Genomic DNA, 72,089 nt, shown 5'->3' with positions numbered 1-72,089 from the left:
CTATTATGATCTGAATTTACTTTTGTAAATTCCTGAGTCCCCCCCCAAGGAACCGCTCAATCATTTGACAGGAAGATAAAATCTGACATCAACATGCAACTTGTCATCATTTGAGTGGGTAGTTTCTTACCTGAGTGCCATTTCAAGACTGCTCATGCGAACTTTTATTCAAACAGCCTTTTATGCCTTGTTCTAAAAAAAACCCCAAAACAGCTAAACTCAAGCCACAGCATGTTATATATGTATCTGTTCTTATGGTTTTAGTGGGCCACATATTCTTGACTTAGTAGTATGGCAAGCTTACAATGTGTTCAAGCAATATTCAAACCGACGTATGTGGACAAACGTAGCTATGACATTGATATTTTCTTGTGAGACTGGGCTGCATATCTATTTTCATTATCATTATGACCCAGATGCAATCCTGGGCCTTAAAAATTGAGTATGTATCGAAGTGTTTTGCAAAAGAAGGTATGCTTTGAGGGAATTGCAATTCCTTCTAGAGGATGGATATTCTCCCTGAGGTTGCAAGCAGTTGGCTATGGTTGTGGGAAGCTTACGGTCTAGGTCAGTACGGAAAAAAAAAAAGTGCAGTAATTTAAACAAAGTCCCGATTGACGTTTATGACATTATGACATTGCACACTCACACAAAAATGCTGACTATAATAGATAAACATTCAAGGACAATAGATAACTTGAGCCAAACCTTGAGGGTTCAGATTACAGTACTGATGTGTAGAATTTACAGTGTCGCATGTACCATATAATTATGCAAGTATTATGCAGGAAATGTAATCATTTCCTATATATATGTGTGTGAGTGTGTTCTTTGTGTGAGAAACAGCAGTAGCTACCATAGGCTGGTTTAGAGATGGTTTTAGCAAAAGAAAGCCTGTGGTTTGCAGTTCTTAAACAGACTAAATGAAAACAAATGTTTTTTATTTGGGCATTTCAATTCAATTCAATTCAAATTCAATTCAATTCAATTCAATTCAATTCAATTCAATTCAATTCAATTCAAATTCAATTCAAAAATACTTTATTTATCCCAGAGGGAAATTAAATGTTGATGTAGCTCAATTAAATCAAAGAGTTATTATAGATGCTGATGGCTGTGGGCAGGAAAGATTTCCTGTAGCGGTCCGTTTTGCATCCAAACTGAAGAAGCCTTTGACTGAAGAGACTCTGTTTTCTGATAACAGTCTCATGGAGAGGATGTTCAGGGTTGTCCATAATTCTCTTGATTTTATGCAAAATCCTTCTTTGCATTATTGTCTCCAGAGGTTCCACAGTCGTCCCCAGAACAGAACCAGCCTTCCTTATCAAGTTGTTGAGTCTTTTTAGGTCCCTGGTTCTGATGCTGCTGCCCCAACAGATGACGCAAGAGGAAATGACGCTCTCAACAACAGACTTGTAGAAGATCTGCAACATCTTGTTGCAAACCTTGAAGGACCTTAGCTTCCTCAAGAAGTACAGTCTGCTCTGTCCTTTCTTGTAGATTGCTTCACTGTTGTGTCTCCAGTCCAGTCTGTTGTCCACATGAACACCAAGGTATTTATATTCCTCAACCACTTCCACTTCTTCTCCCATGATGGAAACAGGGTTTGATCTGACCCTGTTTCTCCTGAAATCTACAATCATCTCCTTTGTTTTGTTAACATTCAAGATGAGATGATTGTTCCCACACCATGCCACAAAGCGGTCCACCAGCTCTCTGTACTCAGCTTCTTGTCCATCTCTGATACACCCGACAACTGCAGAATCATCTGAATATTTCTGTAGATGACAGGAGTCTGACTTGTACTGGAAGTCTGAAGTGTACAGAGTGAAAAGGAATGGTGAGAGTACAGTCCCCTGTGGTGCTCCTGTGCTGCTGATCACCTGGTTAGACACACAATTCTTCAGTCTGACAAACTGTGGTCTGTTTGTCAGGTAGTCATTAATCCAGGTGATTGTTGAGGCCTCCACCTGAGTCTTCTGGAGTTTCAGACTAAGCAGATCAGGCTGGATTGTGTTAAATGCACCGGAGAAATCAAAGAACATGATCCTCACAGTGCTGCCTGCTTTATCCAGATGACAGTGGGTTTGTTGAAGCAGGTGTATGATAGCGTCTTCAACTCCAACTCCATGGCGATAAGCAAACTGCAGGGGGTCCTGATATGTGCTGGTTTGCTTACACAGGTGGGTCAACAGGAGTCTCTCCAGGACCTTCATGATGTGGGATGTCAGTGCAACAGGTCTGTAGTCATTGATATCTGAAGGGTGAGTTTTCTTTGGTACCGGAACCAGACAGGATGTCTTCCACAACAGTGGTACCTTCTCTTGGGTCAAGCTAAGGTTGAAAAGGTGTTGCAGAATCCCACAGAGCTGCTCTGCACAGGCCTTCAGGACTCGGGGGCTGACACCATCTGGACCTGCAGCCTTGTTCCGGTTCAGTCTCTCCAACTGCCTCTTCACCTGACTTCTAGAAACAGAAAAGTGGGAGGGGGAGGCAAAGGGGACAGCAGCATCTCCTGATTGGGTTGATGACAAACTAGTGGAAGCAGAAGAATCCATGACTGAGGTGGAGGTGGAGATGTTACAGGAAAGCTGTGGGTCAGAGGAGGGTGGGATGTCTCTTTGGCTGGGAACAGGAGGGGAGGATGGTGAGCTTGTTCCTGAACTGAACCTGTTGAAGAATGTGTTCAGCTCATTTGCTCTGTCCAGACTTCCATCCATCCGATCCTCCCTCTGCTTGAGGCCTGTGATCTTCTTCATTCCTGACCACACATCTCTGATATTGTTCCTCTGCAGTTTACTCTCAAGCTTCTTTCTATACACCTCCTTGCTCTCTCTGATCTTGACTTTGAGCTGCTTCTGTATACTCCTCAGTAAATCCCTGTCTCGCTCCCTAAAGGCTCTTTTTTTCTTGTTCAATAGTTCCTTTAGCTCACTGGTGATCCAGGGTTTGTTATTAGGGAAGCATCTCACTGTTCTGGTGGGGATGGTGTTGTCCACACAGAAGTTTATATAGTCAGTCACACACTCAGTCATGGCATTAATGTCCTCTCCATGTGGCTTACAAAGAGAAATCCAATCGGTTGCATCAAAACAACCCTGTAAGGCTTCTTCAGCTTCCTCTGACCACTTTCTAACAGTCCTTTTTGTGACAGGTAGTCTCTGGACAAGGGGTTTATATGCTGAACAGAGAAAAACAAGGTTGTGATCTGATTTTCCCAGGGGAGGTCTTGATTTGGAAATGTATGAATCCTTGACATTTGTGTAAAACAAATCCAATGTCTTGTTTTCTCTGGTAGAGCAGCTGACAAACTGTTGAAAAGTTGGCAGTGTAGCAGAGAGTGAGGCATGATTAAAATCACCAGATATTGCCACAAAAGAATTGGGGTGTTGAGTCTGTATCTTAGCAACAAGGGAACTGATGACATCACATGCAGTATCGGCAACAGCTGAGGGTGGAATGTAAACAGCCACCAAAACAACACTGGTGAACTCTCTTGGCAAATAATATGGACGAAAACTTACTGCCAATAGTTCAATGTCAGGACTGCAGATACGACTCTTCACAGTAACATGTCCTGGGTGACACCATCTGTTGTTGACAAGCACTGCCAATCCACCCCCTTTCCTTTTCCTGCTACTCTTTATATCTCGATCTGCTCGTACAGTCAGGAAGCCCGGCAGAGAGACGCTGGAGTCGGGTATATGATCCTGTAGCCATGTCTCAGTAAAACACATAATGCTACATTCCCGATATTCTTGCTGAGTCCTTATCAAGGCTAAAAGTTCATCCAACTTGTTAGCTAACGATCTTACATTTCCCATGATGCAGGATGGCAGAGATGGTTTGAACTTCTTCTTTCTTTCTCTCCTCTTTGCTCCTGCTCTGCATCCACGACGCCTCCTTTTCAATTCCAGTGGGATTTCTGGCTTCAGTTGTCGAATTATTTCTGCTTTTCCAATGTTATTCAGCTGTTCCCTGTTGTAAACCACCTTGTTGCTATGGTGATGCATCATGACAAAAGAGTAAAATATACAAAAGTATTGGGAAAAATTAATCCAGCTGCACAGCATCCAAGGCAGGAAGGAACAGTTGTCCAAAAAATGCAATTTCTTCCAAGAAATAACAGGAATGAAATTTAGAAAAAAAGAAAAATCTCAATGTGAGGTACAGAGCTACTCCAACATGCTGCCACCCTCAGCAGCGCATTCTAGAACACAAAATAATGTGTTTTGTGTTTAATTTTATGTTACCCATATTTGTTTTGATATAAGAATTTTTTAAGATAAATAAGCAACGTTGAGAACTCCAAACAACACATTTCCATATTCCCACACATCTCAGAAGTTTCAGTATTTTTCTGTATCCGTGACTACGTTCTTAGAGAGTGTAGTTTCTTAGAGAGTCTATGACCATTCAGCCAGCCACTCGAATCTAGGTTTACTTTACACTGTATGCTCCTCAGTAAATAATGCCACTCCTGTGTCTTTGGCACTGTCCTCTGTTTGCTCTTGTTTCACTGCATGGATTGTTTACAAGAGAATGTAGAACTGCCTGAGAACTGGTTTGAAACCCTAGTCCTAACATTAGATTGGCTCGCTCTGCTATAATGAGGGGCCTTGGTGTCATTTGGGGTTTTTTGTTTGCAACACTGGAGGGCGGTTATCTATAGGTTTTTAGCGTTTCAGTAGAAGGTTTGCTTGGAAAAGCCTGATGACTCATCATAGCGAGCTTAGTTAGATGTGTAGGAGAAAATGACTTAGAAAGAAAGAGACTAAATATGGGCAGAAGAGAAAAGGGATCAAGTAATCCTCACCAGATTTTACAATTTAAGGTCTCCAGAACGAATCATTGTCTACACCTTTCAAACTGTTTCAAAATTGTTGCTGTCAATTGAATCAATTGAATCATTCCCCAGAAGTTTCAGAGCAAACACAGCTTGGTTAGGTTAAGGGAAAAATGAAGGAAGAGGTTAATATGACTTCTTTGCAAAGGCCAAAGAGCTTGTTGTCATACTTTGGAATAATCATTTGTTTAACAGCACTGGCGATCTTTCAACACACCAGTCGTTCCTATACTCTCAGTGAACAAAGCCATAATTACTGTAAATGACTGCTGGCTTAATAGTTTACAGTAACAGTTTTTCACTTGCCAGGTCCAGAAACTGAAAATCTCTTACCTGGAAGTTAGCATAATACACTGTCAAAATCTTGTGTTGATGTTACTCTACTATTAACAATGTAGTGTCCAATGTGTTGACATTGTTGAGCTCTTTGTGAACTTCCTCAATCTAATGCTGCCTGTTTTCGAGTGCTATTTTTAAATAGCATATTTTGATCAAGCTAGCAGCGGTGAAAGTGGCCAAATCTTTAAGGTTATTCAGAATTACAGTTTGCGCAAAGGGCAAGCATGGAGAGGTATGTTAAATTTGGTTATGCATCAGCTGCAAGTAATCAAAGGCTGTAAAATCTTCTGTGTCCATGCGTCATGATTCCTGAAATAGCTTGATGCTTTACTTAGTGTGTATGAATAGGTATGTGAATGCCATGATGGTACTGCTCACAACTTTATTCAGCAGAAGACTCTACAAGCAGCAATTTATCTTTATTCTGCAGTTTTTATAGTTCTCTTAATCACCCAGCATGTCCTGATGAAGGCAGAATGAAATGCAGCACACCTTAGAGGCTCATTTTTCTTCTGGGTGATACCAAGGCTGCACAATTACTATGGATACCAGGTGAATTAGAAAGGTTTTTACACTATATGATCAAACATTGGTGACATAATGAGTGGATGTGTTTTATCAAGTCTTTTATCAAAGTTGTGCTCAGTACATATCTACAACTCCAGGTCATAGACAAGCTCCAGAAACCAGCTTTTCTTTCTGATTTTACTTTCTCCTGTTAGGTTTATTCTACAAAGAATTTGAGCATGTTTTAATCAAGTTACTAGTGTGTCACATCTCACAAGAAGGTCTTTGGGCCACTGATGTGATGTGAGCAAAAACTCCATGGAAGATTCGTCTTGTATACATCCTGAGATCACATCTGTTTGCCCTTTGTCATCACAACAAGATTTTGCATGGGAATATTAATTCTTCAGCGCTGTTGCCCATCCAATTTCTTATCAATAATTTACAGCTACAGGTAACTTGTAAACTTAATCTTCATGTCCTATGTTCCCAGTTGTTACTATAATAAAGTGATGCAACAATTTTAAGGCAACTGACATTTGCTGGGTGGGGAAATTCTATACTACAGGAATGGATACGTTTATAGTGAGGAATCACATACTGTAATATACAACGTAATTACACTGTAATATTTTATTGTTTCACTGCAGGGTGGTTTGTCTAACTTAGCTTCGCTTGCTTTCATGTCGGCACACTGCCTGGCAGGTGAGTGGTGAGATATTCTTCTTCTTCAAGTGTGTCTCATATTAATGGCCTGTACTTGAAGATCCATTCACATCTGTTTGTTATTCCAACAACAGTTGGGCTACGCCACCACATTAAATATTCATTGCTAGCATCTGGTCAGTGTGCATTTCTTCAGCCAGGAAATGTCAGGAAATGTTATCTGATGATGGATAACTGTGCAATTCAGGATTTCTATCACTTTTTTCACCAGCTTGGCAAGCAAACACCTCACAACAAATGCTGCAGTTACTCTGGTCTGAAAATGATTGATATGGATATGTAATTTATCTTAGTTTAATATTTTGTCATTTGTTTGACATGAAAATATTTAGGCACAGTTGTTCATATTTTTTACACCAGTGCAAACACTTGATCTCCTTTCAGCAGCATGCACAGAACATTTAAAGACTGACATTTTGATTTAGGACGAAGGATTAAAAAAAGAAGAAATGTACCCTTCATAAAAATATGAATATTTCCTCTGCTTTCAGATGTTTCTCCCTATTATTTTTCTATAGTGACATCAACCTGCTCATGTTAAGAGTGTAAGTCCTCAGCATTCCTTTGAGATAGCTCTGGGGCTGCTGTGGTCACATGTTATGAATTCATCTGTTTTTCATCTCTGACTCAGCAATATTGCAACCACATCAATTAAGCTTGATGATTTCCTTGCAATTATTTGCTTTCCCACATGGCGCTCCAGGCGCAATACTGGAAGTGGCACCATTGTTTTCAGCCCATGTCATTACGAAGAACGAAGAATTTTCAATGCAGGGGACATGATGCTCCCAAATGCTGTGTGAGCTGGAAAACAGGTTGAAAGAAAACCCGTTTTTCCAGTTAATGCAGCAAAGCTGTTCCCAATTGGGAGCCACATCTCCTGCCAGATTTGCCAGCAGCTTCTTAACTTCAGACAAAGTAGTTGCTGTTTTTCTAAAACCTGCACACCTGATGAGATTCTTGTGCTTGGATAAATTTTGGATTTTAAGTACAAGCTTCTTATTTTTGGGTTAGCTTCGGCCGCTCGAAGGTAGAAACGACACTGATACATGGTTTGGTTGGTTGCTGTGGTAAACTTATCACCTGGTTATACATCTGTCAGATATTACAATTCATTTTGAGTCTTTGAAATCTTTTTCTGTTTTCAACCACCTTAAAAAGTTCAATATGTGTTCTCTTGCTAGCTTTGTATTGGGCTCCACTGATTATTTAGCAGCTCAATGCTCCACCATCTTTAACAGCTGGTTTACCAAATCTTCACTCATGTCTGCGACTAAAATGCTCTATGAATCAACTTTTATTGTCAACCTTGCTTAACATACTTGGGGCTGCAGAGTGGTGTGGTGGGTAGCACCCTCGCCTCACAATGCCTCTTCAATTCCCAGCTGGAGCCTTTCTGTGTGGAGTTTGCATGTTCTCCCCGCGTACGCGTGGGTTCTCTCAGGTACTACTTTGGCTTCCTCCCACCGTCCAAAAACACATGTTAGGTTAATTGGTGACTCTAAATTAACCCTAGGAGTGAGTGTGAGCGTAAATGGTTGTTTCTCTCTGTGTGGCCCTGTGATGGACTGGCAACCTGGCCAGGGTGTACCCTGCCTCTCTCCCTATGACAGCGGGGATAGGCTCCAGCCCACCTGTGACCTTTAAGTGGGTATAGAAAATGGATGGATTGTTCGGCTGAGTGATCACAATTTAGGAAAATATCATGATGTGGTCTAAAAAACATCCTTTGCGCATAATAAACACTTGATAGATGGCATAGTTCTCACTTCTTTAACAGTGTCTTTTCAATGTTTTAGGTTATAATATGAATACCCTGGGAGCAGTGCACATTTGGCTTTGGTCTCATGGAGTCTACTTTAGCTGTTGAGGGATCCAAACTAACGTCTATTGGAATACTCTACACATTAAAATTTGTATTAAAGGAATACCCTGTGAGCAACCATATGTCAAGATTTGGGAGTACGAATGTCAGCCTGCTGGAGGTGGGGTATTTTGTTTGCTGTGTTTATTCACTGTTTTCTGTGTTTTTTTATATATATATACTGGTTGCTGTGTTACTGTTTGCTGTGCTATGAGTACACCGTGTGTTCAAGGACTCTACCTATCCTGTTGCTTGAACATTGAAAGGGTTGGGTATAAAAAGGATGTTTGCAGACCTACTGGGGAAAAGCAGCGGGGATCGGACGCAGCAGCAGGCGAGCCGACACTGGTGGACCCTGGAGAGCAGGACGAGACCAAAAGAAACGGACGAAACGGACGAAACAAACGAAACAAACGAAACGAACAAACCCGAGGAACCGTGGCCTGGACCAGAGTTGTACAACGCGGCTGACACGGCTGACTTCCAACCGGAGCCTAGACCAGACCTGGAGGACCCGACGCCGACCTGTCTTTCATACAACGCTCGCTAACAACAACTTAAAGGGACGTAAGACCCCTCCTTTACTGTTGCCTCTGTTGTTGTGGTTGCACTGTATGCTGGCTCTGCGCTGACGCTTGCTTCTGTTGTCTGAGGTTGGGCCGCTTCCTGGACGAGCCACTGACATCATCAGGGATTCCCTCAGCCATCGACCGTCAGAGCGGCGACGTCACGAGCTGGGCTTCCCCACGCACCTTGATTCCTCCAGGACTGGCACGCCTACGGAGGCCCACTCGCGCCGTAACTGGACTGTTTTAATTTCATTTCTTTTATTTCACTTTCTTATTAGCTTAGGCTGTTTTAGAGGACAATTTATACTTTTATCTACTTAATAAAATTGTTATATATTTTAAACCTATTTCTGAGATTCTACTGTGTCCTGGGCATTTACCAAAATCCAAAAGGTTTTTAGAAAGGCTTTTGGCTGACATTTAACTGGCGTTGTCGGCAGGATGCCCACTGACACCAGAAAACCATGCTAGTCAAAATGCTGTTGGTGATAGAAGTAGGCCTAATGTATCTAATGTCTCCTTGTTTATGCCTTGGTTTTATAGTGCCCCATGGCTGCCAAAGTTTAACGGGGAGTGGCGGCGATTTGGGGAATGGCGGACCCAGGTGCAGGCTATGCTGCGCGCACAACCTCTCTCAGGTGATCAGCAAGCAGACTTTGTCTTCGGTGCCCTAGAGGGAGACGCCCGACGCGAAGTGGCCCTGTTAGATGAAACAAGACGCAACACCGGTAATAAAATATTGCACGCCTTAAAAGACCTATATGGGGAAACCATCAACACTGCCCAAGCACGCTCTGCTTTCTTCAAGTGTCGTCAAGGCCAGAACGAGAAGGTGGGAGACTTCATCCTCCGGTTGCGAGAGTGCCATGCCAAATGGCGTGAATTTGACGAAGTGGCTGCAGAAGCTGGAGAAGACGACGAGGCACTCTTAGACCAGTTTGTCCTGGGGTTGAAGACGGGCCCTGTCAGAACCGAATTGCAACGCCACCTACGTCGACAGCCACGACAGAGGTTCCAAGACCTGACGACAGAGGCGCGCGCTCTGGAAGAAGAATTGGGATATGATGACTCAGAGGAGGCCATAGCCAGTGCCGTGAGGGCTAGACCCACCCGCACTGAACACAGGAGGGACGAGGCAGCTGGTTGGCCCAGGAGAGAGACGGAAGAGACTACTGGCCGGGCCCGGAGGGGGACCGAGGAGACTCATGCCAGGCTCCAGAGAGAGATCGAGGAGACAGCTGGCTATTCCCGGAGAGAGGTGGAGGAGACAGCTGGCCGGCCTCACAGAGAGATGGACGAGTGGAAAGAGGAGCTGTGCCAAGAGCTGAAGAAAGAGTTGTCGGAGCAATTGCAAGCCCTTGGCACACAGCTAGTAGAACAGTTGCAGGGATGACTGACCCCAACGAGCCAACCAAGGGACAGTTCCAGAGCACCATCACTAACTTCTCCTTCAAACCCCCCTGCTCTAGCAAACCCCAGCCCTGCAAACCGATTCCAGTGGGACTCACAGGGCCGACCCATCTGCCTGGATTGTGGAGAGGCAGGCCATGTACAGAGGAACTGCCCCGTGCGACGGCGACCAGCAAGGGGTTTTCACAACCCCCCACCGCAGAGGGCCGGCCGGTGGGGGTGGTGAAAGACTCCTCTGATTCTTCCCTACGGCCTGCTTTGATCGGCGAATGTCCGGGTGTAGAGGTGGAAGTCAACAGCCAAACCATACCTTGCCTTTTAGACACTGGCTCGCAAGTAACACTGATGAGCCAGAGTCTTTTTAATCAACATTTGGGAACTGTGGGCCTAGAATCTGGGGAGGGGTCTCGCTGGTTGACGTTGAAAGCTGCAAATGGACTCAAAATTCCCTACATTGGGTATGTTTTGTTAGACTTTAAAGTGGGTGGGGTGCAACTTCCTAACAAAGGGGTGTTTATTGTCAAGGATGAATGTCTTGGAGCAGAACGGGCTATCCTGGGGATGAATGTCATTACTGACTGCTGGAAAGAACTGATACACGGCCTCCATCCTGGTGAGACCGCCTTCCGGTCCCAGCTGCCACCACGGGCTGAGCGAGAGTGGGGGAAGGCCTTTGCTGTTTGCCGACAGACCCGTATGGAGCCCACTCCCCAATTTCAAGGTCATGTGCGACTTCCAAAAGCAGACACTGTAACCGTCCCACCTGAGTCCGAAATGTTGGTGTGGGGGCGGACGAGTGAAAGTGCTCCATCCTCTGGTCGCACCCTGCTGGTGGAGCCGCTGCCCCAACCTGAGGTTGAATGGAGAGTGGGCAGGGCTGTAGTGACTACTAGGGGTGGCTATGTACTGGTACGTCTATGCAACCCTCATCCTTACCCTCTTGATATTGCCCCCAGGACCATCGTTGCAGGGCTCCAGAAGGTGACAGCAGAGGACATCCAGGCTCACCAAGTGCTTCGCTTGCATGATGGAGGGACCGGTACCGTTGAAGTTGCTGTTAACAGTGTTGACTGCATCCAACCTAACTCTACCCTTCCTCCCCCTGCCCTAGGAGAGGAGCTATCCGCAGACCAACGGCAGCGGGCAGCTGCTTTGATGGACAAATGGGCTGAAGTTTTCGCCAGGCACGAAGAGGACTTTGGGCACACCGGAGTCATCCAGCACCAAATCCCGACGGGGACCGCACCACCTAGCCGAGAACGGTACCGGCCAGTACCGCCCAGCCTGTACCCAGAGCTTTGCAGCTTGTTGAAGGGCATGCTGGAGAGTGGGGTGATACGTGAGAGCGCTAGCCCATGGGCAGCACCCATTGTCCTTGTGAAGAAGAAGGATGGCTCCTGGCGTTTCTGCGTGGATTACAGGAAACTGAACTCAGTAACCCATAAAGATGCGTATCCTCTACCCCGCATAGAAGAATCACTGACCTGCTTGCGGAAGGCCGCCTGGTACTCGACCTTGGATCTAGCCTGTGGGTATTGGCAAGTCGAGGTTGCCCCACCAGACCGAGAGAAGACTGCCTTCACAACACCGATAGGGTTGTATGAGTTTGATCGAATGCCGTTTGGACTTTGCAACGCCTCAGCCACATTCCAACGGCTTATGCAACGATGCCTGGGTGGAATGCTTCATGAGTCGCTACTTATTTATTTGGACGATGTTGTGGTCTACCCCCCAGACTTCGAGAGCCACCTGAACGACCTGGAACGTGTGTTCCAACGACTACAGGAGATGGGTCTGAAGCTGCAGCCAAAGAAGTGCAGTTTCTTCCAGAAGCAGGTGACTTACCTTGGTCACGTGGTGAGCCAGAAAGGGGTGGCAACGGATCCAGCCAAGACCGCGGTGGTGGAGCAGTGGGAGGTGCCGAAGACAATCAATCAGCTGCGGTCCTTCCTAGGATTCGCTAGCTACTACCGCCGGTTTGTCCAAGGTTTTGAGAAGATTGCGTCCCCCTTACACCGCCTCCTGCAAGGAGGTAAGAATGTCAGCAAGAACACCCCAGTGGTGTGGAATGCAGACTGCGAACGAGCCTTCCAACAGCTCAAGAGCTCTCTGGTGCGTGCGCCGGTGCTGGCATATGCAGATTTCCAGCTCCCCTTTCATCTGTACACCGACGCTAGCCTAGAGGGGCTTGGGGCTGTCCTGTCCCAGACCCAAGATGGCCAGGAGCGAGTAATCGCATATGCAAGCCACAGCCTACACCCCACCGAAAAGAACGACCAGAACTACAGCTCCTTTAAGCTGGAGCTCCTAGCCTTGAAGTGGGCCGTCACGGAAAAATTTAAGGACTACCTCTGGGGTGCTACTGTTGAGGCGTTTACGGATAACAATCCTCTTGTCCACTTGCACTCGGCCCGGCTTGGTGCTGTAGAGCAGCGATGGGTCTCCCAGTTGGCCAACTACAACAATACAGTTCACAGAACAACTAGCTTGACCCCTCACTTCCTGGTTTTCGGTCGCCATGCCCGCTTGCCAGTAGATTGGATCCACGGAGTGACCCTGCAGGGAGAGGCCCACATTGGCAATGGCTGGGTTCGTCACCAGCACCAGGTCTTGCAGAGAGCCTACCAGCTGGCTGAGAGGCATACCCAGCAACAGCAAGGAAGAGACAAGAAGAGGTATGATAGACGGGCCAGAGCAACTGATCTCCTCCCAGGTGAGCGTGTTTTGCTTAGACACTTCTGCCGAAGGGCACAAGGCAAACTGGCAACCCGCTGGCTCCCTACACCATTCTCAGTGGTAGGGAGGATTCACCCAGACAGACCAGTGTACTGTATGTCATCCGGCCAGAGGGAAGAGAGGGTCCCACAAGAACTGCCCACCGCAATAATCTGCGATTATGCCCTGTAACCTTCCCTCAGGAACCTACCCAGTCAGCTGAACCATCGCCCCCAGACCAGGACCGGGATGTGGACCATGGCCTAACAGGCCCAGGGAGGGCCTACTGGCCCCTGACCTTCTATGCTCGAAGGAATTTACCGTCAGGGCCCCCAAGAACTGGCGCAGGACGACCCTCCACCCAGACGGATGGTCCTGAGCAAGGTCCGCCAGTGAGCAGTGTGCCTGAGTCACCTACCCCCCAAGTCCCGCCTGCTCCTCAAGGTAATGGCGACCAGTTGCCCCTTCGGCGTTCTTCACGCTCGACCCAAGGTAACAAACCAGTACGATTCTGTCCATGATAGTCGGGTCGACTATACTCAAGGCGGGGGGGAATTGTCAGCCTGCTGGAGGTGGGGTATTTTGTTTGCTGTGTTTATTCACTGTTTGCTGTGTTTTTATATATATATATATATATATATATATATATATATATATATATATACTGGTTGCTGTGTTACTGTTTGCTGTGCTATGAGTACACCGTGTGTTCAAAATTGACTGTCACCCACATACCGTCTCCTCATTTGCGGCTCACTAATGACTCAATTGCCAACACCTGATCTGCTACACGGACAATTAGGACTCTACCTATCCTGTTGCTTGAACATTGAAAGGGTTGGGTATAAAAAGGATGTTTGCAGACTTACTGGGGAAAAGCAGCGGGGATCGGACGCACCAGCAGGCGAGCCGACACTGGTGGACCCTGGAGAGCAGGACGAGACCGAAAGAAACGGACGAAACAAACGAAACGAACGAACCCGAGGAACCGTGGCCTGGACCAGAGTTGTACAACGCGGCTGACACGGCTGACTTCTTAGACCAGACCTGGAGGACCCGACGCCGACCTGTCTTTCATACAACGCTCGCTAACAACAACTTAAAGGGACGTAAGACCCCTTCTTTACTGTTGCCTCTGTTGTTGTGGTTGCACTGTATGCTGGCTCCGCGCTGACGCTTGCTTCTGTTGTCCGAGGTTGGGCCGCTTCCTGGACGAGCCACTGACATCATCAGGGATTCCCTCAGCCATCGACCGTCAGAGCGGCGACGTCACGAGCTGGGCTTCCCCACGCACCTTGATTCCTCCACAACTGGCGCGCCTACGGAGGCCCACTCGCGCCATTACTGGACTGTTTTAATTTAATTTCTTTTATTTCACTTTCTTATTAGCTTAGGCTGTTTTAGATGACAATTTATACTTTCATATACTTAATAAAATTGTTATATATTTTAAACCTATTTCTGAGATTCTTCTGTGTCCTGGGCATTTACCGAAATCCAAAAGGTTTTTAGAAAGGCTTTTGGCTGACACGAACAGGTGACTTGTCCACAATAGTCATGTTTCCATCAATGTTTTTAAATGGAAACAAGCCTTGTGTAAATTTTCTCCGAGCCTGAAATTCACTCAACAGCTGGAGGGAAACATGGCTTGTGTCTGTCTGTCTTTCAGTAGTATTATCTTTTCATTTTCCGTGTCTTTCTAGAGACAGGAATTATAAGATCAGTGCGACTGCACCAAAAGAATTAGCTAAGTGGGCCTAAAAGCCATGACGACTTGAGGGGACCTGAACATTTGTTTTAGAATTTCAGCAATTCCTTTCACACTACATAAAATCAGATCTGAGACGGTTCTGTGTACTTTCACGTTTCAAAAATGATAATTGAAATAAATCCTTTTATACTCTTTGGTCTTTGGATGAATGAAAAATGTTAAAATATTGATGTATCCTATTCCAAATACATGAAGTAGTTTCTTTCTTGAGAAACCAAATTAATTTATTAGACACTGCTGGATATAATCCGGTAACATTAACAATTACTACACTCTGTTACAACTTGTGAAAAGGATGTGGTATCAGGTTTTGTGCAACAACACAGATGACATAATTCTCACCGACAGCAGAGGGAAAACCAGACAGTGGCAGACAGCTCATGATTACAGCACGGCTTGCTTTACCTGCTTCCCTCACATTCTTCATGGCTACGTCACACGGCGGCAACTTCAGAAAGTAAATGGATTTGCAGTGCTTTGAAAGGACCTCATAGTTTGTGCTGTGGATGTGCCAAGGGATGATCATTCGAGGGAAAAAACAGAGAGATGGGAGCTCTCTTTAGTTTGACTCAGATTTATAGCGAACAGACTTTGAAGAAGATGTCAGCCTGCTGATCTGCTCAATAAATCTTCAGTACAGACTGCAGCCTTCTCAGCCTTTCTTGCTCTTTGGTTAGTCATCCCTTGATGTATCCGGGGCAGTAAGTGGAGGAGCAGCCCATAAATGCTGTTTGGGGACACCTTTGGAAACATGATCATTTGTTTTGTTTTCATGTTTGTACAAATTGACTGTGTGGACATGCTGTTTCTTTTTTCCAATGACAAGCTTCTTTTGGTGGGATTATGATGAAATAAGACAGTGGGGTAGTTCATTTTGATTAATGACTGCTGAACATTCATAACGTGATGATTCTTTCTCTTATTCGGTGGAAATGCAACACGTTTCTGTTTGTTTTTTTTGTAGTGAAAGCAGTCACACTCCCTGCATCGTTACCTGGTGCATTCTCAGTTACTCAACATTCTCTCTGTCGCATCACGGCTCCTCATTGTGCAAAGTGGGTAGATTATGTTGAAAATGCTTTCACGCACACAATGCCAATACACCCAATGTTGATCTGATCTTTCATAGCTCATTTCATGAATTAGAGTCTGATTCAAACTGACTCAGATTTTCAGACAGGACTCCACGTGCCTGCAGTTGTCTAAAAGACGCACACCATAGAATGTCTGTGAGATCATCCCTTCTGCAGAAGAAAAATATTACACTGTGACTCACTCAGTAATTGGCTGGGGAAAATGAAGGGATCACAGACTGAGACAAAGAGGATACTAGAATATCCACTAACAAATGGCAGAACGAGAGGTCTTTTCTGCCAGTGAGGCGTCCAAATTAACGAACAACATCGCTTGTTACTCTATGCCAACCGCTTAAGCCTTGCGGCTTTTTACACAAGACCCTAATCAGGGAGTTATTGACGGGTCTTAGATTTAGGTACAAACCCAGATTATTCCTCCAAGCATATCTTTAGAATTTCCCCATCTGTATTCTCGCTCGCTTCTTTTTGCCCAATAGGAAGAGTACATACAGGGTTGGTACAGATCTCAACAGTACTTTAATGAGTAACCATGAAAGTTGGTACAGCTCCAGTCAGAAGTTTAAGGACACTCATCTGTCATAATGTCATGGCAAAATTGGATGTGGCCCTGAGATGGACTGATGGACCCATCCAGGGTGTACCCCGCCTCTTGCCCAATAGCAGCAGGGATAGGTTCCAGGGTTTCAGGAGGGGTTTTCTGAAATGAACACAGGATCAATATTATATAGAAAGCATAAGAGATACACACAACCACACTCAGATCATTCATTTAGTGGTGACCTCTTAGTAAGTGACTGCAGCTGTTAACTCCTCTGTGCCAACTTAAAAAGTGTTTGTTTGACAGAAATCATTTGATTGAAAAACACATTGTTCAATGGGAATATCCGTATACTCAACATAGATCTGAGAAAGATTCACACAAGTCAGGAATTCATCTTGGAGCCATTTCTAAACAACAGCACATTTCTAATATCACTTTAAACAATCGTTCACAAATAAACGTTATTTGGATGTGTGGCCGCTTTTTTGAGAGCTGGAAGAGGACCCAAACTGTCACCTTCAACTTGGTGGGAATTTTCTTTTTGGATGTCAGAGACAACTCAGTGACAACCGAGGCAAGGGTCTGCCAAGAGCTATGAGCTGCTGGAACACCAGTGTCACTGTTAACAGGCAAGCAAGATCTACCTCCACATGGACCGAAAGGCTGCTGTCCAAGAAAGAAGCTCCAAAAACAACACCTTCAAGGTTGACTCAAGTTATAACTAACCACAAGAACAAAGAAAAAGGGTTCTGATATGGAGTGACGGCTGTACAAAAATCCCTAAATATTGGGTTGTTTGGTCTAAAATGATCAGAGGTACGGTTGGAAGAGTAAGGTGTGGCAGTAAATCCCAGCAGCACTTGGAAACTGCACAAAGTGGATGAAATAATGTAAATGTAAAGATGTAAGACTACATTACAGATATCTTCAATCTAACAGGTGGACAATGGAAGCTTTGAAACAATGAACACAACATTTTTCAAATGGATAATGACCTCAAACACCTAATAATGCTGGTTATAGAATGGAAACAGGAGGCTAAAATTGTGCTTTTGAAACGTCCTTTCGAACATTCCGACATATGTCCACATATTTAGACATATTTGTGCTTAGAGGTCGGGTCTTGACTCTTAAACAACAAATTCAATTGAACTGAACCAATCCTGCAAGGACAGCTGGTCAAATATCCAATCTACCAGATGTTTTTCTGATGGATACAAAATGCATTTGTTAAAGCTGCAACTTATAAATGGCCACCTCGCCAAAGATTAGGTGCGCGCTACATTTATATCTTAGAATATGCTTGTATAATTTTGACCCTAAATTAATGAAAAACCCACAGTCACAGTGTTTTTTCGCTTTGTGTTTATTTCTTTAACTCAAATGTCGCAGTAAAATGCTAAATAACACAGAAAGTGGTTGACCTAGATGAATTAAAGCTTACATTTAAGTGGTTGATTGAGGAAATGAATACATTTAAAGTCAGGAGGGAAAGAAAGGGGAATCACCCAGTTAACTGATGTGGGACTAAAGTTAGCACTTCTCGGACTAGTTCCTCTACGGAAGAGTATTAAGGCCAGGCATAAGAAAAAATAATATATTTATATTTTGCCTGTCGAGAATAAAGTCGAAATGTCGAAAATAAAGTAATTAGATGATGGACCAGAGGAGTTTACTTTTTTCTCGAAAATTCGACTTTATTGTCGACATTCCGACTTTATTCTCAACATGTCGACTTTATTCTCAACATTTCGACTTTATTCTCGACATGTCGACTTTATTCTCGACAGGCAAAATATAAATATTTTTTTTTAATCTCGACAGGCAAAATATTATTTTTTTTCTTATGCCTGGCTGGCCCTAATACTCTTCCGTACTAACTCCCCCCCTCGCACCTGCAGCATTAACACAAATGAGTTCCCTGTCTCTTTTTTTCCCCCAAATAGTTGACAACTTGACATATCACTCCACTGAAGGTCCCCTCCTACTCGGCAGCTTTTTGACCGAGTGAAGGCGGGCAGGACAGCCCGTCCACCGACGTCAGAGACGGCTTCGTTATTTAAACCTTGAATCAAGAGCGGAGGAGGAAAGTTTTCAGAGCAGACACCACGTTGCCTAGCAGCTGGGAAGAGGACACGAGCCAGTTCACGTTCACATTTTCTTTCTTACCCGAGGAGCCGCGGACTCTCTCTCCCCTTTTTGCCTGCCGTTTTCCCGTTTATCTTTCGCAGTCTTCGTACCAAACATGCCACAGACCGTGACACTGAAGGGACCCTCTCCGTGGGGTTTTCGACTGGTGGGAGGACGGGATTTCAGCACACCGTTAACTATCTCCAGGGTAGGTAGCAACTTCCCCGCTTGTGTCCATTCATTGCTCCGTGTGGAACAGACTAAGAGACTCGGGACTTTGCTTGGCTTTGAAAGTTTGAATTCAGACACACCGGGGGTGCTCAGTCAATGAATTAGATAAGAGGTCACAACAGGGTGTTTTCTCTAACAGAAGCGTATAAACAGGAGCAGTGCCCTAAAAGCGGACAGATGGTGCCGTCTATTTTCTGGCAGCTGATTTGCCAGCGCTGCTCGGTCATAGCAACTGACCAGCGCGTGAGTTGTATGCGATCAATAGCCCCAAGAGAGGGGTAAAGAGTCCACACCGTAAATGTGAATGTTTTCTGTTTGAATTCAACAGAGTAACCGCGTTTAGCCTCATTAACAGTTTGAACCAGGGGCGATTTTAGGATCTGGTCGTTAGGGGTGCCCAGCCCCCAGTGCTCACAGAGGCACATTATTTCTCACTAATTGAGGCAAACTAGTACATTTATCAATTTTGGAGCCGTATTAGTTTTGCTTTGAGTAGTGTTTTCCCCTACAACATTCAATTTTGACCTCTTCATTTCAAAAGACTGTGGCTTGACAGGGATAACAGAGCCCGAGACAAATATTGAAGATGACTCAACATTTATTTTGGGAGTAAAGAGTTAAAACAAAAACAAATGCTAGAAAATAAATAAAATGGTCATAAAATAATGCATCCTTGAGCAAAAAACAAAGTGTTTTTGCATATTATAATATTTTAAAAATGTGCTGAGCCAGGGGGTGCCGAGATATCTCACGGTGGTGCCTTGGCACCACTAAAAATACCCTAGCCTCGCCCCTGGTTTGAACAAAGTTTAACCAAGAGGAGCTCGTGCAAAAAAAAAAAGTTAGCCCCTACTTTGGAAATGATTCGAATAAATCCATTATTTTTATATAAATGATGTAACTTTGTTTCCCCATTTTGATCGCGTGACTAAGTGTCCTGAGGTGGTATTATGACCGTTTGGAAGCAGAATTAAGAGTAATGATTATCTAAGTAGACCCGGATTTGAACTAATCTTTGTTTATAAAAAAAAAAAACAGAAGAAAGACATAAGTAGTGATAGTACTACTGGCAAGGCTTCGTGAACTTCCCTGACCCTCTCCATGTGGGTCAGGAGGCAGTGTGCTGGCAGTGGCTCTGGCAGTAGCCAGCAGTTCATCCCAGCCAGGACAAACACAGCCTGGTCTCACAGCAGGGACAGAGGGAGGCGGGGGAGGTTTCTGACATTTGTTTTTCATCAGAGCTCATTGGTGCTGCTGAGGGATTCCAGGTGTTGCACTCCGCTGTATCACCAGGCCCAAACTGGCCATTTAACTACAGGGCACTCCAGTTTCGAACCAGAGGTGTCATTTCTACATTTACAGCAGGCGATTAACATCTTTGAGAGGGGCAGAGAACCCTGTATGTCACCCGAGTGTGCTCTGTTAAATTTATGGAGGAGAAAAAGAAAAAAAAGAAAAGAAAAGGTGTGATGCTGCTTTGAGTCACACGTGCAAGTCTTGACGGATATACGTCTGCAGGTTAACGGTTTCATCACTCACATTAGCGAGACTCCCTTGCAAACTTGGCACCTTCCACTGTGTAAATCAGTGCGACGCAGCTGATTTTGACATCCAGAAACCAAACATACATGACATCAGCACTCCTTGTAATGCCTTTTTCTTTCTTTCTTTTTTCTTTTTTTTTGGTGTGAAGCAGCTTTCAGTCAATGGAAAGTTGTAAAACTTTGTGCTTGAGCTTCATGTTCCCTGCAGAGACTTTGCCCAAAACCATCAGAGAGCATGTAGCTCTTTGTGATGCAGATGGACTGTAAATTCCAAATGTTTCCTTGTGCAGCTTGCAGTTATGTTGGGTGAGTTTCTCACCTGTTTTATTTTTGCATACTTGCATGAAAGCCAATATGAAAAGTATGGCATGCACAGGGGAATCTATCACAATGGGGAGTGTTGCATAACTTTGTCGTGATGGCATTGCTGAAATGAATTACATGCTACACTCTACAGAAAGTTCCATAGCAAAGATGGCAGTAGAAGCCCAGTGCTCGCTTGGAGGAGCTGCTTGTTAGGATGGATTGGGGATTTCTGGTTAATTCCTCAATGTTGGCTTGAAAATGAGATGTGGGAAGCAGCTGTTGAGATGCAGGCATATTTAGCAAAATGTGTAATGTCAGAGGCATAACACGCAGTGTGTTGGCAGCAAATCCCAGGATTACTCTACCTCCTAAATACTTATTCTTCACCCCCTACTAGACGTTACAGCTCGCTTCAGCGCACAATTGACATCACTTGCTCTCAAAGATCAGCTTACTTTGCAAATTGTGTTTTACTGTCAGGACTTGATAATTGTTTAATCCTGGAGTTTTATATTTCGCTTTACGAGCAGATAAATCAAACTCAAGGACAAGTAATAAAAAAATAAAAATCCTTTTGCTTTACGTCATGGGAACTGATCGAATTCTGAGTCTGGTGTGATTTATTGCTGCTGATATGGAGGAGTACCTCCTGAGCTCACACTCCATCACGAGCTTGTTTCTTCTTGCGGCACCGTGCAAACCCAAGACTGCAATTCAAATGCGTTGAATGGTGACACAGAAAGGGATGCACAAAGAGAGTTTTTGAGTTTGAGTAATACCTCGACTTTGCACAGGTGATAAATATTTTCCCCTTGTGTAACTGTTGAATGCCAAGAAGCACCTGCAGTTGGAGACGAGGAATGTTGTAAATACCACAAAACGAGTTCTGATGCCATCAGCTGGTTGTGTTCCCGAGGTGTTAATGTTTCGGGGTGAGCCCATTAATCCCCTGCCAGCTCGTTAAAACCCAAACTATTGAAACCTGGTGAGTCTGGAAACATTTGTTCTCACAGTGTGTGTGTTTGTCGTGCGTTGGTCCGTTCAATGGCCTTGTACGTGAGTGGGAAAGATGCAGAACCAGAGAAGTAGAAATGTATAAATTCCTTGATATAGATGTAGAAGCATTTCGAGTAAACGTGTTGAATGTGGCTGATGTGGTATAAGTGGTATTTGCACGTCATTGTCGCGCTGACTTCCAGGCAGTAGGTGACGCAGGACGCTCGTCCCTCCTGCCAGCTGGCAAGCAGTCGTTCAACGGCCAGGAATTCACACGTTAGCGTTGGGTAAATAATGGTTTCTGCATGCCGTGTCCAGCATCCCCTCTGACACCTTTATGGTCATCCTGCTGTGTGGCCACTGTTAGATAGAATCCTGAGAACGGTCAGTGAAAGTAATCAAAGGAATCCGTCTGAGTTTGAAGTGTCTTTTCATGTGTGCTACATTGGTGTCTTTTGCACATGGGCCAAGATTTGTCTCTCAGTCAGCTAAAAGGAACAAATTTCCAACATAGCATAGACCTTATTAGAGGGTCTATTTTTATGGTGAGCAGTGATGTTTTCCTTACTATAATGAACTGATTTTTAATGCCAGCATCTAACCTGGTGGGTTTAGGAGCAAAAGACGAAGCAAAGGTTAACATTGTTTGTTTGTAGACCAAACTGAAGTAAATTAGATGTGAAAAGCCCTGGATTTAATGTTCAATGAAGCCTGGATGTCATGTCACCTGACTGGATGAGTCATTTGTCATTGCTAAACACCGGTCTCGAAATAGTTTTTATTTTTTTTAGCCGGTTAAAACGGGCAGACCGTCCCCCTGTCAAAGTGCCATAAAATGAGGCCTAAAAAAAAAAAGTTTGGTTCCTGTTGGTTGTCAGTTGATGTCATGGGTAGGTAGGGAATTTATTTAATTTTTTTATTTATTTATTTTTTCCAGTGGCAGTGAGTGATAGGTAGATTTTTTTTTTTTTTTTTTATTACAGCAGCAATGGATACTCCCAGCATGTTTCACACACACACACACACACACACACACATTTTTATATGAACAAAATATGTAGTCGATACAACCTGGACCATTGGCATTGAAGACATCTGAAGCAATATTTCATAAATAAATGTAATAGTTTAGTTAAAGTGTCACTCTGGTGTTCTGCGACTCATAGCCCTGTTGTCCAACATTACTGCCTGCTTCTACTATTCTGCCTAACACAAAACAATTGAAATATTTTTTTATATATTATGTAGCCTATATAGATATTCATAAAAATTATAATGATAGTATGATATGAAAAATATCTTATTTTTTTGCAAAACATTATGGGCGTGCAAACGAAACTTAGAAAATCGGCTCGGCGCATGCGCAAAACCACAAAGTAGCAATTCTCGACAAGTAGGAGAAATCAACTGAACACCGGCTGCTGACACAAATGACCAAGTGCACTGCTTGACTTCTTCAAGGACATTTTCGAAAGATTTCCTACCCAATCTTACAATTTTGTTTGTCACGCTATTGCATGGAGAAACAATGGAGACCACGCATATATCCATCTTTCTCCCGCAACCATATAACACTTGCTACCGATCCAGTCTGCATGCAGGTCTCACGTGAAGTCGTTGTTTTCACGAGAGCATGCGCTCATCCTTGTACAGGATGAAGAGGTGCTGTACAAAAACGTAATTATACTTTGCATTAAAAAAAAATGTATTTGTGTATTTATTTATTATTTTTTTTTTTTCAGCTCATAAAATAATTTGGGTCGCACGTAAATTGACAGGGTCGGTCGGAAACCGGAACCAAAAAAAATTTTTTTTTTTTAGGCCTGATGTGTTTAACAGATGAGTTCATTATTTAATCGATCATAAAAACGTTTCAATTTCATCCGGCAATGCTATGTTACTTTTTGTTATGCTATGAGGTAGGACTGCAGGGCTACGTTGGCCCAATATCAGAGCTGCTGTCAGTATTCGGTTTGTTAACTACAGTTGGGCTATTGACAAGTAAAATCATGTCAAACAAAGGCAGTGGCTGGTGTCTATGGGGTGTATCCTGGTTGTGTTGCATTGATCTGAACCAGACCATTCTGCTGTATGATCCTTATCCATTTCCAACAGTGCAAAGTTAGACCTAAACCCAGCTGCAAGACATAGGCAGGCCTGTTTGGCAACAATTTCTCAGCTGATTTCTATTAAAAGGTTAGCATCAAATTTACAAGTCATAAAAGGAAAGTTTTGTTTATTAGCCAATGTGATAGTAGGCTTCTTTCCTTGTGTCTGGTTGGTACACATATAATCCATCCTCAATGCCAGGAAAGCTGGTAAAATACTTCCAGGTTTTCTGTCATTTCTCTCTTTCTGATTGAAACAACATGGTTAATCCCACTCATTATGACAGCATTTAAGTCCCCTTGCTGTCACAATGACGGATGGCAAACACGACTCATTTCGAATCAGCTTTGAACACACACAGCAGTTCCATCATGATCAAGACTGGCTAATCACGGTCTTCTTGAACCCCCCGGAGTGTTAAGCCTAACTTTAAACAGACAGAAAACCCACCTTAGCAGAAGGAGTCTGAGCAGAAAGCGGATCACCTCTTTTCCTACAAAGCCATGCGTCTCCATGTTATGATGGCATTGAAATTGCAGAACAGATCTAAATGAGTGCTTTAGCAGATACATATTCCCTGAACTTGATGTCCTCTGTGTCCTTTAATCTCTGAGTACGTGTTTCCATCTCCGCCACATACCAGAGGACATGTGACCTAAAGCCACATGGGTCCTTTTCTCGGACACTGCTGACTATGATAGTCGACTTTAAACTTCACATTGACCGCTCTGCCCTTTCAGCTCGAGTTGAAACTGCTGCTACAGCAGGTCGAAGCATCACATGGTGAAAAAGACGTGCTCAAAACTTCAGGTTGAGATCAATTCATGTCATTCAGTTATTTATTACAAGTCTGATTCCAAAGCAGATTTACAGGAATCGCTGCACGTACTCCGTCCCAACACATAACTCTGCAACCTTTATATCTATGTGCAATATTTCTCATTTTTTCATGTCCATTTAGTGTTGTGCAAGTTCACATTTTACAGCAACTGGCTCAAAGTTTACTTCACACAGATTAAAATTGCAAGTTCGTGATTCATCTTTTGAAATTCTGAACCAAGTTAAAGGTTTTTTTTGTTTTGTTTTGTTTTTTAAATCGGCTCACATAAATTCTTCTCCTTATATGTTACATCGTGTTTGGACGTGGGCTCCACGGCCTTCTGAGATTTGCCCCAAAGGACAAATCAAAAATTTTAGTTACTCTGCATGTATTCCTTTCTGTTCTGTTGTCTATCACACCTGCCAGATTCTGCTGGCAGGCATCACTAACTCTTTTCTTTTTTTATAATCCTGGCTTTTTTGTTTAAATACTCCAAGTTTTGGCAGCCTTCGTCGTTCTCCTCTGCTGCGTAGTGCTGCACACATCTACAACCACACGTGTCTGCATGTATAAATGCTAGTTCCATCTTCGGTGAGGGAATTATCGTGGTGGCTACTGCTAGAGGTACACCTGCGGAGTGCATGCACGCACAGTTCATCATGACACAGCTGCACTCTCTTCATGTTCAATTCAAAACTCATTGAAAATATGGAATCCACTATTGAATGTGCTCATTTTAACACTTTTACCACACATTTACCGACACTGTGTGCTTGACTGACCCTCCCTTTTCCTTGTGTACTCATCAAGCGTTAACCCCTCATGTTTAATAATCAGCCGCAGTGTTATTTATTGTTCTTGGCAGATTCGGACTCTTTTGTTTCAGAGTGATTAACACAAACCAGTCGGAACCTCACACCCAAGTCTACGTATTGGCTTTCCGTAGTGTCGCCAAGGTCATAACCATGGTTCCTATCGCATGTTCAATAAGCAAACAAAGGCGTCTGAGCAGTTGCCAGGAATTGCTCTCTGCGCTGCTAAGACGTGCGACTCCAGCTCCCGCCCAGCAGAAAGTGCCCCTGTGGAATCCACATTTGAAAGTGGCGGCTTATCTCTGCAAAATGCTGAGAAATAACCATCCAGTAAATGATTTGCAGGCTGGGAGACCTTTGGACGAGCAGCTCTGATTGAAAGTTGAGTTGATGGACTGTTCAGATCAAATATGATCTCTGTTTTGGGAGTTGATTTGACATTTAAGTGAAAGGGAGACATGTGGGATCAGTATCTGTCAAGAAAATGTAATGATCCCGGTGAAGCAAGTGGACAGGACACGGAGGTGAAAGCAGTGATGACATACCCTGCGGCTGATGTCACACATGAGTGAAAGTCCTTTATCCAGTTTTATTGCATACAAAACATTGTGTGCATGTACACAAACTCTTTTCTCTGCTGTGCTCTCAGCCTCCGTTTCACTTTCACATGCCCACAGTGAAACCACACTCCAGCACACATTCACTAAGCCTTGTTGCACCACATGATGATACTGTGTTGCACGAGGATGTGATTTACTAACCACTCTATCTGTTTGTATTTAACTTTGGGACTTTTTGAGGAGCGATTGCTTATGGAAATGAAGGGATTGTTTAGATTGCCCAACAACCAGTTGTTGCATCAGTGCGTCCTCGGCTCCAGCACAGCTGCCTGCACCCAGTACCTGCACACTGAGCCGAGCTCACGATACGAGCTTCATCTGTTTTGCTCACCTGGTCGTAAAATAGAATTGGAAGCTTCTCCTTGCAGTCTCTCTCTCTCTCACTCAAGTTGTCCTTGCCAATGTCTAACCAAATTCTCAGTTCCCTGAGCAGACTGAATTATTTACCACGCTCTTATGTTTGTTGTTTCCGTTTTTCAGAGTTTCCCCCCCGTTCGTGTCCCCTGAGACCGTCTGTTGTGCTCACATTGGCCGTAACTCTTCCCCTGCCCGCTTGTGTTTGGAAGTCGGGGTTGACAACAGCCGATCTAACTTTGATTTTCCTCGGAGCAATTGTAGAGTTAACTCGGCTTTTGATGAACCCACGATGAGAAATGTTTAAATAATCTCTTCTTTGACACACACCCTACCAGTTACTGCTCAGACACTTTCAGGTTTGGAGTCCTTACTTGAGACCCACGTTTTTTGCGCTGGCTTTTAAACACAGCTGAGCTTGACATTTCTTTGAACGTTTGCTATTTTATTCTGTTATTACTGTTTTAATTGTTTTTATTATTTTATTTTGCGGCACTTTGGTCAACTACGGGTTGCTGTAAACGTGCTATATAAATAAATTTGACCTTGACGTTGTCAGAGTGTATCAGACCATCTTTATTGGCAATTCTTTTGTAAAGAGACAAAGTCGCAGTTCATATTGTTTTGTGCACACAGGATAGGTCTGAATGGCTTCAGAAAGCCATTTGGTTTAATCAGAATGTAAGTCACATTGCAGCCATTGGGCATCTTGAATAGTGCATTTAGTGTTTTTATTTCTAAGAAATGCATGACGCAGCTTTTGGAGTTTAAAGGAATCCCTAAATCCGGGTTGTTGAAATTGGGATTTCAATGCGTGCCATTTGACCCTGAGTCATCAAAGTTCGAATCCTTTGTCCTATATTTCTGTTCAGCCATCCAGAAACCAGTAGAAATAGAAGCTTTAAGTTTTTGTCATGACAAAGAGTTTCCTGAACGAGAGCGCAAAAAAACGTGGGTTAAATAAAAGATTAACCAGGTTAAACAAAATGTTATTACGGTATTCAAAGCTGCCTGCCCCCACCTAGAGATGACATTCATCTTTAAAGCTCTATAGATAGAAGTCATTACATCACGCTCCATGCACAGTAGGAAGATGGAAGACTATGATTTTGTGTGAACCGCACAACAACATCACCCTTAGACTTCCCTGTAGGCGGGAATGTTTGTCGTCTAGCGACGACCTCAGTCGTGCCATTGTGGTACTTGGAATACTTTGTTTGTGTGTGTGTGTGTCTGTGTGTTAGTGATTCATGCTTTGCTGTTCATGGCCTGAGCCTGAAGTGATATCCCTCACTTTATGTGTTCGGAGTACATGAGCTTTGTTCCACCATGACACAACCCAGGCAAAAATCCAAGAAATGCATTCTCACCGGGGAGGCCACGCTTAATGACCGAGGTAAACTCTGACTGCGCTGCGCTGACAAACAAGAATCTGCTCATTTCCCACTCTAAGAAAAGCTTCATTTGTGCGTCTGCTTCTTATAAAGACTCCATCTTTAATTTACAAGATTATATTTGTAGAGTTGTTTGTGCCAAATTGTGCAGCTTTCCCAGAAACCCCCTCTCACACACACACACACCCAAACTTAGCATATACCCCACACTGACCCCTGTGTTTACCGGAACTGAGTCAGGGACACTTGGGCGGTCAGAAGCTGTAAATTAGGAATTCCACATCTGAACCACACGATTTAGCGATTTAGTGCTTCATGGAGCGTGAACTTGTATGCCTTCTCTTAAAACTGTCTTCCTAGTTTGCAAGTTGGCTTCTCTTGCCCAAGCAGCTCCTCTTTCTCTCGAGGTCCTTGTCCATTATTCCAGACATTTCCTAATCCTAATAGACTTTAGATTAGATTAACAATCTCTTTATGTGAGTGTTCTTTTAAAAACAAAGTTTTACTGTTCCAGACGAAATTCTTCTTAAGCTGCAGCTGACAGGGTGTTTGTAACACGTTGTGGGGGCAAGCCGTGGGTCCTCTGGTATGAAGATAAATGAGTCCAAAGAGTGGAGCACTTAAAAACTCGCACTGTGACAAAGATTAATCATCAACGCTCGAGGCAAAAGGGGCAGATTAACAGAAAAATATGTCAAGCCTGGAGAAGCTCATTTTGGTTAGGATTTTGGTTTGAGCTCGTTTTTACCTGAGAACGGATAAAAACCGGCTCAGTTTGTGTGATAACAACGTTTCACATGTTGGGCTTTGATATGAGAGGTTTAAATCTGAATATTTTGGAGCTCTTTTTACGCTTTTAAGGAGGGAGGCTTCCCTTTTGTTGCCAGTGTGGCACAGTAAACCAAGTTCATGCACAATCCTTCTGTCGGTATGCAGCTCATCTCATTCACACTAATGAACCAAAAACACTTGCGAGTAAACTGTTGTTGGCGCATGTGAGGCTGTACTGTTGCCATGCACGTGACGTGAAGCCTCCTACAACTCACGTGTTTAACGAGAAGAGCGCAGAAACAGAAAAATAATCTACAGTCTTAGCAATTGAATTATGAAGCATTTTGCCTGCGATGAATGCGACTGTATTTCCTTATTAACATGCCAATGTCTTATTTCATGACTGAGCGTCTCTGTCTTCCTGCGATTGCCTAAAGAGAGTCTGAAAATGGCAGATTGGCTGGCCGTGCTTCTGCTGATGTTTGGTTTGGCGTCGCAGAGTGCTGCTTTTAAAACGAGGAGCTGCTGACCGTCGCAGAGAGTGTTATCACAGCTTTATGCAAAAGGAAGTTTAAAAAAATGACCATTGCTGAGAGAAATGAAAAATATCCATTCCAAATTTAGAACTGAATGTGCTCTTTAGGTGATGTAAAAATATATTTTCCTTCAATATTCCCTTTTTGTTACATTGCTGTTGAAGGACATTTGGCTCTGCAGCCTGCCATATGACAGACTTTTTTTTTTTTTTTTTAATTACTATGGTGGAAATAATTTGCAGTCTCTTCCCATCAGCCAAAGCCATAAGATCAGTCAGAAGCAGGTCTGGAAATAGCAGACATTTGTTGTGTGGGTGTGTATAATAATGTCAAATTGATCTCATATGTTCCTTGGTATGTCTGAAGGTGAAACATACCCACTGGGACACCGGCTCTCAATGCTTACTCTTCTCCTTCTCACCCCTCTGCCTCCCTGTGAGGCTCAAATGTCCTCAGATCAGCGTGTTTCAGGAATGAAAGATCAGAGCGAAACCTGCTCTGAGGACCCGCTGACAGAAAATCTCCCAAATTACAGCAATATGACAAATTCAAAGAAAAAAAAGATAAGGGGAGCAACATGTTGAGTTAGATGCTCGCAAATGAATATTAGATCAGCTATTCTGGTTCAAGGGTCATGTAGCCGGCTTAGCCTTGTGAGATTGCAGAGTGCTCGTAAAATTGCTCGTGTTTAGTTATTTATTTTATTTAATTTGTTAGCAGAATTTGAAAAGGCCAGTCGCTTAAAACCTTTCCTGTTCTTTCCAGATATGTCACCACCTCCAAAACTGTGAGGCCTCTCACTTCCCAGTGTCATCATTGCTGGCTTTAGAAAATGTAAACCTTAAGTGCTGCCTAAGGCAATATGACATCAATCATAGGAGGGCTGCTTTTGTTGAACTTGGCCCGTTTGTTGACACTCCCACGCTAATGCTCTTTTTCTTTATGTCTTTCACCCTCACTGACAGTCCAGTTCACTTCCTCTCTGACACCACTTACAACAAGTCTTTTTTTTTTTTTTTCTTCTTTGTTTGCGTTTGGATTTGAATGTGTGTGTGTGTGTGTGTGTGTGTGTGTGCGCACGCGTGTGCTTCTCGAATGTTATCTTTAGGTAACACCTGGAAGCAAGGCGGCCCAAGGTGACCTGTGTCCAGGCGACACCATCCTGGCTATCAACGGTGACAGCACGGAGCACATGACGCACATGGAGGCTCAGAACAGGATCAAAAACTGCACCCAGCAGCTCACGCTCAGCGTCAGCAGGTATGGAAATATTAAATGTGGTCCAATAAAGTTCCAGTGTGTAAGATTTATGTAGTTCTACTGACAAATATGCAATCTAGTTGTCACTTGGAGAAAAAAAAGCCGCCTTCTCTACCTCAGTGTCCCCTTTATGTCAGCACATGCAGAGAATCTGCTTCGTGAAGTCAGCCGTGTTGCGTCTTTTCTGCAGTTCACAAGGACAGATGAACCAAATGCTTGCTGCAAAGAGGACCCTTCAGGTTTTTCATGGCCATCTTAATTTCTCCCACATGCTTACCCCTCAGTACGTTTCACAAGCCAGCACCTAAAAGTGACATCTCACGATAAGAAGGTAGAGCTAGTTTGGCATTTAAAACATCTTGAGGAGAGATCAGACAGTAAAACAAAGTGAATTATTGAAGAAAAAACAGAATTTCGACTGCTGGCATGTTTGTACAGTCTGTGCTGATTTGCTGATGCACATGTGCTGTAGCTGGCTGTAAGCACAAGTAGTTACAGGGCCGTGTAGTTTTTATATTTATAGACAGCTGAGACTCTGACCGGTCTCATCGCTCACCAGAAAGTCCAACTATTCCCGTTATTTTTACAGTCTTTTTTTTTTTTTTTTTTTTTTTTTTTTTCTTCTTCTTCTTGTCTTTGTGTGCTTCTGAGTAAGTTTATGAATGGATTTGCGCTGCTCTGGGAAAATCTTGCTGGGCTAAAAAGAAAGTGTTCAGGTGTCAACCTTTGAATGTGGAGCATTTTGCATCCACCACTAGTCGGTACTGGTTTCATTTAAGCACGACTGAAATCTTTCCAGAGCTGACTGCATAGTTCTTGTTGCGTAGCTGAAACCAAACTGAGTTTGCAGACCTGGAAGACGCTGACAAAAACACACTGTTGTTTCAGAAAATGTGAATCACTGCACATCCAGCACGGTGCAGTTGGACCTGTTGGGAAATATGGAAGATGGGAAATAACCTCACATTTGGAAATGTGAGCATTAGTCAGTTTTTAATCAATCATCACTCCTTTGACCCTCGGCAAAGGCTGCCTATGGTTTTTGCTCTCGGTCTCATTAAGTGAATTCAGTTGAAAACTTGACTTGATGGTTTTTTATGACTTAAGGTCGTTTAGTGCCTCTCATCCAGGAACACATATTGTTTCTATTTGTGGTCGGTCTGTTCAGCTTGGCACAGGCGAGTCATTGTAACGGATGACAGGTTTATGACAGTTTAAATGATCTACTCGCCGGTCCTACAGAGCGCCATCAAAATCAATGAGGCTTGTACATACAGTGAGTCAGACGGTGACCTTTACAAATGGACTTCACAGGTCGATGTCGCACATTTTACTAGTTCAGGACCTGGAAAATTGTCTTCCACTCTTCAAACCTACTCAACATTCGGGACCTTGTGTGTAAGGATGCATGGTTTTAGCTTCAGTGGACCAACATGGATCTGGAATAAAAATCATCCATCTAAACGGTTAATGACAGAGGGGGGTGAGGGTGGTTGGAGGGCTGCGACCAAGGAAAAACTGAAATGTCAGCCGCTTCCCACATTTCTATTAGATGGTTACTTGGGTTGCTGGAGTACTGGAAAGTGCAGAGCGATTCTGGCAACCCCTGAACCCCGTCCTCGAAGATGAAGAACACAGTGTGGTTTTAGCCTCAGTTACAAGTGACAACTGCCAACTGGTGCCTCAGCTCTCTCCTTTTAGGGCAGCAGAGAACGCACTCCTTCTCATTTTGCCAAAAGCCGTGAAGTTGACTTGCAGACGCGGTGCGAACAGGAATGACTCCGTGGAGCAATCAGACCAGCAAGATGAGAACAGATTTACACGTCCAGGAGCTCCAAACAGATAGATTTTCTCTCTCGGTGTCTGCGTTGGTGTTTTATGGTATGCACCGTAGCATGCAGCAGCCTCTTCTGCCTCACCCAGCCTGCAGTGGGAATCACCCATCCATATATCAAGCTGAGCATTAAGTGGTTTGTCCACATTGGGATTGTAAATTTATTTAAGGATGTAAAAAGAAACCTTCAGCATGAAGACCAGAGGAGCTCTTTCACAGCGGCAGGAGCTCAGAAAAGGGCACTTGACTAATTAGAAAGCAACGTTCCCTTGAATATCCCTTGATGTAGACACTTAAATGGCTTTAAGAAGAATTTTAGGGCAATTAAATAAAATAGGGATTACTTAGCCAAGTGGAATCAATTATTTTCATCAGACTGATGTTTTGCTTCTCTCATCATCTGCTTGTTTCACCGCATTTCTCACAAATCTCCCATGCAGCGTTCAGAGGGAGGACATATTTAGCGTATTGCACACCCTAAAATGTTTTTAATCAATCTTTTAATCGGCTTTGATTGTAGCTTGAGTCGGCAATTGGTGTTCGCAGGGAGGTGGATTCTTTTTTTTTTTTTTTTTTTTTTTTTTCTTCAACCAACTCCTTTACATGATTCCCCTAAATGAGAGCCACAAGTAAACTACTTCACGTGGTTTTAAACCAAGATATGTTGTCTCTGTAAGATAAGGTAACTATGGTTATATAACAAGAGGTAGAGAGAGGCTAGCTGCAGGAATGTGACCTTTCCGCAGTATATTGGTTGAATAATTACAGTGTTAACTGCCCTTAGTGGAGGAGAATACGGCATGTTAGAGAGCTAGGTATGCACCTTGGGCTCCAGTGCACGGAGCTGAAATAAACAGCTGGTGACATGCAGGGAAAATGGACAACGAGGGGTGTGTGCAGAGGAAAAGATTTTAGAAATGGAGGTGAAAGTGTGATTCTGCTTGAAAGAAATGGTGTTGAAACAGGTGAAGGGGAAGAATTATGGGAAATGGGGAAAAAAAGAGTAACTGAGATGGAGAGCGACAACACGGCAGTCACGGGAAAGTTACTGCGAAGTAGAGTGAATCGGTGAGAAAGCCACATGGGCTCTACCCTGCCCAGAATGTTTTACAGCCAAACTTTTCTGCTTTGTGCATAGCTGGAAATGCAATTAAGCGGACAACACAGCCGAGCTCAGTTTCTGTAGCTTAGACATAGGACACACTGCGCCACAAGTTCAAAATTCTTTTTGATAAAGACATAACGCAAAGTCACATGACATTTAAAGCTGGGCATTAGGAAATCCCCATACTGTACCTACATGATCTAATGTTTTTTTTTTTTTTTTTTCTCCAACCATGTTGAATGTATGCAATGCCACAAATGCTGAGCGGGAAATAATGTGTTGATATACCACAACAGTCGCTATGACTGCACAGACAAACGAGGTGGAGCCAACTCGCGTTAAAATTCATGAACGGGAGAAGAAACTGTTTTAGCCTCTGCCACCAAGGAACCCACAGACGTTGAAGCCACAATACAAACCCAAATGTTGGACTTCAGAATATTGAAAAGCTTCAAAACGTTCTCCCTGAAATAATGAGCTGTGAAAAGGCAACCGCATGCTAGTACAATCTCTGGTTGCTGAATTGGTCTCAGGCCTGGAGCTATCATTCATCCCAACAATGGCTTAGTCGTGTTCATGCGTCGTGTTCATGTTGTTTATTCAGAGATTTGGGACATTTGGGACTTTTGTTTTATTTAGAGCGCTCCTCTGCTGTTGGCCACAGAAAAAAGCGAGTGAGCATCGTTTCATTGCAACCATTGATTCTGGTGTCCAAAAAGTTGGGAGTGACTGGAAGAACCCATGCTGACTCACGAGAAAATAATATTTTAGAGGACAGCAGTTCTCAGCCCTCATTAAAAGACTGTCATAAAATACTCCCAACAGTCACAAGAAACGGGAGACCTGTAATTTTGTGCGGCAGCCCATCGACAAATACGAGTCTACACGTCTGCTGTGAACCAAAATTACAGTACACTGGATGCATCTGAGCTTGAGGTCTTGTGTAACACAAGAATGTTTCTTTGTAATGCGTCCTCGTTTATAACTTTCATAACCCACGCTCTCAGAATTTCTATTATGGAGCATTTTTAAGGGGCGTTCGGCATCAGGGGGGTTTCTGGTTATGTGCCCCAGGAAAGTCATGAAAGCTGAGTAAGACATAAAGAAGCGTCGTGAAAAATGGGCCTGCGGCTTGGATTGTTTGTGTAGTTTTTACATTGTCGTTAAAGATAAATTCCTTTTTCAAATGTGTGCGATCCAGAACTTGTTTCGTCTGTGATGGACTGCTTTGTCTAGTCTATTTTTGGTTCCAGATTGTGGTTCCTTATGTTTTCCAAAACAATTTTCAGAACAGGACACTTTGACCCGCACTGAAAGTTTATCTGGATTGTGTGCCTCTCCCACGAGATGAGATGAGCAGAGCTGCCCAGTCTCCTGATAAAGGTGCAATAGTTGTGTGTATTTCTTAGCTTTACAAAAAAGGCAACAGTATTGTGAGAGATTAATTCTCCTTGACTGAAAATGAAACGCGACGTAAAAGTAAAAACAATCTCCGACTAAAAATGATGTGAAAAAGATGGAAGGCAGTTCTGGGCGAAAGTCAAGTTTTCCTCCTCGGAGCCAAACAGCTGCCGAAATGCCTGATGTGCCTGTACGAGCCCACGCTGCTCAGTAATGACACTGCTGTCCCATTTCCAGCCTCGCTGTCCTTTGAGGAAACGCTCTCTGCTACAGTGGCAGCTCGGTCTCTCCAAATCTTGATGTCATCGTTTCTCATGCTCGCAGATCAATTGATCAAAGAAAAATCGCACATTTGTTGTCCCTGAAGGCAGTGGGCAGTGAAAATAGTTTTACCAGATGTGAAATCAAGTGTAATAAGTGGGCATACATGCAGAATCTGTCTTTGATTTTTGCTCTTGGCAGTTTTAGTGACAAGGCTGTTTCGCGGTTTTTGCCTATGTATGTGCGAACCAGCTGGAAGTTCGAGGTCACTGCAGTGAGAGTCATTTGTAATGTCAATGCCTTCCACACATGGAAGTGAGGGCGGAGAACTGCTCCTTCACGACAGCACGGAGAAGAGCCTCTGTGCTGAGTCTGAGTCTCCTCACACATTTTTCTCCGAAAAGGATGCGGAAACCCTAAATTAACGTGCAAGTCTTAGTAACTTGGCGTTGAGTTTAAAAATGGAATGAATCAACAAAAAATGTGAATTGGGAGGGGGGATAAAGTAAGAGTTGAGCCTGAAGGACGGGACAGAATGACGTGGACAAAAATAAGATGTATTGTGAAGTCAGCACTTAAACAGAGCTCTGAAAGGCTCTCCTCGCTCCTCCTTGTTCCCCGTAACCTCTTCCTCCCTGACCTCCATCTGCCCTGCTCCCGTTTCCCTCTCCAAACCCAAATCTCACCCCACAAATTTCTTTTTATATCTTCTCTTCATCTTTTTTCCCTTTCCCTCCCTTCCCGGTGCTTTCACCCCCCTGAAGTCCCCCACTTTCTGCCAGAGCTTGTTAGAGAACGCTGTGTGGCTGCAGAGGCCCGAGAGACGAATGATGGCAGTTGGGAAGTGTGTTTCCACCGCTGGTCAGCCTGTTTGGAAAGAATCGTGCTGGAGCGGCACCTTAAATGTGCTGAGAAATGAGTCATGGTGTCTGCACTGTATGTTACTCAGATGGCTTTTCATGTACCCTAGAGAGAATCATGACAAATGTGGACCATCTTTTGTTCTGATTAAAGTCGTACTTAGTGGTTTAGTGCTTTAAAGATCAGCTCAGATGACACAAAAACATATTTCTTGACACGCATGTCTTTAGTTTTGTCATTGCTTGGGGTTTGGCTGAAGAACAGCTGGGCACAACTGATTTAACTTGAGTCTTCTCAAAACTGCGAAGGCTGGTATTTACTAAACAGCAGCTTTCCAAAACAATGTTCTTGTTATTCATCATCCACAGACCTCACTACAAAGGCTTTTCACTGGAAAGCCATAGAAGAAAGACGGCATCAGAATTTACAAATTTGATCATCTTCATGTTTGTTGATGGCAGCAGAAGATTTCTGTGGAGGGTCGTTAAAGCAAAGTTGAATGAAGTAGAAAATATGTCCGGTTCCCCTTTTTCAGCTGCACCTCGCAGTCTTCAACAAGTGACTTTTACTGACTGCTTTATACTTCGGTTACATGAGGGTAGAGTTAGACATGCAGTAGTGGGGGATAAATCTAAGCTCCTAGGTTTAGGTGATGTAAAATACATCAAGTGTGAGTGCATATTGAATATTAATCAAATCATCATCTGGAAACGGAAACTAAAAGAGTGAAACGGGGCTGAGGAATTTGGAAGGAATCGGAGAAAACAGGCAAAGAAAGGAGACGGAGTTGGATCCCTTTAGTGCAGGGTTTGCCCCTGCTGTCTCGCCTTGACTCCGCGACCTGTGAGTCACAGCTGAGGAATTATGCATGAAAATGAAAGGGACCAAAAGAGCACAGGACTCCAGCTGGGGAAAAAAGAAAAAAGAAACCACCAAAGGAACCAGCTTACTCATGTCTCTGTGCTTCCAACGCTGCTCCCTTCTTCTCTCCTCTCACGCTCCCCCAAGGTCTCCTTTTTTGTGGTTATGAATGCAACATCAATGGCCTACGAGAGGTGGGTTTCCCCTCTTTCATTGATCTTGTCATCACCCTCATGTAGAAGTAACCCCCACCCCCACAAGTGCTCTGCCAATGAGGACTTCACAACTCCGTCAGTTTTCTCTAATAGAGCTTAATCCCGTATTTTTCAGAGAGTTTGATAAAGTGAAATGTGCGTAAGACTAGCAAACCCTGAAGTGATCAATGATCAGTCGCATCTTTTAGGGTAGCTGGTTTTCAGCTGTCTGTCTCCTCTGCGGACACGGTGATCCTGTGCAGCCAAAGTAAACTCATCCACCACTCCAAGAGCCAGATCTCCCCATCAGGAAATTAAACAAGGCAGGGAAGTGGGGGGGGGGGTGTCAGGCAAAGGAAAGTATGACCAATGGAAAGAATAGGAAAATGATTGTGATGACCTTCTTTCTGTTTTTGTCTCTGTTTCCTTTCTCCCTTTGCTTGATCTGTTTTCATCCTCAGCTCATTTGTATTAATTCTCATGTGTCTAAATTCTCCTCTTTTATTTATTTATTTTTTTTACTTTCTTTTTTTTTGCCATTATCCAAAATGTGTTTGCTTTCTTTTCGTTTGTGTATGTATCGATCTTGTTTGACAGAAGAGGAGCTGTTGGGGAAATCAAAGACACGAGTGCAAGGATTTCCTACAACCATCAGTCTTCATAGAGTAAATAAAACCTCTCAGTGTGAAATTAAATCTTAATAGAAGCCATCCAGTCTCTTATAGCCGTGCAGATCACAGTGATCTCGTTAATACATCAGCGAATATGAGAGGGTGTTTCTGGCAGTTTTCTTCTGCGGGGGCGGGATTTGTCTTTGGATCACATACAGACGCAGAGAAGTTAAAGGATGGAGGAATGAAAAGTTGGGTTACACTGACAATCAACAGGTTGATGTGGACCTTATACATCATGCAAACTACAAAAAAGTAATAGTCAACTGTACAGTTCATTGTCCTGAATCAAACTTGTGCGTCAGTCTCTTGTGAGTATTTGTGACAAGTTGATTTAACATAGTCCCAAACTGATTCCAGTCTGTTCTATATTTGTTCTATATCTGAAATCAAGTCCAGCTGTTGAGCATTTGTTTACCAAGTTTTTAGTTTTAAAGCACATCAGCCTCTTCAGCCTGATGTTCAGTAAATTAGGCCCAGGAGTGCAACGCAGTAAATCCCAAACCGATCCGTCTCTCACAGTTTCCACTCACACCCCTGCGTTCAAAGCTCCATTATCACGGACCGAGAGTTCTGTGTTTCTGTCTTGCACTTTCAAAATGTCAATTCGAAAGGGCCACGTCAGTCTGAACTTTCCCTCCTTTCAATGGGCTGTTTGTGTGGTAACCGCCGCAGCCAAGCAATCTGAAAACATGGCAGGCTTTCTGTCCCTGAATCGTAGAGGAGCTGGTGGAAGGGAGGGAGCGTCCATCCTACGCGCTTCTGTAGCTGTTTCTCATCCGCCAGACACTCGGCGCCTCATAAGAGCGTCCTTGATAGCAACACCTCCGCGGTTCATATCTGAAGCATTGCCTCAGATTTGCCAATGCAGTGCCAGCTGGAGCGCAGTGACATCACCTCTTCAGACATCAACCCTCCCCGCTGTAGGGTTAACAGATGCATGCACACACTCACACTTAGTCACTGTTGATGGACATGTGGATGAAAAAAGGGCCACATGTTGAAGGAAGGCATGCATACACATGCATGTTCTTATTCATCGTGATATCCTGGCGCTACCCTTTATGAAGATGGATGGAACGTGTAACTGGATAGTGATATAGCAGTTCAAATGAACTGCATTCTCATTTCTTCTTTTTATTAAAGGAAGAAGTGAATTATGTGGATACCTGATTGTGTGTACACAGCAAGCTCATTCAGCAGTGCCAGTCCATAAGTTATGTAGTCAAACGAAAGTGTATGCAACTGGAGTCGATTACTTTTAATCTGAAGAGGAGGGAAAAGCCTTAGAAATCAGTGATTCAGTTATCACTACTTTGGAAATGCAGTGTGTTTTTCCAGTGATCGCTCACACAACTGGGGGTTTGGTGTAATGACGACTTTATCATTTTGTTATGAGTATGAAAGTAGCTTTATCCCATTCCAAATGTAAGCTACCCAGACGCGTACATGCTCCAGCATGAATAGTTTGCTCATATAGGGGACCTGAACGGCTAATATTAGATGGCAGTTAGAAGGTATTATGTGAAGCAAAAGTTGTCATTTTCACAGATTACTGTAATTTCACAAGTATTTAAGCACACAGTGTCTACTTTCACTTTTTTTTTTTTTAACATTCACACCAAAATGATTGCACTTAATGCAGAAGGCCTTCTGTGGAGAAGTGTCAGCAAATAAAAATCCATGCCTCTCAGCAGAAATGATGACACACTTCAGCGCTGGGGTGTTGGATGGCACAATGATTATCTGACTTTCTCTCTCTTCTCTCATGGGTGTCACCTTTCAGATCAGGATCTGGAGACAGAGTGTGGTCGCCAACAGTTAGCGAAGATGGCAAGACAAGCCCTTACATGGAGCCTGACTCACAGGTAACCATTGTTTATTCTGGATTGCCCTAACTACAAGTCACAGGTGTTTCTTCAGGTTTACATTTGCATCGACCGGGGCGCTGTCAGAACTCATCTGCTTTGATTTCTCACGCTGGCGACACACAGGTTCACTAAGAATTTGCTCAGGGTTTGGTGGAAAACTGCTCCCAACATGACACACCAGCCCACGGCAGAGGGAAAGAACCTATCGGTGAACGTAATGTCTCACAGAAAACACCAGTTTTCTAGACTGCCTGTCTCTGTGAAATAAGGCCTAGAAATGACTTCTGGTTTACGCCCCCTGAGTCTGAAATATCCATCTATGAAAGTGCTAAAATCTTTTCCTAGATACACATTAAATGCTGGAAAAAACAACCCTTTTTTTCTTCTTTTTTTTTTTTTTGCCTGATTTAAATTGATCTTGGCTTGTGATTTTAAAATCTACTGCAATGGATTAGTATATTTTACAGCCCCATACATTGGCCCCAAAATAAGCCAATTTCAGGTCAAAACCTCAAATTACAGTCCGGTAGCTCTGAATCTCCTGGGTTTGTTTGTGTGATAAACAGAATCTATGGAAACGGAACTAAAACTCAATATGTAAATTACATGTACGCTGTCGTTCACTTGATTATAAATGAGATGATTCTTCCCACTGTTCACTGGAGCAGTGTTGAAATAGTGTCTTGATTGTTCTCCAAATGCATCTCTGCCAAAAGGATATTCAAGGCATGATGAGCTCCAACAGATGATCTTTTCCAAGTTTTCCACTTCTGGCAGGCTAGCATGTTTCTGAGGAGAGGAAGAATAGGAGGTGTGTGTGTGTGTGTGTGTGTGCATATGCTGCGAGTATGACAATGAGCACATTGTGCTGTAGATATGTGAGAGATGTCCATTTTTCAAGCATTGTGTTGTGGTGTCAGCATTGAGATGCGTGTGTGGTGGCTTAACTTTGTCTGAACACCAAGAGCTGAAATGAACTCTGTCTGTCCATACCCATTAATGACCAGCTGACATCTTTCAAGCAAGTAGTGGTTTAAGAGATACAGATGTAAGTGTAGGACAGTGTTGTATCTTCAAGATTTAGCATTCGCCTCATTGTACCACATAGGAAAAATAACTTTGCTATAAATTATGTCTCTCTATGCAGATCAATTTTCAGGCTGTCTCACTACAGGCTATAGGTCAAGATTTACAATGGAATACATGGAAAAAAGACAACACTGTACTGCAACATAACCACCACAATACAACAAGAAACAGTGCATTTGTAAACCATGACTGCCTAAAGTAATCTTTATGCAGTTCCAGGTCAAACAGCTTGGATCAGAATTCAAAGTGCAATAGCTGATGGATGGAAAAGTTTGGAGGTTGTGGTGATATGAAATAAAAACTGGTGTGACTTGATATATAAACGAGCCAGCCTTCAATACCCGACAGAACTCCGTTTTAAACTTCAAGTCACTTTCTCGGCACCAGCTTGGGTCTTGCATTGATTAACACAAGGAAATACCAAACCTGGATAAAAGCGAGCGTCCGCTACAACAAACGCAGAGAAGTCTGACAGCAGAGGCTTTGCTTGTGGGTAATATGAGAGCAGCAAATCCTCTCTTTTCCCTGATTCTCCCTTTTTGCCTATATCTGTAAGATCTTATCCAGCCCTTCCTTTCTCCTTCACTGATGTCTGAAAACGCTCTCTGGCATCTCATTTAACAAAGTGAGCTCGGGCAGCTGGAAACCACCAAGTCAGGGCCACTTCAGCGTCATGCCCAGGTGGATTATTCTCTGCATGAACAGAGGAAACATCCGCTCATTAAATAGCAGAGCTCTATCTTTCTTTGTTTCCTGCCGTATTCTGATACAGCTTCAAAACATCACAATGCTGATTGTTCCTGAGATTCTGTGGAGACAATGTGCGTCCCATGACCCCGCTCACACCGACTGAACCAAACCGTGTGATGTGATACATTTGGCCCACAGTTTTTCCAGTTATGAGCCAGTTTGGACTGAGTGAGCAAAAAGGAACTGAACCAAATTCCTGGAAGAGGATGACAATACAGTCTCTCTGAAAGACTTGAAAGAATGTGTCTGCTTTTTAACACTTACCTTCACCATGTCACCTGATCTACAACATTAGGATTCATGCTTAAGTAACATGCTTTCATTAGCACGGGGAAAACTGAAACCACAGGCACACTATGTGGTAAAAGCCGCATCAGAAGATATTATTCTTACAGAAATGCTGCTACTGTAGAGCAATGAACAATACTGGCAATTGATGGCATCCTTCATTGCTTTCTTTATTTAACATAGTTTTTATTCATGAACTTGAAACCAACTATGTTGGAAATTCCAGCCTCACTTGTGGGAATTAGGCACCGAGCAGGAAGTGACATATGGAAGGTATGAGGTGTTTCCTTTCACCTTGGGAACACAAAAGATTCTCATAAAAATCAAAGAGGAAATGCTGTATTTTTGGCTGTACACCAACTAATCATACAACCGGTTGCTGTTGTGTGATATTGCTGTTTCCATGGAGACGCTTTGACCGTTCCATTTGCTGGTGTAAATGGAATTCAAAAGAAGCGTATGATGTGTTTCCAAGGAATTGTGCTCATGTTTTGGCAGGACTGTCCTGCGGCCTACCGGCCATCACGCACAACTTCCTGAAATAGAAATAATTGTGATAAAGAGAAGTGGCAGGGATGAGCTAATGATAAAGTGTCATAACCACACCAGCATAAATTGCATGTGTAATGTTGACAACCAAGTTTTGACACAATGTGTTTCGTTGTTTCCCTTTAGTTCCTTTACTCAGAGCTGGCAGAAACCCGGGAGCACTTTTGGAAGGGTTTCGTCATCGTGCTCTGATGTTTCTATGACAACAATAGCTTAACTAAAAATCCTCACACTAAGTTTTGATGACAAAGGAGTGTTGCCCCTTTTTGCTTTTTGTTTGGCAGCCTGCTATTTGTGGCTTTAATCAGTTTTGTTGGCCTCAGATTATTTTTATTATCATCTGCAACATTTACAGTCCAGATGATCATCTTGCCACAGGTGGAAAGTCTCTCTTTCTTTCTGCTTATCTGACAATTTCTGCCAATAGGATTGATTACCTTACAGAAAAAGAAAGAATGCAGTTGTGACACCAGCACCTTTCTGAGATCTTCAGAGATGGTCACCTACAATTCTTGTGCTTAGAAGTAAAGCCTTGTATAACCCAAATATAGCTTCCACACCAGACTTAATAACTCTCTTCCAGAACTGCCTCAAATGTCCCCTTTTCTCCAATCTTCTCCTCCCTGACTTGTCTCCATCAAAATGAATCACAGCTGCATAATACCTGACTAGTGGCTAGTTTGACTTTCCTCAAATAAACAGTGATGAGCTGAGTCAGAGTGGACTTAGTATCACATAGTTTTTATAGCATGAAAGAATAAAGCCCACATTTAAGCCAGCATGATGTAATGCTAATTAAATAATTAATAGGGCTGTGACTCGATTAAAATTTTTAATCGCGTTAACTACAGGCTTTGAAATTAATTAATCGAAATTAATCGCATACTTTATCCTTTAGAAAATTAACATTTTCAACAATATTTCAACAAACACAGAACATATCCCTATTTGAAATCTGATTGTAGCATGCATGAAAACACAGTATATAGAATCTTGGATGTTAAGCTGCGTTGGGCCCCCATTAGCTTCCACGCTAGCTGCTACATGTTTAGCGTTGAGGTGATATTTGAGGCTTGATCAGCGGCGGCGCCAGCAATTTTTCGTTGGGGTTGCTATGCAGTTGCTGCATGAATGTGAGGGGTTGCTAGTCAAAACAGCCCCCCCCCCCCCCCCCGCACATCAACGCAACAACGTTACTGACCCATTACTCCACAGTCTGCATGCAGCCTTGCATAGTGTAATGTAGCCTTGCATACTGTAAACTTTAAGTTATCAGCGGAGCTTACTGCTCACAAGCAGACAGATGTCGCACTGTGCGTTGTGGTGGAACAGCTGAAGGTCCAGGGGCAAGACAGCCCCAGCCCGTGTACGCAACCACACACGCACACACAGGCATACCTGTCCATCTCATTCATTCATAGCCCGTTCACTAAGGATAAAATAGCCAATCTGCCCACAAAATTTGCCCACTGTGTTCCTCAAATAAGTTTTGATCAACTTCATCTTGGAAAAAAAGAGCTGGGAGTGAATGAGCTACAGTGCGGACTTTCTATTTCTTCTCATCTGACGCACAACAGTTGTAACGACAACTTTCAAGAGATAGTTCTACCCGGCGGGCTTCCAACAGTAGCCTCGTACAGTGCTAAATCACACAGGCACAACATTACGTTCAAACTTGTTGCTCACACCAGTCTGTCCGCTGCCACAGCGGACACATAGCCTACTCAAGCCAATCTACTCGCATCACATTATGGCAGAGGAAGCACGCTGGCAACCTAACATAAAGTAAAAAGTGTGTCCGTTATTTTCAAAAGATGGTGCTAACTGCACTGACACTAGGCTACTTAGCAAGTAGCTCTAGATAGACTGCACGCACCTAGAGTCGACTAACAAACCAAGTCACAAGAAGACTATTTGATAATAGTGTTTCGGCGAGCATATGAAAAACAACTGGGATTTCCTACCTTATTTGTGTTACTTGAAGAAGGACATTCTCAAAATCGCCATATTCCAGTTAGAATCGCCAAATATCCATTTAGAATTGCAGTTTAGCTATGTTATGAGTGAATGGGTGCTAAAATGAGAGGAAAACTGTAACATATGACTATTCAAAAACGAATTAAACTGAGAATACAATTAAATAGGGTTTCTATTTATCTCCTAAATCTGCTTTATGGAAATATTATTTTAGACCTCCGATTTCCCCTGGTAATTTAGAACAGACGTGATTGGCTGACTGTAGAATGACATCACCACAGCTACTGTAGATCTAGGAACAATGTGGATAGCCGTTTCACCAGTAAAGCTGGTGTTTTATACCTTTCCATATGTATATTTATCAGCTAAAGAACGAAAAACGGGGATAGGCTACCACGCAGCAACATACGTGATTCTTTACTTCTTAATATTGTTGTCGTTGTTGCACTGCACTTCTGTTCTTTGTGAGCAGTAAACCTGCCTCTAGCCCCAAAGTTGGGGTAGCTATGGGGTTGCTATAGCAACCACAAGCAACCCCTTAGCGCTGCCTCTGGGCTTGATACGCTGCGGTGATACGCGAATTCCTTGTTGCATAATCTGCACACAACCACGCTCTTGTCGACGCTTCCATCCGTCTGTATTTAATAAAAAAAAAAAAAATTAAAAAATTAAGTGTGCGATTAAAATGCGTTATTTTTTTAACACGCTAATATGTGTGTGGTTAATTAATCGAAATTAACGCGCTAACGTCCCAGCCCTAATAATTAATAAAGCTAAATGTTAGTATTTCTGGGAATGTGCACTGGCTGTATTGAATGCACTCGCACTCAACAATCCACAAATGTATTTGCCAATGAGAGACAGAGCGTTTAGGAGAAAATGCCTGTTGGTCTCATAAATTTTTATCGCACCTCACATCTGCATTTTCCATTTAACTGTCTCTTTTTTTTTTTTTTTTTTTTTTTTCATGCAGTAGTGAAGCAATCTCATCAGCTACTGATATTTCAGGTTTAGAAAATTCCTTCCGTTAAATTTCTCACTGACAGTTTCAAGTAGGTGGGAATAGCCTACGGTCGTTGTTTTAAATCAGACCGCATTTTCTTTGGCACACAATGTCAGAATGCCATTTGTGGCAGCCAGCCCATTATTACAGTGATGGCTATTGTGGCTGAGCGCTATGGTCCTGTGGAAAGTATGAGGCCTCACAATGCGGAAGCTGAGAGGTCTGGACCGGGCGTCACTCTCAGCTTCCAGTTTCAGCCCGGGAGCTGGCAGCTGAGAGCCAATTCCCCAGGCTAACATTAATAGGAGCTGACAGATAGAGTCCTTGCATGACTTATAGACCATATTTCCTCCTCAGCTTGGAACCGAATTTGACTTTTTAAACAAAATGCATGCATGACACGTTTTTGTTTTATGAATGGAACAAGACTGTTGCTTTCCAGAATGTGTCATTAAGCACAAGATAGAGTTCAGTGTTGTAAAAGATGCATATTTTTGCAAAGGAAAATAGACTTGAATCTTTTAATAGCACAGTCAGGTTTTAAGGTTAAAATTTAAGTCGGACGGTCCTTTTAGCAGCTCCGGAATTATTCACAAAGAAGGCCTTTAAGCTCAAGGACCTGTGACCCCTCTTATTTGGTTGTTTGTGTCCACCAATCAGCCAGTAATCCCCAGAAATCTCCAAATCAGTCTCAGGGCTTCTTAATGAAGCGTTTCCTGCTCTGCTTGGCTGTAAGCAGACAATGGAGTAGATGAACTCTGCTGCTGATGGCTCAGAGGCTCCACCTGTCCAGAATTATTCGACTCGAAAAGATTTAGATATGGGTTTCTTATGTTTGTCAGGGAATAAAGTTTCTGCTCTGGTTTCATAATTTCCCGCTACCTCCATTGCTCTGCTGCTACTCAAGAACTCTCCGTCAATGTTCATTCTGAAACTGTAGCCGGCCAAGTGATAATGATTCTTTGCCCGTATAACAACCCACAGCCGTGCATTTACCAGGTTTGTTTAGATGGTTTTGACATTTTTATGAACCTGCTGAACTGAGAATTGCATTTTTTGAGAAGCTGGATTATCAAGAGCATGAGTGCATAACACAACCAAGTGCAACACCAAGACTACCTAAATGATTCACAGCTTTCTTATAACAAACCTTCCCGGCGGTACTCAACTCTGAGACAAAAAAGGAAGCTTTTGTTTAACCCTGCTTTGGTAGAACACAAACAAATCCAGATGAAACTGTAATGAGACAGAAATTGAATAAATGAGAGAGAATTGTTGTCCTCTTAGCAGCCAAGCTAGCTGCTCGTTAACATACCCAAACACTAACATTTTACCAAAGCTAATGTATATATTTTGGAATATCTTCAGTCTTCTTCATTAAAAATTATTTATGTCTTCCAGCTAACCGCAAAGTAGGCCAGACCATTATGAAATGTTAGGGTCCTCGTGGCTGTATACAGCTATATACCGCAATGTTTTTGCCATGCAGCAGTTAAAAGAATATCTGTATATATTTTCTATGGGCACTTGATTATCTGTTTTCCATCTGAGAGGGCTTCTGGCTCTGTGCAAAAGAACATTAAACATCACTTAATGTTTGCTTAATTGTTTAATTCCAGCACCGTGGGTATACGTCACAAAAATCGGTGGTAAGATCATCACATTTGATTGATTTCATCATAGAAACTTGTAAATTAGATAATATTTTCATACATTAGAACCCAACATTCCACAGCTTCAACCTTCCCGACGGCACCAGCAGTCCACTGTCGCCCTCTGCTTCCTCCTCTCTGGCCTCTCTGTCTCCCCTCCCGGCGAGGTACTTGGGGCCAGGCCCAGAGAACCGTAAAGAGCTGGTTTGTGTTTGGTTAGCGGTGCAGAGCGCCATGTGAAAAGCTTAATTTTGAATGTCCAGAGGGATTAAACCATGCAGGAGGCAGCAGAGGAAGAAGTGGTGTGCATGTGTGTATTATCATGAATTTGTGTATGGGGTGTGTGGCGAGGCAAGCTGGCTGAGGTCTCAGTCCTCCATTAAAGATGGACATATGATTTCAATTAAGGTCCCCTCCCCCCCCTCAACCTTTCCTCCCCTCGTCTGTCTACCACTTTGTGGCCAAATTGTAGTTGTGAACTGAGGCACTGTCGTGTCCCACTCAAGCGCTTATTAATCACAGAAACGTTTAGAATGGATAATGAATGGCCTCTGTGCATCTTTGATCACACAATGTAGTGTGCAAGCACAATCAAATGTGGAGACACATGCATGGAATGATACATTTCCTTTCCTTTCTTTTCCATCTTTCTTAATGGTTCATTAAGTATGTTCTCTTTATGCTCTGCCAGTCTTCCTGAGCCATTAGCCATGCTTGGTTACTGCTGAAGAATAGCACAGTGAAACTAGATGGCCGACTGGAATTATGAGCGGTAGACGATGCTGGTTCTTCTAAATAGTTACTGCTCTTGGCTCTTATTTGTCTTTTGCGTTTCTTCCTCTAAACCAGCAGGAATGCAGTCAGGATATAGGAGAAAATTAAACCATATCCATTCACAGGAGACTGGGAAGAGAATAGATTTCCTCACAGGTGAGTTTCTGATTGAAGCTGTTGGGAGATGTCATACGTCCCTTATGGGACAGAAGGAGACGAGGGGGATTATAGAATGATGAGATTTTCACAGGATTACACTGGCTGCCAACTTTAGACAAAATTCCCATTAAATTTATATGCAGTCCAGCCGGAAAATGGAAGAATAAATCTTCTTAACAAGGCAGTTGTCTCACAGCTGATTTGTGTAATGTGAAGAAACTAAGCTGCCGTACCGTTATAGCAACTTGAAAGCACTTACAGGTTCTGAATGTTACCAAACTGGCATTTTTATTAGGCAAGCACCAGATGTGCTGCCTTATAAATCTACCATCCTTCTAAAACAAATATCTGTGGACCAGACGTGCCCGGCCAGCGAGGAAAGAGTGTAAGGAGTGGGGAGGGGACAAAAGGAGGGGGGTTGAGTTCACTCGAAACAGATGGAGTCACACCGTCACGGACAGGTGTGTGAGGGGGGGAAAATGGGCCTGTGTTGTGTAAAATCATTGGAGATCCCCTTAAAACATTATTTCTGCACCAGAGTTGCACTTAAACCTAATGAAAAGATCCGACCACCTCTTGCACCTCTGTTCTATCTTTTCTAGGGTTAGAAGGATAGATGATGTCACGAGTTACTCACACCCCTTAATTGTAACAAATTGGCGATTGCTGATTATGCAAGTGAAGTTAACTTTATCATTCTTTCAGGGTTACTTCCCTCTCAGTTAACAAAACAAAAAGTAGATCTGGTTCTTTATCGCTCTTCAAAGTACATTGTTGTATACATTAGCGAAGGATTATCTGATGCTTTCTTGACATGTTTGTACAGATTGGTATCGTACTGTATGCAAAGTCTTTTTTTGTCGTGCTACAGCAGGAGCGTGTAACAAAATCCACCGTCATGGGTTTTCCTCCACTTGCGTACCTAATTCTGTAAGCACAGGCATGAACGAGCTTGTCAGATGGCGTCAGTTATTGTTCAGATTATTATCTGGAGATTTATCCCTTGTCTAAAATTGAGAAATGATCACTAAAGACTTTTTCAGAACTTCCCCCTCAGTTATGGGCACTTTCTCAAGCAACTGAAAGATCTGAAAAGAATTATGGGAGGAAATAAAAGTGCAATTAAATACGGAAGACGTAAAAAGAAGAAAAATCATGTGAAATTAAAGTTGAACGAGATGTTCTGTTACAGGAAGGAGGTGTTCGGGATGAAAGGAGGGCTTGTTGCTAATGAGTTGATCGTGAAGAATGTCCTGGTGGGCATCCCAAATCCAGTACTAGGGACATATTTTCAGCTGACCTCTATAAACATCATCAGTTTTACAATTTAAGTTTAAATTCAATTTTAATCTTAGATTTCTCCTGAGAATCTTCAGGCCCTTCCCTTTTTAAAGTAAGACAAAACAACGCTTCTAACTGTGGGATAATTTACAAAACATGGAGGTTGAGTTCAACTTTAATGACATTCCCATGAGGTCCATCATCTGCAAAGAGAGCTAAAGAGTAAAATCAGGTTTAGCCTGTTTTGTTCTGCTTGTTATCCTTATCCCTCTTTTGTTCAGAGTTTCAGGGTTTATCCATCTTTATCCTCTGCAAGTTCTGGGAAGATTAAATTGTTTTTATACAACTTAAAAAAACATTTGTTTTAACTGTAGGATGGCAAGGACAGAGTGCTTTTTTTTAAATTCAAGGAGAGTTCAACGCATTGAAAAGCGCTGATTACAGAGTGTATGAGTGCATGTGTGCGAGTGTGTGTGTGGTCCAGACGAGGGCCGAGGACAGGATGACACCCAGCAGATCCATCTGCAGAAATGACAGGGAGGCAGTGAACCTCCACCACCTGTGGCTAATTCACTATATACTAGCCCAAAAACACAGCCACACACACTCAGTCCAGTGGCTCATATTTACGACAGTCTGTCTCCCATCATGCTGCATTCGCTGTACTTGTAAACAAGTTGCTCCATCTTAGCTGAAATGTTTATAGTCCGAAGCTATGATAATGTGCAGCCCTGTTCAGTCAGTCAAAACTGCTGGCTATCTGAAATTGAAAGCCCTAAAACACTTATCAGAAGTGGTGACATCAGCGAAAGCATTGCAATAAAACTATCTGTACAGTTCAGTCATTTAGGCGGCCGGGCTGACAGCGAGCGTTATCTCTGCAGTGCGCTGATAGCTGCGGTGAACACGAAGCGGCTCGATGATGATGTCACCGTAGCGTTTGTGCAACTGTGTGAGGAGGGCGTTGACCCCCCACATAAACACAATTCCTCACTGAGAATGCAGTGGGGATAATATAGGTGTGTAATGCATCTGTCCTGCGTTAGTCCAGCAGATTCTTCCTAACAGCTCCAGCAAAGCATCCATGTGGCAAGAGTGTGGAAAGGCCGTTAAAGCCTGTCAGAAAGATCATTTAAAGGTTTGAATGATCTCAGGTCACCCATAAACCTCTCAGTTCATATAAGAAGTAGCCAGTGGAGAAAAATTCAATGTTTATTCCACACAAGATAATTTGTTTTGACAGAAACGGCTGCTGGAAATCTACTGCAAGCTCCCTCTTAATAACACTTGTTATTAAAGAGGGAAAAACCGAAATAAGCCTCTCTGCTGTAAAGCCTCATTCTTGCTGCCTCTATAGAATTGTGGTTTTCTAGTCGGGGCAATACCATGCTAGATTTCATACTCCTGCTCCTTTACTTCCGCAGCTGCTGTAATAGATCCATTACCCTCCTTCTCTGCTATCTCTGCTTCTTTATCTTTTTACCAACAATCCCTCTTTCTTTGTGGTTATAAATGTTTTTAAAGGCGGGGTAGGGGATCTTTTTCTGGAACATTTTTTTACATATTGCTTGAAATACTCTTCACACCCCCATTGCAACCAATTAATTAAAAGTTTTGACACAAATATGAAAAGTTTTAGTGGCCTCTAGAACGTACAATCCAGGAAAAACACTATCCAATCATTGTGAACGGACCGTTCACAATGATTGGATACTGATGCCGTCTGTCAAACTGCAATCTGCTCCTCCCTCCCCCTCCCCCACCTGTGCACGTACCCTGCTCCGTGAACGAATTACGCGTCCAGAAGCTTGGCAGGAAGCTGAACTAGAGCCAGCTTGGCTAGCACCTAGCATTATCAAACGTATAGTTATCATATACTAAATACGGCAACGATCGATGCTTGCTGTCAGAACAGCGCTCGTGCACCTTCGTGCTCGTGCGCGTTCATGTACTCTAGAGGCGTGGCTTCGGGGGGAAAGTGAAGAAAAGGGTTGGGACTTTTTACCTGTGTATTTTCAAAATGCAGCTTCGCTGGACTCAAAATCCAGGATCTCCTACCCCACCTTTAACAACGATAACAAAAAAACTTTGGTTTTGCTGTTAACCCATCTTTGAATTCCTTTTTTCTTTCTTGTCCTAGAATTTCCGTCCCATCACCAGCGGGTATGGCAGTTACAGTCGTAAACCTTCATACACCCCCGAACCCCTGCCCCCCCAGGCTCCTCAGTCCACTCACCTGAACAATGGACACTCCAGATCCAACAACGGCCACAGCTACGGATACGGGAACGGAACTGGGCATGCTCAGTACAACAACCCAGCAGGGCTTTATGCCCACAATGGCAGCAACGGAGACAGGTCTCTGCCAAGCAAGATGGGTGGTCTCAGCCTCAGTGCCACACACAGGTGGGACAATTAAAGTGTTTGCTTTGCAGAATGAATTTTGAAACGCACACAAACAGGACCTGCATTCAACCCCAATCGCAGTTTTGACAGGATAAGTGGATTAGCGTCTACTCTCTGTGAGGCTTATTGTTTTTCATGTTTTCTGTCTCCTCTGGAAGATTTCACAAACTCCAAAAAAACAATGCATATTTGATTAGAAAATTAGATTTCCATAATAAAATTTGCTGCTTTTTCGCTCTTAGTTTATCTTTTGCGTATCCGTGGGCTCTCTTCGGAGCTGTCGTCATGACAATAAGCTCTTGTTTGCTGTGTTTTTCTCATATAATGCACTGAAAGAACAGAGGGACCCGTTTGATTCTTTCTGTGTGAAGCTGTTGGAGCAGAGAACAGTGGACCTTACTCACGCTGCAGCTTTTAGCTCATACTGCTGAGACTTATCATCTTTCAAAATAACTCTCCATGACATTTCCCAGATCAGCCTCATTGCACACCATTGCTGTGAAAAAAATTACACAAGGAAATAGTGGTGCGTCTCCAGCGAGTGCCTTAAAAAATCCATCAAACTTTCTGTTATTGAAGCCTCACCAGGTATGTTATTCATTTAGCAACACTTTGCAGATGCATGTGTGTGTACACGTGATGACTCCTGAGGACACTCTAACAGATGCAGACGCAGACACATTTTGGATACCTCGTGACACACCTGCACAGATAACCATGTGCACTGGAAAAACTATTTGTTTTTGTGAATCCCCTCAAGCCGGCAATAAATGCGCGCTTAGTCAGCTGGTGAACATGCTCTCTGGCACTTTCAAAGTTTCCCTGGAGAGGACTGTTAATCCTTACTAGTTCTGCAAGCAAAGACAAAGTTAAACACCATTTTAACACAGCGAACTATGTTTCAACTTTCTCTTACACACTCATTACTTCCACTTTTCTCTATCTTCCACTCAAATTGAACAGCAGCCCATGCTTTTTCTCCCGTATATATATATATATATATATATATATATATATATATATATATATATATATACATATACACACACACACACACACACACCCTCGTGCCTGGAGGAGAGTCTGGAGACCAACATGCTGTTTAGTACGCCTGGATTTTCACATATCTGTCATCGGCCCCACTCGTCATCTCCCCGAAGTTTGAAAGTTTAAACCTGTCATGTGAGGTGGATCCTCCCAGTAAGGTTTGGGAGTAACGTGATGGATGGATAAGCATGCAGAGGCATAGTGCAAAGCTGCTGTGATTCATACTTCATACCTGTGGAATCGCCCTTTGGTACATTGAGCTCAGATTTTTGGCTCAAGGATCCATCTTTTCTGTTTCCTTCATTCTCTCCTTCATCACAAAACCCACAATGAGGATGCCAAATAAATATAGTATCCAAAACACAACAATATGTTAAACATGTTAGCAAAAGTTTAATCGGCATTTTTCAACACCACTAAAGAAGTTAATCAGACGGTCTCTGTTGTGAGAATTTTGGATGTGCAAGCGGTTTCTTTTTGTAGTCTTCTGTGATTACAAAAGGGATTTTAAGTTGTCTGACACTTGTCCCCAATTCATCATGAGTCAGATTGCTTTGCAAGAATGCTGACTTGTGCTTTCTTTGTGCTCTTCAGCCCCGAGCCTCCCACACAGTCCCCTGGGGGCCGTAATGGTTTCGACCCAGAGTCAGATGTCTACAAGATGCTGCAGGACTATGAAGTGCCGGTTTCTGAGCCCAAACAGTCTGGCTCCTTCAAATATCTGCAGGAGATTCTGGAGGCTGAGGATGGAGGTAAGGATGTATGTGTTTGTGTGCGATAGTGGAGCAAGCAATGCATATGAGTCCACTCCAAGTTGTACTTAATGCAGATCTTTGCTCCAGTAACCGACATGGTTGTGAAAGAAGAACGTGAACAATGCTGTGTTAGTAAAAAGCTGGTATAATGTAAGCACTTCAATGTACCCACATGCATCCATGGATTTCCTACAGATGGGCGATGTAAACAGTCGACATATCTGAGTAAATATTTTCTCCTATGCAGATGAGGCTTGTGATTCCTGCTCAAGCAGCCTCTCTCTGACTGTTATGAGCTCCCCTGTCTTAGTAGCATAGTTTTCCTTTTATAGAAAAGCACAGACAGTGAGGTTAAAAGGACAGATAGGAAAAGAGTGAGGGAGAACAAAACGGACAGAACGTCGGAGACAAAGGGAAGCAGGGAAAAGATTAAGTGCTCTGAATTAGCTCAAGTATGGATGTGTATGCAGGGGAGGGAAGTTTTGGTAAGATGGTTTACTGCAAAAACAACTTCACAGAGGACAATAAAGTGAGAAATATGGCTTTCCTGTCTGACCGCTCGGCATTCCAGCATTTGAAGAGGAGTCATGTGATGCTGACGGCAGCGGAGCAGAGGAAGGCTAATCCCTGGAACTAAAACCTTCTCATCAGATTCAGTGTTTACTGCTGAAGCGGAGCGAACATTTAAGGAAGTGGGAAATGGGAGCCAACTGATGGTACATTCAATCAGAATTGGACTGACGGCACAAGTCTTGTATGATTGATGTGTTTTTTCTTTTAAACCCTCAGCTTCTGTTACAGACGCATTCAAGGAAAAGGCCTTTATTTAATCCAGGGTACAATTATTAGTGTTACCAGCTTCGACTGAATTGATCTGTCTGCTTTTACAGACTGTAGTGTTCAAATATGTTCACACAGTCTTATAAATAACTCTTTTATTCAGTTTGAAATGAGAGAAGCCGACCTCTTTCCTAAAGGCTTACACCTCTTCTTTGACGAATGGAGGTCTTGCTCTGTTAGAATACCTATTATAAAACCTACATTTTGGAAAAACTTAAATATTGTCATTTAAAATCTAACTTCATAATCCTGGTAATTCATTTCACGAGATTTGTTTGTGACTTGCCTCTTTTTAGATCATTTAAAATTGCATTTGATTCATCACAAATGAGGAAAACAGGCTCCTGCATGTAAGACGAGCATTCAGTCTAAAAGTAGAAAGGAGTATTCCTCCTCTGTGTGCACCAGTGTTGTCCTGTGAGATCCCGGCAGGAGGGACTCACCCATTTCCAGCCTGCCCCCCTCTTCCTCAGGGTCTACCTCGTTTGAGATCCGAATACTTGATGATTCTTGGAGCACAGTATTATTGTATGACAGAGTAAATAGCCTGAGAGCTCAGACCCACATCAAACACCGAACACTTTTAGTCTCAGATACTCACATTTACCCCATCTGCAGTTAAACATGGACAGCTGGTGGGCTGAGATCTTCTTTCGGGCAAAATCTCATTTGTAGTCCCGTATGGCACGGTCTTTGTTAAGTTTGCGCCAGGTCCATAAACTTTGTTGTCACCCCATTCATCTGTGCTTTTTGTAAGTTTTTAGCAACTATCATTAAGAACTGATGCTTGTATGGCCGGTGTTTCACCGCTGTTTTTATGTACCGGCTGATTCTGGTGCTGTACTGGTGGTGCATTCAATGAACGGCTCGCTGAACGTCACACATCAGACATATGGGGCCTGAATCAAAATACCAAGGTTGAGTTTTCTCTCCCCGTAGAATATTACTATTTCGCCTGGTTATCACATTTCTGACTCTACCTTTGATGTAAGAGCTGACAGGATTATTCGCTGCACAAGGAACAATGCAAACAGCTCCCGCAGTGAGGCCTGGAGCACAGCCAAACCACACAGTTTTCCTTATTTTATCACTTCTCACAGCACTAAAGCAATAAGAAAAGAAAAGCTGACGATGGAGTAAGATGCTAATGACAGAGGAATCTTAGCACCGCTGATGGAATAAAGAGATTAACAGACACCGCTGTTGTCTGCCGTCTGTTGTCCTTCAGCTTGGGAATCTGACAGGCTGATTGACACGTTAGGCTCTCCATGAAACGGAGACACTTCAAGTTTACTTTGGGAGCCCTTTAACAGCTATGTGTCCCCGTGTTGGAGTGTCATTTAATCCGTGTGAGAATGAGAAATCTGGGAGCAAATGTAGCCCGTCTTTGTGGATGTTTTTAAACGGCTCCATAAAGAGGTGACGGGACAAATCATCATTCTTTTGAATGCATGCTTCATTGTCTGGCTTTTAAATCATTAAAGCTGCCCCCGTTTGAAGGTGAAAGCCCCTGCAGAGGCCATGTTGACTTTCAAGGGCTTTTAAAGTTAAAGCAAACAAGAGTGTCAGTTTACCGAGAACTCTACAGACTCTACAACAATTTGATGGCAATGTGGATGAAATGAGGGGTGGAGTGACTGTTCAGATAAGGATTGAAAGTTGGGAGGTTTAAGGCAGTATTACAGCAACATAACACTTTGACACAAAGCGTTTTTAAACAAGAGCAGACTTACTAAAACCTGGACCAATGACAAACATTTGGAATTAAAGATATCAAACACTGAATGCTAAGTCTTCTGAATAACCAAGAGGACTTATGGGACACATCATGAATGATAGAATACCATGCAGAGAAGGTGAATGTAGATCCAAGAAAACAGTTTATTTTAACGGATTCACCCAAATGGCCACAACTCAGACAGACAGTGATGCTGATAAACGTCATATCCGTCATGTTCCGTTCAGACACAATGATGTCATCGAGAAGTTTCCAGATAAAAGACGCAAAATGCAGGTAGCAAGACAGGGAGGGAAAAAGATGTGAGACTTAAAGCCGTTATAAACTTTTTAGTCAAGTTGGGGTAAATGTGTCATTTGAGCGGTTGCATGTTAACTGCTGAAAGCTTTCCTTTGACTAAAACTAAAGAACTACAACCACAATGCTTGACTGTGTTGAACTAGAACAATGGAAATCCTAACTTCTAGCAGAACTAGAACAGAAATATGATCATCGTCACTGCTCTTCTGTCGGCCCACTCTCATGTGAACACATTCTACCATTGGTTCAAACTGCAGCTGCATGCCAGATCATAAACATAAACTTTCTAAACTCCATTGACTTTCTGTTAAATCAATAATCAATGACAAGAATCTGTTGTTCCACTCTAAAGATAATGCATGATCTTGCCCTCAGTTATATTTATGATCCTCTTGTTCCTCTTGCACACCGCACAAATCTTTGTAAGTTGGCCTGGATCCATTTCTGGCTTGAACTGAAAAACAAAATGAGCCTTCAGTGCTTGAACCTCGACCCGACAGAATCCTCTTTCACAAAATCCCCGTTTCTGGGCAGTCGTGTTTTTAAGACTACCGATCCTGTCTTATGTTGTGGTTTGGTGTTCTTTCTCTCTATGTGTTTCATTTCGGGATTTATTCTCGCGTTGTTTATTAATTCAAAGGCTTTTTGTGCTTTTTATGTGCTCGTGTGTGCAGCACGTTTTGGGCGTTTGAAGTCACATTTTGGCTATTACTTTAGTCGTGAAAAAATTTAATATAAAATCTACGTGCCATAAAAAGTAACCATTTGAGTTTTCAACTCAACTTGACAGTTATCTCTCCCTTTTATATTGTTAGTGTTTTTTAGAAAAAGGGTTTGGTTTTCATTGCCTGGGATTTAGATTATTTTGTTTTGATAAAGCATGGTTATTTATCAGATTTATCAAGTGGTCTTCAGCCTTCGACTCTTAACATGTAAACTGAAAGAAACAGGAGTTTTAAATGTGGCTTTATTTAATCCTCAGATTTCTGTCCTCTACGTGTATGTAAATGGAGCATTTAAGAAAACGTGTAACTTGTAAAATCCCTCCCTTAATCTCAGTAAGTCACAGTCTAAAATGAAACTGAAGCTTTTCACTTGACAGGTTGGAGATGGGAAGGGGCTTAACGATGTGTGACTGATTCACAGAGTGTCTGGTTGATATTAGTCACAGTTTAAAACGCACTGAGCTGTGAATGTTACATGGGGTGAGATGTCTGTTGCAAGCAGCCGACTTGTCGCTGTATATCAAACTAAATCTTACGGCTCTATTTGGTTCAGCTATGTTTTATCATATAATGCATGTGGGACTGAACAAGCGGAAGGCATTTATTAACCAGACCCGTCCTCCTTGTTAGAAAGCAACACAAGTGTTTTGCATTAAACGTTTTCCTTCAGAGTACATCAATAATGGTGGAGACAATAATCCCGCCGCTAGCGCCGGCTCTTGAACACAGCACGGAGCAGTCACATGACAACTGTTACTGAGGATTTAAAAGCCATTTGACGCAGGTGCCAGATGCAGGGTAATTATACTGTGTTCAGTTGCGATCGTGGTCGGCCTGTTGGCCTGTTTATCCTCCGCTGGCACATCATCAGTGGGAACAGACGGCAGTTTGCAGCTGTACTTCAACGATCCGACTTACTGCTTTTGGACTGCCTCAGACATCCAGCATAAAGTATGTACGGAAGAGTATTAGGGCCAGGCATAAGGAAAAAATAATAATATTTTGCCTGTCGAGAATAAAGTCCACATGACATTTCGACTTTATTCTCGACAGGCAAAATATAAATATTTTTTCTAATGCCTGGCCCTAATACTCTTCCGTAAGTATGCCATTTTCATACCCTCCGGTCAGCTTTTCTGATAAAACATGCCATCTGTGGGAAAGCTGTTACCTGTGTCGACCACCACCGCGGTTCTCACCGTCACTAAGGCGTGGTTTCGTAAGTGGTCGCTAGAAAGGTGCAACACTCTCATTTTAAGCTAACAGAAATGTAACGAAGCTGCATCCGACGACTGTTGCCAGAAAGATAAAGATCATCACAACTGACTGCGTGTTGTTCACATTCATCATGTGATTGTAGCATAAAGGTGTGACGATTCAATCCTGGACTTTGTAGCATAGGATGTTTTCCCTGCCAGGTTGACAGATGAATGCCTACCAGGTAAAGCCAGTACAGAATCTGACACCTGAATGGGGCACAGGAAGGTGCCCCAGACACCGAAAAGTCATGCAGAGGGCAAGGCGTAGCAAAGAGAAGAAGGGGAAATGAAGTGATTGGGATTTAAGGAGAAGAAAGTAGAGGACAAGGAGGAAGGTTTATAGATTGAACATTTATATTTTATTCTGTGGTGAAAATGGAACAAAATTAAACTGGAGCTTGTTGTGGATCTGGCGGTTTACGACAGGATGTCTGTCTTTAGTTTTGCCTCCACCAAGGTGTAAAACATGCACACTGTGGCCTGGCCTCACCAGAGAAAGGATGGTTTGGTTGTTTGGCACACTTAAAACTGCTTATGTTTACATCATGCCATCAAGTCTCCGCAGAAACCCACCAACTCTAAATACAGACTTTTCCTGCTGTTTCTTGTAGCTCTCGTACATCAACTGCATCGCATGGAAACCTGTACATGTCCCTGTGGCAGCAAATTTAACATGTATCTGTGAGAGGGCCAGTCAGAAAGCGTGAGAAATAACTTGGTGGGGAGTAGAAATGTAGTGTACAGAACATTCATCCATCTTGTATCACTTCCCAGCCTTAGATGAACCTGACATGTTCAGCTCCTTCTACCTGGAACTCAAGGGAAGTTCCTCCCAAGCACAAGTCACAAAAAATGTATATTTATGGTTGGCAGACTTGTTTTAAAGTTGTTTGATCTTTTCCTTTGTTTCATTTTGAAGTTCTAGTGATTATTCTCTGTTATATTTCTACTTATAGGTGTGTCACCAACGGAGAGAATGAGAAACTTGAAGTCACCAGTCAGGTCTCCAATCCCAAAGCTGGGAAGCCCCATTCCCACCATTCCCACCCCCGTGTCCGGCCTTCAGAAGCTACCCCAGTGCACGCGCTGCTGTAACGGCATTGTGTAAGTACTGTTCACATCCTGGTTTCATTACTCTGTGAAAACTGAGACGTGAATAGCAGACGGAAGCCATTTCATCATATTGTATTTCGACATTAAATATGAATTCTTTTTCACTAAAGATTTTTACAAACCACTGCGTAAAACGCATTTGCGCCAAGTACGATGCAGGGAATATGAATGATTTGCTGTTAAGACACTTTTAACCTACATCTGGAAATTGCATTGCTCCCACTTATTTTATTGCCCCGCCTGTCGTCATTAAGTTTAACAATTGAACTGTGCAAAGTGAGCGGGGTCTCTTCCCTGATCTGGATCAAGGAGGTTAGCTCACACCGGCCCGACCTGCACCAACAGGCCATAAGCTCTCAGGAAAAACTCATTTTAATCATTAATCAAAGCCATCCTCCACACCCTTTCCTATGCGTTCCGTACACACAACAGCACACATGCACGTAGTTGCATAAACTTCTACACACACAAACACACAGACAGACCTTTTGCCAAAGTAACCACAAGCACCGGTAATCCCCCCTCTCTATAAAAGCAGCTGCAGGTAAGCAGTGATGTCATAGGCTTGCTTTACTTCTTAACAAGAGAGAATTGTGGGGGCTCGCGGGGCACAAAAAGCCTCTTATGACCTAAAGGTATTTTACAGCTTTTTTTCGAGCATGTATGGAGCACTGTGTCAAGACTCCATCCAGCAAGTTGAGTTTCTGAAGGCAAAGTGTTTAAAAAAGAAGAAGCAGGATTATGACTCAACAGTCGCTACAGTCCAGAAAGTAAAGTCTTCTTAAGCGCCCTGAATGAACAGTTAAGGCCCTTTACAGCTGGCTGACTGCATAAAGTAGTGAGCTTTGAAACCCTGTGGCATGCAGAACAAATATGTGCCATTCAGTTCCCAGGTGTGAGGATAATGTTCCTTCCACCCAACAACACCGTAAGAATGAGTTCTTTGAAAACTGATATGACCCATGAAGAGAGCCATTCAAATACCTGCAGAGTTACAGTGGCTATAAAACACGATTATGGCCGATTTGCATAGAAATCATGAAGCTGAATCAACAGCGGCGAGTCGGTCATAAGCAATTAATCATCACTTCCCTCTTTTTAATGTCTGCTCTCTGTGATGAAGTCACCTCCCTGAAACCTGCTTTCAGATAGACGGATGGCTTTTTCAGGCATCCTGCATGTTGCGTGTGCTTATCACTGCAGCTTTTTTAAATCCGCTCTTACTGCATTTTCATCTTTGTCGATAGCAGAGCCCGATGTTGTTCCACTGTCTCTCCATATTAGGATGTTTGTTAACAGAGGCAGAGGTCAGAAGAGCACAAACTAAAGACAAACATGTACAAAAGCAGAGCTTTAACTGGCTGTTATGTATTGCTTAAAATAGTCAGAAATGGTGGCTCAGCATGAAGTAATCCTCAGAAAAATGTATCTAATTATCATTGCTTCCCAGAGCTCTCTTTGTTTTTTATATTATTTTGCTGTCTAAGCCTTTGTGTCTCCCTTCATCTCTCTTTAGTGGCACCATCGTAAAGGCCCGGGACAAGCTCTACCATCCTGACTGCTTTGTGTGTGATGACTGTGGCATCAACCTCAAGCAGAAGGGCTACTTCTTTATCGAAGACAGTCTGTACTGCGAGACCCACGCCAAGGCTCGCGTCCAACCCCCAGAGGGCTACGACGTTGTTGCTGTGTACCCCAACTCCAAGGTGGAGTTGGTCTGAGATAAAGAGACTGGCATTGTTGTGATGTAACTGGGAATGGGGCTACTGAGTAACTGATCTGGCTCTGTCAAGTGGGACTGCTGATCTTGGATTTGTTTTGCCTTTTGGGAGAGTGGTATGAAATTTCAGTGATCCCAGATCAGTACTTCCACGGTGACGGACCTGATAAATGCCGTGTATATTGAGCATATTGAAATACGTTGACTTGGCGCTGATGAATCTCCCAAAACTCCAAACCCTTAAAAAGCTGACATTACCTTGCGTCTGCATACTGTCTCTCAATCTGAAAACCCTCATCTGTCAGCCGTTGTGTTTACATTGAACTTTAAAACCAAGAAAAATACAGAACCAGTTCAGCTCATAATCAAGTGTTCAGACGCACAGTTTAGTGTGGAGTATTCCCCATCAGTGAGACATGAGATGTGTGCATGTCGCCCCAATCACAAGATGTTAATGACTACCCCAGCTGTCAGCTCTTCAAACAATCAGTAAGCCAATAACACGTCTGATGTCCCACTCAAGCATTAAAACTGATGACTGGTGTGTTTGAACTGTGCAGAGGAGTTTAATTTTTGGATGTAGCTTTTATACTGGCAGCACACCACAAAATACCGGTGTGCAGTTTGCAAAGTCACATAAAGTATACTCATTTACTGCTTGAGTCTTGGTTTAGGGTTGACATTAAGAATGCTACAGTTGATTATTACACTCATGTTGACTGGATTTATAGTATGTATTTTTCAATTCTTCATGCAGTTCACTTCTCAGGCTTCTTGTCTTGCAAAACTGGAGAAAGTTTCAGTTTGTCACTTTTTCTGCTCACTTCAGAGTGACCCGCTAACACCATGCTAGTTGTTAGTGCCTTGACTGTGTTTCAGTACGCTTTGGGACAGGATTTACTGAACCGCGACTCCAAAAACCTTCATGCCGAAGGATTTCTCCCACATGTGGATGACCTAGTAACCTAGCTAGATGCGTGCAGTGGTGACGCGTTTAAACAGAGTTGCCGTCCCTTGCAAAAGGCAGAGATCTCAGCTCTCATTGAAGAGTTCTTGTTCATAAAAGCAAGAGCTCACTGGGTGTTTGTAAAACCATCAATACGCTCGCCACTGCTCATGACAGCTTTTAAAGATGGCTGAGTGCATTTAAGACGGCCACGGAAAGCTGTTTGGGGGAAAAAAAGAAATAAAAATGTAAACTGGGACTCCGCAGCCTACAACATGTGGGAGTAATACTCGCTCCGCTTCCAGTTTTTGGATCCACTACATAGAGCCGTTATGGTCTCTCCTTAGAACAGAGAAAAAGACAGGATTGTGCTTTTTTTATTTTTTTTATTCCCTGCCTACAGTGAATTCACATGTCGGGTGCCAAGGCACACGAAGCAAATGAAATGGATTTCTAAGTTTCCTCTGAGAGATTGGGTAGAGGATGGGGTGAGACAGAAATGACTATGGTGTGATTTCCTTTTTCTCACACAAAGTGCTGTGGCCATCAGTCTCATTGTAGCTTGTTGTGAACGGGGGAGTGAATTGGGTAGGGAGGAATGATGTCATTCTCAATTTTACAGATATTTCTAACCAAACTACTTTTTGAATTTGAAATGAGTGGGTTTTGCAGTAATGACTTTTTTCAATCTGTGAACAGTGACGTGTCTCTGCCGGTGTGCCCTCTATACTAGTAGTGTTGTAAATTATGTGAGAACACCACCATGTTTTGCCTTTGGTATTGTACATATTTGTTTCATTGTGACTGCTTTAACATACATTAATACATGTCACTCGCGTGCCTTTTTTCATCTCTTATGTCTTTAAATGTTTTCTTTGACACAAATCCTCCTCGTGTATTTAACTTATTATTCTGCCCACACATGGTTTCTTTCTGGGTTTTCTTTTTTTTCTTTTGTAGGTTCTAAATAAAATTCAAAGTGCATTGCTATGACGTGACTACTCACATTCTTTGGTCTGAACTGCAGGATTTCCCTCAAAAATTCCCCAAAACACAAGGCCCTCAACTTTTCTTAGTTTTACACTCCAGGTCTAATGGGGCATTTTTCTCCATCCCGCACAGTGTAAGACCACCAGGCTGCAGTATTTGCGTCGTGTAACCAAATTCCTCAGACACACGCATCAGAGAAGCCGTAAATCTGATCGTAAAACCGAGCGAGAGCGAGGCTTGTTTGAAAATAGTTCATCTTTGTTTTAAAAGTGGCTGTCTGAAACATCAACATGAGGGTAGTCATTTCTTAACTGTAGAGTTTTGGACAAGTAGATTTAAGTTCCAACCATGCGTTTCAGTTCTTATTTATGTGTGCATGTACAAACAGAAAGGGCCTGGTCATAATTAGACATAATTAGACAAACTGCAGGGAACAATGGAATCGGAGGAGTAGAACTGATGTTGAATGACTAACGGACAGTCGGCCACACAATCAGAATCCTTAGTGATGACGTGTGTGCTTTGCCGTGATTTCTATAACATCAACAGCGTCTTTTGTACAACACTTGTCATGAAAGGCAATTCTCTCTGACTGGATTTATGTTGTTTGTGACTGCCAACTACATCCCATACTGCAGTAGATAAGTAACTCGGCAACTAACCTGCATAGTGTTCAGATGGACAAAGTATGTAGCAGAACTCTTACTCTTAACATCTTTATGACAGATGTCTTAAAGGGATAGTTTGCCTCTTTTGACATGAAGCTGTATGACATCCCATATTAGCAATATCATTTATTAAATTTGACTTACCCCCTGCTGCGTCCTGTGAGCCGAGTTCCAGCCTCGTTTTGGCATTGACGAAGGTAGTCCAGCTAGTTGGCTGGGGCTAGAAAAATAAAGCGTTTTGCTTCTCAAAACAATATGCGTTCAAAAGAGTAATACATTTGCATCACAAAATCGTTCAACAGAAAAAGTCAGACCTCACAATCGCTCTGGACACTCGAGTGAAGAGAGGGGCGGAGCTGTCAACTGATCACCACCTGGTGGTGAGTTGGCTCCGCTGGTGGAGGAGGAAGCTGGTCAGACCTGGCTGAAGGAGTCCTATCGGGCCTTTTTGGCCAGTGGGACTCTGGAAGCAGCTCTGCTAACCTCAACTAGGGACATCGTGAGTCGGTGGGGGGAATACTTCGAGGGCCTCCTTAATCCTACCGACACGCCTTCCGATGAGGAAGCAGAGTTGGGGAGCTCGGACGTGGGGCCTCCCATTTCTGGGGCTGAGGTTGCCGAGGTGGTTAAAAAAACTCCTCGATGGCAAGGCCCCGGGGGTGGATGAGGTCCATCCTGAGTTCCTCAAGGCTCTGGATGTTGTAGGGCTGTCTTGGTTGACACGCCTCTGCAGCATCGCGTGGACATCGGGGGCAGTGCCTCTGGACTGGCAGACCGGGGTGGTGGTCCCCCTCTTTAAAAAGGGGGACTGGAGGGTGTGTTTCAACTATAGGGGGATCACACTCCTCAGCCTCCCTGGCAAGGTCTATTCGGGGGTACTGGAGAGGAGGATCCGCCGGATAGTCGAATCTCAGATTCAGGAGGTGCAGTGTGGTTTTCGTCCTGGCCGTGGAACAGTGGACCAGCTCTATACCCTCCGCAGGATCCTGGAGGTTGCATGGGAGTTCGCCCAACCGGTCTACATGTGTTTTGTGGACTTGGAGAAGGCATTCGACCGTGTCCCTCAGGGACTCTTGTGGGGGGTGCTCCGGGAGTATGGAGTGCCGGACTCCTTGATATGGGCTGTTCGGTCTCTGTATGACCGGTCTCAGAGCTTGGTCCGTATTGCCGGCAGTAAGTCGGACATGTTTCCTGTGAGGGTTGGACTCCGTCAGGGCTGCCCTTTGTCACCGATTCTGTTCATAATTTTTATGGACAGAATTTCTAGGCGCAGCCAGGGCATTGAGGGGGTCCGTTTTGGCGACCTCAGAATCGGGTCTCTGCTTTTTGCGGACGATGCGGTTCTGTTGGCGTCGTCAGGCCGTGACCTTCAGCTCTCACTGGAGCGGTTCGCAGCCGAGTGTGAAGCGGCTGCGATGAGAATCAGCACCTCCAAATCTGAGACCATGGTCCTCAGCCGGAAAAGGGTGGAATGCTCTCTCCGGGTCGGGAATGAGATCCTTCCCCAAGTGGAGGAGTTCAAGTATCTCGGGGTCTTGTTCACGAGTGAGGGACGAATGGAGCAGGAGATTGACAGACGGATTGGTGCGGCGTCTGCAGTGATGCGGGCTCTGCACCGGCCCGTCGTGGTGAAGAAGGAGCTGAGCCAGAAGGCGAAGCTCTCGATTTACCGGTCAATCTATGTTCCTACCCTCAGCTATGGTCACGAGCTGTGGGTAGTGACCGAGAGAACGAGATCGCGAATACAAGCGGCCGAAATGAGTTTCCTCCGCAGGGTGTCTGGGCTCTCCCTTAGAGATAGGGGGAGAAGCTCGGTCATCCGGGAGGGGCTCGGAGTAGAACCGCTGCTCTTCCGCATCGAGAGGAGTCAGATGAGGTGGCTCGGGCATCTGGTTAGGATGCCTCCTGGACGCCTCCCTGGTGAGGTGTTCCGGGCTCGTCCCACTGGGAGGAGACACCGGGGAAGACCCAGGACACGTTGGAGAGACTATGTTTCTCGGCTGGCCTGGGAACGCCTCGGGGTCCCCCCAGAAGAGCTGGAGGAAGTGGCCGGGGACAGGGACGTCTGGGTTTCTCTGCTCAAGCTGCTGCCCCCGCGACCCGACCCCCGGACAAGTGGCAGATAATGGATGGATGGATGCGATGCAACATTAAGGTCTTTGAGTTAGCAACAGATGCAAGTAAACAAAGCTTTCTCATCAACATCAATGGACCCAGCCAGAAATGTACACAGCGTGACTCATAATAATGCATGTGCACAGGGGCGGCGCCAGAGATTTCTTTACTGCCGGTGCTACGGGGGAGCACGGCTTTTTACCGTGGGTGCTACCCCTCCCAACCATCATCACCCCCCCCCCCCCCCCCCCCCACACACACACACACACACACACCCCCCACCACCACACACACGACCATGAAAAGCGCTATATACAATCGATTGTATCATCATTACTGTTTTACTGTTGTTTTTATTATCATTATTATTTATTACTATTAGGCTATTATTATTATTAGCCTACCTCCAACACAAGACAGCCTACTATAAACACATTCACTCATACTTTGCATTTAAAATGCGTATAGGCTAAACTCAATACTTCACATGTTTCCATACACTGCACGAGCCTTTTTTTAAAAAACGACAAATGTTTGAAAGTGATGGTTCGGAGTAGATTCACCCTAGGGTCATTTGAACCGTGACATCCAGCCAAGTAGCCCACCCGAAGTTTTTCCGATCTTGGCTGAACATCAGCTGAGTTACTGAGTTATCCCGAATAGCTTAGTACAAGCGCTAACGGACCCTGGCAGTATCTCCAAAATTACCACACTAAAATCACATGCCATGACACCAAACTTCTACAGTAGTACAAATATGGTCTGTACTCACAAAACGATGCATTTGGAAGTTTGAAAATAGTCCAGGAGTTTATTATTATCAACACAAGCCTAATAGCTTCTCTGCTGCTAAAGCTGCGTCGACGTCACTTCCTTGATCTGGGAGCTTCAAAGTAAGATGAGGGTTGATCTACTACTGTAGACAACAAAGCAAGGCTGCTCAATTTCTCCATTGATAAAATAAATTCACAACTCTACAACATAAAAATTCATGTAGAATATAGCATATACTTTGTTGTCTACCAGGGCTCTCAAGTTTTCAAGTTTGTTTGGAGTGAGATTCGGGCGGGGCAGGGGCCGGGCCGTGTGCGCGGCGGGGGGGGTGGGGGGGGGGTGGGGGTGCTCTTCCACCTCCAGCTCGTCTACAACCTCTGCACGCGTGCTTGCAGCTGAAAGCTATTTCAGACCTCATCCGGCAACAAGAAATTCTCTTTTCTGATTGGCTGAGAAATTCTATTTTGTGATTTGCCGATGGGTTTCTAAATCAAGACAGCTGTACCAGAGCTGGGTTCTGAGCTGTACGAGCGCACAGTAACCTGCCATTGACTCGTTTATAGTATCGACCATTAGAATTTCTGTGCGACGAAGTTGATCATTTCTCAGCGTGAGAAATGGCATGTGTGGCGTGTGAGCGTGTGAACTTGTTGAAATGCGTGTGTCTCACGCTCATTGCGTGAGACTTGAGAGCCCTGTTGTCTACAGTAGTAGATCAACAGCTTGTCGAGTGAGATATTTTCAAACCCATGCTCTAAAGCACAGAAAAGGGGATTTTTCCATAATTCAAATTAAATTCAAATTCAAAAATACTTTATTTATCCCAGAGGGAAATTAAATGTTGATGTAACTCAATTAAATCAAGGAGTTATTATAGATGCTGATGGCTGTGGGCAGGAATGATTTCCTGTAGCGGTCCGTTTTGCATCCAAACTGAAGAAGCCTTTGACTGAAGAGACTCTGTTTTCCGATAACAGTCTCGTGGAGAGGATGTTCAGTGTTGTCCATAATTCTCTCGATTTTATGCAAAATCCTTCTTTGCATTATTGTCTCCAGAGGTTCCACAGTCGTCCCCAGAACAGAACCAGCCTTCCTTATCAGGTTGTTGAGTCTTTTTAGGTCCCTGGTTCTGATGCTGCTGCCCCAACAGATGACGCAAGAGGAAATGACGCTCTCAACAACAGACTTGTAGAATATCTGCAACATCTTGTTGCAAACCTTGAAGGACCTTAGCTTCCTCAAGAAGTACAGTCTGCTCTGTCCTTTCTTGTAGATGGCTTTACTGTTGTGTCTCCAGTCCAGTCTGTTGTCCTCATAAACACCAAGGTATTTATATTCCTCAACCACATCCACTTCTTCTCCCATGATGGAAACAGGGTTTGATCTGACTCTGTTTCTCTTGAAATCTACAATCATCTCCTTTGTTTTGTTAACATTTAAGATGAGATGATTGTTCCCACACCATGCCACCAAGCGGTCCACCAGCTCTCTGTACTCAGCTTCTTGTCCATCTGATACACCCGACAACTGCAGAGTCATCTGAATATTTCTGTAGATGACAGGAGTCTGACTTGTACTGGAAATGTCCTCTCCATGTGCCTTACAAAGAGAAATCCAATCGGTTGCATCAAAACAACCCTGTAAGGCTTCTTCAGCTTCCTGTGACCACTTTCTAACAGTCTTTTTTGTGACAGGTAGTCTCTGGATAAGGGGTTTATATGCTGAACAGAGAAAAACAAGGTTGTGATCTGATTTACCCAGGGGAGGTCTTGATTTGGAAATGTATGAATCCTTGACATTTGTGTAAAACAAATCCAATGTCTTGTTTTCTCTGGTAGAGCAGCTGACAAACTGTTGAAAAGTTGGCAGTGTAGCAGAGAGTGAGGCATGATTAAAATCACCAGATATTGCCACAAAAGAATTGGGGTGTTGTGTCTGTATCTTAGCAACAACGGAACTGATGACATCACATGCAGTGTCGGCAACAGCTGAGGGTGGAATGTAAACAGCCACCAAAACAACACTGGTGAACTCTCTTGGCAAATAATATGGACGAAAACTTACTGCCAATAGTTCAATGTCAGGACTGCAGAGACGACTCTTCACAGTAACATGTCCTGGGTGACACCATCTGTTGTTGACAAGCACTGCCAATCCACCCCCTTTCCTTTTCCTGCTACTCTTTAAATCTTGATCTGCTCGTACAGTCAGGAAGCCCGGCAGAGAGACGCTGGAGTCGGGGATATGATCCTGCAGCCATGTCTCAGTAAAACACATAATGCTACATTCCCGATATTCTTGCTGAGTCCTTGTCAAGGCTAGAAGTTCATCCAACTTGTTAGCTAACGATCTTACATTGCCCATGATGACGGATGGCAGAGATGGTTTGAACCTCTTCTTTCTTTCTCTCCTCTTTGCTCCTGCTCTGCATCCACGACGCCTCCTTTTCAATTCCAGTGGGATTTCTGGCTTCAGTTGTCGAATTATTTCTGCTTTTCCAATGTTAATCAGCTGCTCCCTGTTGAAAACCACCTTGTTGCTATGGTTATGCATCATAACAAAAGAGTAAAATATACAAAAGTATTGGGAAAAATCAATCCAGCTGCACAGCATCCAAGGCAGGAAGGAACAGTTGTCCAAAAAATGCAATTTCTTCCAAGAAATAACAGGAATGAAATTTAGAAAAAAGAAAAATCTGAATGTGAGGTACAGAGCTACTCCAACGTGCTGCCACCCTCAGCAGCGCATTCTAGAAAATATGTCACCTTTTAAACAAGCCGTTTGTACAATTATGCTGCCGTACAATTGCACTACACAGGTCACTGAAGTCTGCATAACTGTAACGTCCAAATATTGTTACACGGATAAATTGCAAATAACTGCTGAGGAAGCAGTCGTCAGGTCAGTTAGAAAGACTAGCCAATGTCAGCCGGGACGTGTCAGGTTTAGCCATTTCCACCAGGTTACTCGCACTATCGACTTATGTTTGTTTTGACTTGTTTCTTGGTTAAAAGGATTGTAAAACAAAGGTACTGGACATTTCAAACACCAAAAACATCAGAAACAAACAAAATGTCACGCCTGACAGTGATAAGTTATCAGAAACGGAAAAATGGAAATCGTTATTTGCACACAAATTTATTTTTGAGAACTAGATAGAAAGATGACCTCAGATTTGGTTTGGAAGCACTTTCACAAAACCGAATAGGCCTACACAGTGAAGCAGAGGCAATGAGAGACATAGTGAGAAAGTGAGGCTTCGCTGGAAAGAATTCTGCTTCTCTGAATATCTATAAACATTTAGTCCACTTCAAAGATAAACACTTCAGGCTGCTCAGAGACAGAGCTCACTTTGCTCTGCAGACTGCAGCATCACACTCTTACAAACCAGCACACTGAAGAGGTCATTTCCTTTAAGCAGGGTCAAATTTTCCCCATTGACTTGCATGGAAATATCAGTTGGTCAGCCATATTGCTGTTTTCTTTCCAGTCTATTTCTACATACACGATGAGTCTGCAAACAAAATTAGATGATACAGCAAGACCAACTCCTCTGCCTCGCTTTAGTACATTTTGCTTATGAAGATCATGAGCGTGTTTCACCAATTTTTTTTTTTTTTTCACGTTGCATTTTTCTTTTGGAAAAACCTGGTATCAAATAAAAAAAACTACAACAATGTCCAAACTTCTTTGCGTTTTATGACATCAATTCCTGATCGCTCTTTTTTCTCGGTTTTATTCGTGTGCCTCACTCCCTCTTTATGGAGCATAGTATTCATTCCAGGTTTGCAGCTTCCATACGGTACCAGTCTGTTGCCTTCAACAGTCATGATTTGTAGTCTCAAGCTGATACCTTGGTATAAATCTCTCTTCGTGCAGCATTCTGTCCTGTCCTACTGAGATATAAATTGGAAACAAAAACCCTATATTTAAAGCCTATTCAAGCAGTATAATTTCTTCAGGGGTACAATGATACAGAGCTCTGTTATCACATGTTTAGCTTTACAACGCTGGCAGTTTGGTTTAAATGAAAGGATTCGCAGCTTTGTAACGAAGTTCCATTCTAATGGCTGTTTCGTAACTCCAAAAATTATACAGGCAATTTTATTTTTAAGACCCTGTGTGTTACAGTCACTGTGCATGCAGTGCACAACAGGAGGGAATAGAAGCATATGCCATGGAGTTTGTGTGGTTCTTCCATATGATGTGTATCTAATACTTTATTCATCTTTTTTTTGTTTTCATCATTAATCTTAAGCTGTCATTGTCTGCGGTTATTGCTGCTGTACTCCACCTGCACCGTTCTGTGTTGCAGTGGAGCTGAAGAAGCCTCGGATGGAACAAACAAACTCCACTTTTTCATCACTATGTTGTGTAAAGTCTGCAGTCTTGTCCATTATGTTAATCAGCATGTGCAGGATTCTTCTTCGCACAATCATCTCCAGGGGCTCCAGAGCAGCCCCCAGCTCAGAGCCAGCCTTCCTTTTCAGTTTGTTCAGTTGATTTGAATCACTACTTCTAATGCTGATGCCTGTCTGCTTTGGAAAAGTTGAATGATGGCTCCCTTCAAATGCGACATGCACTTTACAATATTTGTGTTGTGTTGAGGGCCAACCAAACAAAGTTAATGGTATCTGTGTGGCTTCCAGAGGTTTCTACTGACTAAAACTTGCTTTTACATTATTTTTGAGATGAAAAGTCTGTTGGTGTTTTTGAACCATGAGGAAATTGTTGTGGAAGTGTTACTGGGACATACTTACTGGGAGAGCATCTTAATTCAACTTTAACACACCCTGTGTTTTGTTTTTTGTGTTTTTGCATTTTCTAAAAAAGAGAACCAAATCTGCAAGTGAGGATGAAAAAACACTAAACAAGATTTTTTTTTTTTTTTTATTGATATCACTGCAGCCCCCTGGATCCTTCCCGTGTTTTGGTTGGCCTCCTGAAAGGATGAAGCTCGGACTGAGCTTTGCTTTGATTCTCATAAAAAGTAGATTTAAAAAGAGACGGTCACTAAGACACCAAACAGGATGACCTCCCAGTTGCAGATCTCAAGCGAGCAATTAATCTTGTGAGGGAAATCAGAAGGGGGTGCTGAAAAGGCTGGTGAAAAGAAAATAGGTTTCACCACATCTGGGGTGAAGTTCAAAAAGGTTTTCAACTATAATCCAACAATCAGCCACATGAAAACTACTGTCAGGTGAAGGGAATGAAATGAATCATCTGGTCCCAATCCAATGTTCTGCTGAGAAACCTTTGTTCCTGGTTTGTATGAAGATGGAACAAAGAGCCCAAGGCGATGACCCGATTCTCCAGATGTGAGTCTGTTAGAGCATCGTGGCATCTACAGACACTCTAGCCTTCAACCACTGGGACCAAAACAATCGGCTGCTGATGTTTTAGTCCAGACACACAAGGCAGCGACAAATGTCCAACGGACCTACACAGCATTAGGCTCATTGTTTTGGCTTAGAAGGGAAGGTTTTCCCACAGAGTAGCCTTAACGATGCTTACAGAGGAAGGTCTCTCTGTCCCATCTGTATTACTTAACAAGAGCTCATGAAATTGTGTTTACGGAATTGATTTATTTTGGAATAGTCATTATCTCAGGAACTAACTCTGATGAAAACCATCCTGTGGGTGTCTATCATTATTTTGATGCAGACTGAAAGTGTTAGAATTTGTGCAAGGTAGAGGCACACACTGGCCCCAACCTGGGCTGAAGTTGCTTATGTCAAATTCTGAACATCAAAACAAAACAGAGAGGCAAATCCATTCTGCTATGAAGAAAGATAATAAGCTTGAAATGGTGCTGACAGCATGACGTTTGTGTTTGTGTAACAG

The 72,089-nt window shown here is 43.3% G+C and overlaps 1 protein-coding gene across 1 annotated transcript; it reads left to right on the top strand.

Moving 5' to 3' along the window:
• The first annotated feature begins 18,416 nt into the window (after window positions 1-18,416).
• Window positions 18,417-62,691, top strand: pdlim4 (PDZ and LIM domain 4). Its single transcript, XM_075486682.1, has 7 exons — window positions 18,417-18,723; window positions 30,117-30,268; window positions 39,243-39,324; window positions 50,990-51,255; window positions 52,897-53,054; window positions 58,876-59,023; window positions 60,549-62,691. The coding sequence occupies exons 1-7, from the start codon at window positions 18,631-18,633 to the stop codon at window positions 60,751-60,753; spliced, it is 1,104 nt and encodes a 367-aa protein (XP_075342797.1). The 5' UTR covers window positions 18,417-18,630; the 3' UTR covers window positions 60,754-62,691.
• Window positions 62,692-72,089: the final 9,398 nt, after the last annotated feature.

The sequence above is a fragment of the Odontesthes bonariensis genome, chromosome 16 (assembly GCF_027942865.1).
Source record: "Odontesthes bonariensis isolate fOdoBon6 chromosome 16, fOdoBon6.hap1, whole genome shotgun sequence".
NCBI lineage: Eukaryota > Metazoa > Chordata > Actinopteri > Atheriniformes > Atherinopsidae > Odontesthes > Odontesthes bonariensis.
The sequence above is the reverse complement of the archived record's forward strand: the minus strand, read 5'-3'. Positions and strand labels throughout refer to the sequence as shown.

Coding starts and splice junctions, on each gene's coding strand:
- pdlim4 (XM_075486682.1), top strand. CDS start 18,631: ATGCCACAGACCGTGACACTGAAGGGACCCTCTCCGTGGGGTTTTCGA. Junction 39,325..50,989: donor ACATGGAGCCTGACTCACAG/GTAACCATTGTT, acceptor TTCTTGTCCTAG/AATTTCCGTCCCATCACCAG. Junction 59,024..60,548: donor CGCTGCTGTAACGGCATTGT/GTAAGTACTGTT, acceptor ATCTCTCTTTAG/TGGCACCATCGTAAAGGCCC.